The sequence below is a fragment of the Oncorhynchus tshawytscha genome, linkage group LG33 (genome assembly GCF_018296145.1).
Source record: "Oncorhynchus tshawytscha isolate Ot180627B linkage group LG33, Otsh_v2.0, whole genome shotgun sequence".
NCBI classification, from domain to species: Eukaryota; Metazoa; Chordata; class Actinopteri; order Salmoniformes; family Salmonidae; genus Oncorhynchus; species Oncorhynchus tshawytscha.
In genome coordinates this window covers 8962593-9033788 of record NC_056461.1, presented here as the reverse complement: position 1 = coordinate 9033788, position 71196 = coordinate 8962593, and the positions used below count along the sequence as shown (strand labels likewise).

General features: G+C 42.8%; 2 protein-coding genes across 4 annotated transcripts; both read left to right on the top strand.

Annotated features, from left to right (window-relative positions):
• Positions 1-25911: 25911 nt before the first annotated feature.
• On the top strand, positions 25912-34500 carry LOC112230849 (arrestin domain-containing protein 3). Of its 3 annotated transcripts, none has more exons than XM_042311316.1 (8): positions 25912-25950; positions 31379-31460; positions 31606-31753; positions 32105-32207; positions 32440-32696; positions 32886-33030; positions 33120-33274; positions 33383-34500. In XM_042311316.1, coding segments are annotated over exons 2-8 (924 nt in total). In that variant the 5' UTR covers positions 25912-25950; positions 31379-31458; the 3' UTR covers positions 33497-34500. The 3 variants fall into 3 exon arrangements, with proteins under 3 accessions (XP_042167250.1, XP_024252955.1, XP_042167249.1); XM_024397187.2 differs by lacking the exon at positions 25912-25950 and adding an exon at positions 27010-27922; XM_042311315.1 differs by lacking the exon at positions 25912-25950 and adding an exon at positions 28907-31106.
• Positions 34501-56810: 22310 nt separating this feature from the next.
• Positions 56811-59976, top strand: cetn3 (centrin 3). The gene is made up of 5 exons (XM_024397186.2): positions 56811-56958; positions 58556-58691; positions 58801-58915; positions 59024-59215; positions 59347-59976. The coding sequence occupies exons 1-5, from the start codon at positions 56939-56941 to the stop codon at positions 59388-59390; spliced, it is 507 nt and encodes a 168-aa protein (XP_024252954.1). The 5' UTR covers positions 56811-56938; the 3' UTR covers positions 59391-59976.
• Positions 59977-71196: the final 11220 nt, after the last annotated feature.

Here is a 71196-nt window from a genome sequence, read left to right as displayed (position 1 = left end):
GTTGGCACTCCTTGATGTCCCATAATCAATACTGGGTCTTTTTTTCGATTAAATCGGTCCATATATAGCCTAGATATCGATCTATGAAGACTGTGATAAACAGAAAAAAATAGCGTTTCATAACGTAACGTCATTTTTTAAAAGTTAAAAAGTCGACGATAAACTTTCACAAAACACTTCGAAATACTTTTCTAATGCAACTTTAGGTATTAGTACACGTTAATAAGCGATAAAAATCATCAGGAGGCGATGTAAATTCGATAGGTGGTCGTCTGGAAAAAATGTCCGGAAAAAAACCAATACATCAAGTTGGAGGTCGGAGGGAATCGGTTCCCTTGGGTCGGTTCTACCAAGAATCAAATCCGAAGCAAATGAGAAGACTCTAGACATCCTGTGGAAGCTGTAGGTACTGCAACCTCGGCCTCATTTAATACGGTTCACCTTTAACAATGGGTTGAAGTGGCGCATGGATATTTTTTTCCACTTTCAGTGATCAGATTTTCCTGCGCTTTTCGATGAAACAGACGCTCTGTTATAGTCACAGCCGTGATTTAACCAGTTTTAGAAACGTGAGAGTGTTTTCTATCCACACATACTAATCATATGCATATACTATATTCCTGGCATGAGTAGCAGGACGCCAAAATGTTGCGCGATTTTTAACAGAATGTTCGAAAAAGTAGGGGGCAGGCTTAAGAGGTTTAAACACAATGTAACTCCAAGTCAATCACACTTCTGTGAAATCAAACTGTCCACTTAGGCAACAACACTGATTGACAATAAATTTCACATGCTGTTGTGCAAATGGAATAGACAACAGGTGGAAATTATAGGCATTTAGCAAGACACCCCCAATAAAGGAGTGGTTCTGCAGGTGGGGACCACAGACCACTTCTCAGTTCCTATGCTTCCTGGCTGATGTATTGGTCACTTTTGAATGCTGGCGGTGCTTTCACTCTAGTGGTAGCATGAGACGGAGTCTACAACCCACACAAGTGGCTCAGGTAGGCAGCTCATCCAGGATGGCACATCAATGCGAGCTGTGGCAAGGTTTGCTGTGTCTGTCAGCGTAGTGTCCAGAGCATGGAGGCGCTACCAGGAGACAGGCCAGTACATCAGGAGATGTGGAGGATGAGGGAGGGCAACAACCCAGCAGCAGGACCGCTACCTCCGCCTTTGTGCAAAGAGGAGCACTGCCAGAGCCCTGCAAAATGACCTCCAGCAGGCCACAAATGTGCATGTGTCTGCTCAAACAGTCAGAAACAGACTCCATGAGGGCCCAATGTCCACAGGTGGGGGTTGTGCTTACAGCCCAACACCGTGCAGGACGTTTGGCATTTGCCAGAGAACACCAAGATTGGCAAATTCGCCACTGGCGCCCTGTGCTCTTCACAGATGAAAGCAGGTTCACACTGAGCACATGTGACAGACGTGACAGTCTGGAGACGCTGTGGAGAACGTTCTGCTGCCTGCAACATCCTCCAGCATGACCGGTTTGGCGGTGGGTCAGTCATGGTGTGGGGTGGCATTTCTTTGGGGGGCCACACAGCCCTCCATGTGCTCACCAGAGGTAGCCTGACTGCCATTAGGTATCGAGATGAGATCCTCAGACCCCTTGTGAGACCATACGCTGGTGTGGTTGGCCCTGGGTTCCTCCTAACGCAAGACAATGCTAGACCTCATGTGGCTGGAGTGTGTCAGCAGTTCCTGCAAGAGGAAGGCATTGATGCTATGGACTTGCTCGCCCGTTCCCCAGACCTTAATCCAATTGAGCACATCATGTCTCGCTCCATCCACCAACGCCACGTTGCACCACAGACTGTTCAGGAGTTGGCGGATGCTTTAGTCCAGATCTGGGAGGAGATCCCTCAGAAGACCATCCGCCACATCAGGAGCATGCCCAGGCGTTGTAGGGAGGTCATACAGGCACGTGGAGGTCACACACACACACTACTGAGCCTCATTTTGACTTGTTTTAAGGACATTACATCAAAGTTGGATCAGCCTGTAGTGTGGTTTTCCACTTTAATTTTGAGTGTGACTCCAAATCCAGACCTCCATGGGTTGATAAATTTGATTTCCATTGATAATTTGTGTGATTTTGTTGTCAGCACATTCAACTAAGTAAAGAAAAAAGCATTTAATAAGAATATTTCATTAATTCAGATCTAGGATGTGTTATTTTAGTGTTCCCTTAATTTTTTTTAGCAGTGTATATAAATAAATAAATGTTAGAAACATAGCTAGCTAGACTAAATTGGCTACAACAAATTCAAGATAAATAGAAAAAAAAAAAAAAAAAGAGTTTAACTAGGCAAGTCAGTTAAGAACAAATTCTTACTTTCAATGACGGCCTAGGAAAAAAGTGGGTTAACTGCCTTGTTCAGGGGCAGAACGACAGATTTGTACTTTGTCAGCTCGGGGATTCGAACTTGCAACCGTTACTAGTACAACGCTCTAACCACTAGGCTAACAGGAATTGCACCGATCCTCCTCAACTTCATAAGTCTGATTAAAGCTGCCACTGTCAGAAAACCAATACAGTAACAGTAGCTAACTCAATTAATCACCATGCAAGGATGAGATAAGCCTGCCTAATAGCTTGGTTAAATTAACCCAGATGGAGATTAAGTAAAATCTAGCTATGCTAATTTAGCTAGCCAGCTAACTGTGCTAACGAGTGAAACAGTGTCCAAGACAGTCCTGAAGAAATGTCAGACTTAGCTAGCTACCGTTACAGACACTGACATAGTTAGTTAGCTAGCTAGCCAAACACCGTCAAAAAAACATAGATTTTGTTATATTCCACAACACTTCAGTAAGCTAGATTTAAGAGCATGGTCGCAAGGCTAACGATCAAGCTAACGTTAGTTAGGTACCTTATTATGATAAGACAACCTATTTTACCTGAATGACCATAAAATGAATTTGCAAGGGTTTTCAGTCAACCAAAAAAAAACCTTAGTCTGTCGAAATAACATTATCCGTTTTCCACTCGTCAATCACTCAGTCACATTAGAACTAGAACACTTGCAAGTATTCTGGTGGATTTCACTCGCTTGTAGCGTGAGAATTAACCCACTGGCTCAGTCAAATATCGATAACACAGCATCAACCACCAAACCTTGCTGTATTTACAGAAAAAAATCCAACTATTGACCCATTGCCTGCATCCCAGCAATTGGGTCATCCAAACAACCCAACATTTTTTTAACTTACCTCTCAAAGCCATGCATGAAAGAAGCCTTGACCTGTCTGGTGCACACATATTTCTCTGCCCTCAGTTTTACTGAAAGCCTCAATATGTATTTTTGCCTGGTAACTGATTGCATCTAGAAATAGAGAAGGAACGACACATGTTCAAGATTAAAGTGATGGGCGTTTCCGGCTCTTTTCAGTGAGCCGGCTCGTTCGACTCAGCTCACCAAAAAGAGCTGTCTCTTTTGGGTCCCAAACAGCTCTTTAAAAAAAAAAAAATTGTATTTTTTCAAGTCAAACAGTTTGCGATAGTGTAACGGTTTTCTTCTGGTGAAAGAAGAGAGGCAGACCAAAATGCAGCGTGGTTAGTTCTGTACATCTTTAATAAAGATGAAAATACAACAATCTACAAAACAAGAAACGTGAAAAAACCAAAACAGTCCTATTTTGTGCCACAAACACAAAGACAGGAACAATCACCCACCAAAACCCAACACAAAACAGGCTACCTAAATATGGTTCCCAATCAGAGACAATGACTAACACCTGCCTCTGATTGAGAACCATATCAGGCCAAACATAGAAATAGACAAACCAGACACACAACATAGAATGCCCACCCAGCTCACGTCCTGACCAACACTAAAACAAGGAAAACACACAAGAACGATGGTCAGATAGATAGTTTGACTATGATTGGTGTTAAAACAATTATAATTAAATTAGTAAATGAAATCATAGTCTAACTTAACCATAATGTATTTAAAAATGCATTGGTTTGTTATGAAAAAGAATGCTATTAAAAATGTGCATTTAAAGTAGAACTTTTAATGTATACAAACAAAGTGCATATAAATCTAACCATTCAAAATTAATACAATCTGAACAGCAAAATATAATACTGCACCATATCAAAGACAAATAAATAAACATTTGCAAAACTGCAGCATCCCACAAATTGAAATAAATGTAAAAAAGGATGCTATTACACATGTGCATTTAAAGTAGAACTTTTTAATGTATATAAACAAAGTGGATATAAATGTAACAATTCTAAATTAATACAATCTGAACAACATAATAATAGTATATTGCTCCATATCAAAGAAAACAAATAACAATGTGCAAACTGCAGCATCCCAGTTAAAACATTAAACTGGTCCCTCTTTTCTCTCTCTTCTTTATTGCCATGTTATAACCAGCAACACACAGCAATGATGACCATATTTTGCTTTTCTGAGAGATATGCATTCAGAAATGCAAGCTGCCTCACTTTTGAGGGGCTGGTGCGGGTTCTTCTCTCAGTAATTATGGGTGTCCATCAACTCTGTCACATGTCCTGTGGTTACATTTGCTTCTCTCAGGCGGCTGGCTGTGATTCGCTGCAGACCCTTACACAGGAGTATCATTTTTGAGGCTGTCACATTGCTGAAAAGAGAGAACAGTAACTTATTAGTTCAGGTTCATGTTTTGTCTACTGATACTACATTCCACTTCTGCTCATATACATATATAATACTGGATTAAATAATGATGTAGTAATAACTGCTTGCTGTACCTCTCTCCATTGCTCTCCACAGTGACCCGCTTAAAGGGTTCCAGGATTCTGCACACCTCCTCCACCACCTCCCATTCCTCTTGGGTCAGAGCATCAACAGGTACATGGACAATGGCCAGGGTAGAGATGATACTCCATGATACTACATGGCGTCCTTTGACTGAAGAAACCGCTTCAACATATAAAATGTTGAATTCCACCTTGTAGTTCAGTCTTGTTTAGGCCTCAGCTCAGACATCCCCATCTGGCGTTGTGTAGACTTTAGTTTTTCAGCACCTACTGTGCTCATGTGGAAGGATTCCACAGCTGCTTTCACTTTGTCCACAGTGGGCTTCATCACCTTCAGAGCATCTCTTACAATCAGGTTGATTGTGTGGGCAAGACCTGGATCATTTTAACATTTTCATGACTTTGGTTATGTTGGCTGCATTGTCGCTAACACAATAGATCACTTTTCCATCTACTTGCCATTCTCTGGCCACTCTCAAAAGTTCCTCTGCCAAGTTCTCTGAGGTGTGTCTGTCGCTGAACTCAAAGCAGTCCAGTCGACAGCTAGACATCGAGAAATCTTCAATGAAGTGACATGTAACTGACATGTCAGAAGTGGTTACCCCTGATGTCCAGCAGTCAGTGGTAAGGCAAACTGCAGTAGCTTTCTGGAATCTTTCCCGCACTGAAGCCTGTGTGCTCTCGTACAGTTGTGGAATAAGTGATTTTTAAAGGGTTTTCCTGCTTGTAATTGTGTACATTGGATTTAGACTATTACATTAATTTCTAAAACCTCTGTCCTGGCTGGAAATCGGTGGCAATCATTTTAGCCATTTTGGCCTTGTTTTGCTACAGACAGACTTTGGCATAAACTGGTCCATAGAAGACTGCGTTGTTGTTGGTCACGGAGTAGGCTTACTTGACTGAGTGGATACATCTCCCTGTGTTGGGGTGCTGGCTCCACCACTATTGTCACGTTCTGACCTTAGTTCCTTTATTATGTCTTTGTGTTAGTTTGGTCAGGGCGTGAGTTGGGGTGGGTAGTCTGTTCTTTTTTCTATGGTGTGTTTATGTGTTTGGCCTAGTATGGTTCTCAATCAGAGGCAGGTGTCGTTCGTTGTCTCTGATTGAGAATCAAACTTAGGAAGCCTGTTTTCCCCATTTTAGTTGTGGGTGATTATTTCCCGTATCTGTGTTTTCCATCCGCCCGTTCCATACGTTTTGTGTAGTGTTCCGTTTTTATTAAAGATATGACGAACACTTACCCTGCTGCATATTGGTCCGATCTGTCATACTCCTCGCCAGAGGAAGACGAATTTCTTAACAGAATCACCCACCACAACCGGACCAAGCAGCGTGGTAACCAGCAGCAGAGGGTTCTGGACTCCTGGACATGGGAGGAGATTTTGGAAGGTAGGGGACCCTGGGCACAGGCTGGAGAATATCGCCACCCCCGGGAAGAGCTGGAGGCAGCCAAAGCCGAGCGGCGGCATTATGAGAAGCTAGCACGGCAGCGCAACAGGGATGAGAGGCAGCCCCAAAAATGTATTGGGGGGAGCACACGGGGAGTGTGACTAAGTCTAGTAGGAGACCTGAGCCAACTCCCCATGTTTACAGTGGAGAGAGGTGGACCGGGCAGGCATCGTGTTATGCCATGAGGCGCACGGTGTCCCCAGTGCGCTACATAGCAGCTCCTCGTATCGACCGGGCTAGAGTGGGCATGGAGCCAGGTGCTATGAAGCCGGCTCAGCGCATCTGGTCTCCAGTGCGTCTCCTCGGCCCGGGGTATATGGCACCAGCCCTACGCACGGTGTCCCCGGTTCGCCAGCACAGCCCAGTGCGGTCTGTTCCACCCCGCCGCACTGGCCGGGCTACAGGGAGTATCCAGCCAGGACAGGTTGTGCAGGCTCGTGCTCGAGACCTCCAGTGCGCCTCCACGGTCCGGTTCATCTGGTGCTTCCTCCACGCACCAGGCCTCCGGTGGCAGCCCCACGCACCAGGCTGTCTCTCCGTCTCCTCCTGCAAGATGCTCCCTCCTGTCCAGCGCTTCCAGGTGCTCCCGCCTGTCCAGCGCTTCCAGAGTCTTCCTCCTGTCCAGCGCTGCCAGAGTCTTCGGTCAGTCTTCCGGAGCCGCCCGTCTGTCCCGAGCTGCCGGAGCCGCCCGTCTGTCCGGAGCTGCCGGAGCCGCCCGTCTGTCCCGAGCTGCCGGAGCCGCCCGTCAGTCACGAGCTGCCGGAGCCGCCCGTCAGTCACGACCTGCCGGAGCCGCCCGTCAGTCACGAGCTGCCGGAGCCGCCCGTCAGTCAGGAGCTGCCGGAGCCGCCCGTCAGTCAGGAGCTGCCGGAGCCGCCCGTCAGTCAGGAGCTGCCGGAGCCGCCCGTCAGTCAGGAGCTGCCGGAGCCGCCCGTCAGTCAGGAGCTGCAGTCAGGAGCCGCCCGTCAGTCAGGAGCTGCCGGAGCCGCCCGTCAGTCAGGAGCTGCCGGAGCCGCCCGTCAGTCAGGAGCTGCCAGAGCCGCCCGTCAGTCAGGAGCTGCCAGAGCCGCCCGTCAGTCAGGAGCTGCCAGAGCCGCCCGTCAGTCAGGAGCTGCCAGAGCCGCCCGTCACTCCGGCGCTGCCAAAGTCGCCCTTCACTCCGGCGCTGCCAAATTCGCCCTTCACTCCGGTGCTGCCAAAGTCACCCTTCACTCCGATACTACCGGAGTCTCCCATATATTTGAGACCCGCGGCAAGGGTCCCCAGTCCGAGGTCGGGGGGAGGGTCGTCGCTCCCAAGGCGCCACTTAAGTGGGCCGAGACTATGGTGGAGTGGGGTCCAAGTCCCGCGCCAGAGCCGCCACCACGGACAGACGCCCACCCAGACCCTCCTCTATAGGTCCAGGTTTTGCGGCCAGAGTCCGCACCTTTGAGGGGGGGTACTGTCACGTTCTCACCTTAGTTCCTTTATTATGTCTTTGTGTTAGTTTGGTCAGGACGTGAGTTGGGGTGGGTAGTCTATGTTCTTTTTTGTATGTTGTGTTTATGTGTTTGGCCTAGTATGGTTCTCAATCAGAGGCAGGTGTCGTTCGTTGTCTCTGATTGAGAATCATACTTAGGTAGCCTGTTTTCCCCATTTTAGTTGTGGGTGATTATTTTCCGTATCTGTGTTTTCCACACAGAACTGTTTCGTTTTCGTTTTGTGTCGTGATCCGTTTTTATTGAAGATATTACAAACACTTACCACGCTGCATATTGGTCCGATCCTTCTTACTCCTCCTCAGATGAAGAGGAGGACGAAAACCGTTACAACTATCACTAGCAGGCCCGCTAGTTTCTCGAAGCTCCGCTACAGCTAGCTTCACAGTTGGGTGCACAGTTCACATATACCGGTGTAGGTTGTGCGTAGAACCTGCTTTATATGAGATTTTATTTTGGCAAATTCTACACTGTGTTCTAACATTGTCTACATTATTAACATGCATCCAAGCTACTCATTTTCCAGCTGTTGTTTTCACAGCTGTCCTTTCTCTCTCTCCTCGGCTGCTCAATGTGTGACTGTGTGAGTTGGCTCGGCTCTCCCTCACGCATCTTTGGGTCATTGGTTGACACTGCGTGTCTGATTGACAGGAACAACAGGTGAGGCTGTTAGTATGAGCAGACAGTCAGAACAAATGTGTGCGCTTGCGCATTTAGGCCTACATTATATTATTTCTTTTTTCGTTCTTTGAATGAGTTAAATCTATTCATTTAAATCTTTAGATTTTTCATATCTTAATTTTTAAATATTTTTAGAAATAGATTCAGCTCTTCTGACATACGAGCCGACTCCCAATGTTCACCTACAAGAGCCCGGCTCTTAGAGCCAACTCGTTCGCAAACTACAAGATGAGCAGGGAAGGCTCCAAGATGGCAGCTTGAGCACACGCTTCCTACCGAGCTCTGCATAGCAACTTTTGAAAAATAGTGAAAAGTATAATATTTTGAACAACCAAATGAATACTTTGCTTGCTAAAAACACCAGGTGATTGATGATTTAAGATGATATTTTCCAAAATGTCACAGCGCGCTGACAGAAAGAGAAATCTTATGGCTACCACCTCAGCTAGCAATGCTCAGGCATCATCCAACGTTGTTATACAGGAGGCAAATGCTTTGATTGACAACTGCCACAACTATACTGGCCTGACAGATTCTATGACACTTACGGTGTCAGATGAGGATTTTTCTTTTAAGTCTATAACCCCAAGCAAACCTCCAGCTTCCAAGAAACGCATGTTTGAACTGGGCCCAGATGCTGCTGCCAATAATGTTATCGCCACTCTTTCCATGCTCATCATTACAAGGTCTGATGCCATACAGAAAATGGTTGGCGACAACGCAATGAAAAGCGAGGGCTTAAAAAAAACAGTTGAGTTTGCATGCATTGAAATCAAGGATGTTAAGAAGAAAGTTGCCCACATCGAAAAGCGTGTCGAAAAGGAGGAGGGAAAGATGGACTTGTGCCAAATAAGAATTGTGGAACTCGAAAGCTACTCAAGATGGTGGAATCTGAGACTGTATGGAGTTCCGGAGGCAGATGTGGAGAATGTGCGGCAAGAGACCATCAAAGTCAGCCTTCTCCTCGGGTAAGGTAGCTTGGCAAAGCTAGCAGATGTTGTCGACACGGTTACATCTGCTCCTGCAACGCCCTCTACTGCTCATACTGTGTCTCCTTGACCTGCCGCCACTCCCCCAGTACTCTCTCCCCCTCCCCGTGTGTGTGTGTGTGTGTGTAATTGTGTGGGCAGAGACAGGTGTGCTGGAGTCAGAGCAGATCCCCACAAGCTGCAACCTGTTTCATAATCAAGACCTCTACAAATACTCAGTCCTGCCACTTCCACACTGCCAGATTGTAACTTCTGCTCAGTCAGTCTATGCTTCTAGCCGTTTGTTATTATTAGATCCTGTTAACCTGTTGTGCCTTTTTTCCTTGTCTGACGCTGTTTTCCTCTCCGCTTCAGTTCCGCCCGCTCTGACTCTGGTCCCTGTCTCCAGTTCCATGTCTCATCATCCTGCTACTCTGTTCTGGATCCCCCACTCTACTACTCCCTTTTATTCCCTTCTGGACCTGCTTACCCTGTCCCAACACCTCTCGCTCTTGCCTCAGCCTCCGCACCTGGTTTCCTGCAACCCACCCGAGCTTCCCTTGGCCTGCACTCCATCTTCCCCCTGTGTTTCAATAAATACCTTGGTTACTTCCCCTCGTCTGAGTCTGCTCCTGGGTTCCCCTTTTCCACTCCTCGTAACAAACACTATACATCGCCTCGGCTCGAGAAGGCAGGATTCAAGCCCAGAGGTGTCATTCTCCAGTTCACATCACAGATCTACAGGGATGCCACTTGGAAAGCAGCCAAGAAATCTACCTTCCTACAGGACAACAATCTGCAGTTTGCTGAAGACCTCTCGAAAGCAGACAGAGAAAGGAGAGAGAAACTGTGGCCAGCTGTGGAAAAAGCATGCAAAGAGGGGAAAGAGGCTTACTTCATCAGAGGGCGCACTTTCATCAACAGATCCGAAATCAACCTTCCTCCTTGAGGACTGTATGACTGTGCTCGGTGGTCAACATAGGCCACCTAGATAGTTACCTCTGATGTGAGCAGATCCCACTCCCGGCTCTAAGGCGATTTAACTTTCATTGTAACAGCACAGGACTACCGGAGTAATGGATATTAACTATTTTATGCATGACACAAGTAATTTTTCCAACAATTGTTTACAGACAGATTATTTCACTTATAATTCACTGTATCACAATTCCAGTGGTTCAGAAGTTTACATACACTAAGTTGACTGTGCCTTTAAGCAGATTGGACAATTCCAGAAAATGATGTCATGCTTTAGAAGCTTCTGATAGGCTAACTGACATCATTTGAGTCAAGGTGTACCTGTGGATGTACCTTCCAACTCAGTGCCTCTTTGCTTGACATCTTGGGAAAATCAAAATAAATCAGCCAAGACCAAAAAATATTGTAGACCTCCACAAGTCTGGTTCATCCTAAGGAGCAATTTCCAAATGCCTGAAGGTACCACGTTCATCTGTACAAACAACAGTACGCAAGTATAAACACCATGGGACCACGCAGCCGTCATACCGCTCAGGAAGGAGACATGTTCTGTCTCCTAGAGATTAACGTACTTTGGTGCGAAAAGTGCAAATCAATCCCAGAACAACAGCAAAAGACCTTGTGAAGACGCTGGGGGAAACAGGTACAAAAGTATCTATATCCACAGTAAAACGAGTCCTATATCGACATAATCTGAAAGGCCGCTCAGCAAGGAAGAAGCCACTGCTCCAAAACCGCCATAAAAAAGCCAGACTGCGGTTTGCAACTGCACATGGGGACAAAGATCATACTTTGTCCTCATCTGATGAAACAAAAATAGAACTGTTTGGCTATAATGACCATCATCATGTTTGGAGGAAAAAGCGGGAGGCTTGCAAGCAGAACACCATCCCAACCGTGAAGCACAGGGGTGACAGCATCATGTTGTGGAGGTGCTTTGCTGCAGGAGGGATTAGTGCACTTCACAAAATAGATGGCATCATGAGGCAGGGAAAATTATGTGAATATATTGAAGCAACATCAAAGACACCAGCCAGTTAAAGCTTGGTCGCAAATTGGTCTTCCAAATGGACAATGACCCCAAGCATACTTGGCAAAATGGCTTAAGGACAACAAAGTCAAGGTATTGGAGTGGCCATCACAAAGCCCTGACGTCAATCCTATAGAACATTTGTGGGCAGAACCGAAAAAGCGTGTGTGAGCAAGAAGGCCTTACAAACCTGACTCAGTTACACCAGCTCTGTCAGGAGGAATGGGCCAAAATTCACCCAACTTATTGTGGGATTCTTGTGGAAGGCTACCTGAAACGTTTGACACAAGTTAAACAATTTAAAGGCAATGCTACCAAATACTAATTGCGTCTATGTAAACTTCTGACCCACTGGGAATGTGATGAAAGAAAGAAATCACTCTCTACTATTATTCTGACATTTCACATTCTTAAAATGAAGTGGTGATCCTACCTGACCTAACACAGGGAATTCTTACTAGGATTAAATGTCAGGAATTGTGAAAAACTGAGTTTAAATGTATTTGGCTGAGATGTATGTAAAACTTCCGACTTCAACTGTATACGGTGTGCATCTGTGGTTTCTTTTCTTTCTTACTGGATTTGCGATTGTTGTTTAGCTTGTAGTACTTTCTGCTCTATATTCCACTTTGTCGTTGTCTATAGTTTCATTCAATGCTAGGGGGTTAAGAAATAATGTCAAGCGCAAAGCCTTATTTTTATTTGCCAAACAGCTTAAAACAGATTTATGTTTTTTTCTACAGGAGTCTCATTCAATTTCATCCGACATCAACTTCTGGAGATCTCAGTGGGGAAATGATGTATGGCTCTCTCAGGGTTCTGAACGTTCTGCTGGAGTTACCACTCTAAAGAATCATTTAAATGGAAGTACGGTGACCCTTTTTGTCACTTTCTTTGTCTTATTATCAACTGTAACAATATCATTATTATTATTAGCAACATTTCTGGGTACAATTCCAAACTTGAAACTTCAAGTTTGATCAGTTACTTGAATCATTGGAAAAGCGTATTCTCCGCTGGCTAACCAAGTTCCTTAATATTTTACTTACAGTAGGTGGGGATTTTAATATTTTTTTGAATAATTTAATTGATAGATGGCCTCTGGGACAGTCCCCTTCTATGAATACAAGTTTGAGGCAGTTTATGGAAAGGTTTGATATTATAGATATTTGGAGAGCAAAGATTCCTAATGACAAGTCTTTCACTTGGAGTAATAAGGCATGCTCCAGACAATCACGCATAGATTTTTGGCTGGTGTCTAAATGTTTTGATAAACATAATAGTCCTGATAACATCCTTGCCACTCCCCTTACTGATCATAGAGCTATTTATATTGACATTAAACGGTTTATCTCTGATAATGACCTTGGCAGAGCATCATACTGGAAGCTTAATAGCTCTATATTAAAACATGAGTTGGTCAAGATGGAGATAAACAATTGAATGACACACTTCTGGAACAACGCTATGAATGACGATTGATACAGCAATAACTGGGAGCTTTTTAAATATGAGGTTGGAAAGTACTTAAGAAAATATGGGAGTATTCTTGCCAAGAGGAGAGCTGAAGAATGAAGTGTACTGTAATTACAAAGATGCTCTCTTGTTCAAAAGCCTGTTGAAAGTCTCTCAGAGGAGGACAAATCTGTTCTGTTTGAGCTGCAAAACAAATTGGATGATGTGTATAAACTGAAAGCAGAGGGAGCCTTTGTCAGATCTAGGAAGGAAGTGGCTAGAGGAGGTTCAACAAAATGTCTTATTTTTTCAGGTTAGAAAAATACCACTCTAAAAATAATACAATACAATTCAACAATTAAATATTAATGGTCTCATCACAGATGATCCCAAATTAATATCTAACTTAAGATGCAACTTCTACAGTAATTTATATAGTTCTAAGTATTGTGAGGTTTCCTCAACTCTTTTCTTTGACTCTCTGGGGGATGTGAAATCAATTGGAGAGGCTGAGAGGGAACAGTGTGATGACCCTATTGTAGTTGAAGAGATGATTTATTCTAGTGAACCCCTTAAATAATATGTCTCCTGGGACTGATGGTTTTACAAAACTTTTCCTCAACATTTATCCCCCTTTTCTGTTGGTCTTTTATGAAAGAAAATACTTATAAATACTTATAAGATAAATTGTGCTCAACATTTCTTAAAGAATCCAACTTCAATTTGGAATTTCATCCCTCATATCTTCTCCCGTTTTGGTGGCTTCAATTTTATGTTACTTGGCAACTAAACTCAGCAAAAAAAGAAACGTCCCTTTTTCAGGACCCTGTCTTTCAGAGATAATTCGTAAAAATCCAAATAACTTCACAGATCTTCATTGTAAAGGGTTTAAACACTGTTTCCCATGCTTGTTCAATGAACCATACACAATTAATGAACATGCACCTGTGGAACGGTCGTTAAGACACTAACAGCTTTCAGACGGTAGGCAATTAAGGTCACAGTTATGAAAACTTAGGACACTAAAGAGGCCATTCCACTGACTCTTAAAAACACCAAAATAATGATACCCAGGGTCCCTGCTCATCTGTGTGAACGTGCCTTAGGCATGCTGAAAGGAGGCATGAGGACTGCAGATGTGGCCAGGGCAATAAATTGCAATGTCCGTACTGTGAGACGCCTAAGACAGCGCTACAGGGAGACAGGACGGACAGCCGATCGTCCTCGCAGTGGCAGACCACGTGTAAAAACACCGGCACAGGATCGGTACATCTGAACATCACACCTGCGATACAGGTACAGGATGGCAACAACAACTGCCCGAGTTAAACCAGGCACAATCCCTCCATCAGTGCTCAGACTGTCCACAATAGGCTGAGAGAGGCTGGATTGAGGGCTTGTAGGCCTGTTGTAAGGCATGTCCTCACCAGACAACCGACAACAACATCACCGACAACAACGTCTCCTATGGGCACAAACCCACCTTCGCTGGACCAATGCGGTTTTGTCTCACCAGGGGTGATGGTCGGATTCACATTTATCGTCGAAGGAATGAGCATTACACCGAGGCCTGTACTCTGGAGCGGGATTGATTTGCAGGTGGAGGGTCCATCATGGTCTAGGACAGTGTGTGACAGCATCATCGGACTGAGCTTGTTGTCAAAACTGTGCGTTACAGGGAAGACATCCTTCTCCCTCATGTGGTACCCTTCCTGCAGGCTCATCCTGACATGACCCTCCAGCATGACAATGCAACCAACCAAACTGTTCATTCTGTGCGTGATTTCCCGCAAGACAAGAATGTCAGCGTTCTGCTGTGGTCAGCGAAGAGCCCGGATCTCAATCCCATTTGAGCACGTCTGGGACCTGTTGGATCGGAGGACTCGTGAGGACTTGGGTCATTCCCCCCAGAAATGTCCGGGAGCTTGCAGGTGCCTTGGTGGAAGATTTGTCAATATCTCATCTCACAGCAAGAACTAGCAAATCTGGTGCAGTCCATGAGGAGGAGATGCACTGCAGTACTTAATGCAACTGGTGGCCACACCAGATACTGACTGTTACTTTTGATTGTGACCGCTCATCCCTTGTTCAGGGACACATTATTCCATTTCTGTTAGTCACGTCTGTGGAACTTGTTCAGTTTATGTCTCAGTTGTTGAATCTTTTTATGTTCATACAAATATTTACACATGTTCAGTTTGCTGAAAATAAACGTAGTTGACAGTGAGAGGACGTTTCTTTTATAACATTGATCAAATTCAAAATGATCTGCTTTTCATAGACAAGTAGTCTTAGCGTGGTCGTTCATATATTGAGAGAAAAAAATCCCTGCATAGGTATTTCATTTGGAACAATAAGGATCTTTTGTATAGAAACAAGCCTTTATTTTTCAAGAACTGGTTCAGTAATCATATCCTGCTGGTGAGTCAACTTTTTAATGCAGAAGGATTGTTGCTTAATTATGAGGAATTTTTATCTCGTTACAATATCTCTGTTACACCTAGAGAGTTCGCCCTAGTCTTTGATGCCATTCCATCTGGAACTCTCATGTTGTTTAGAGGTGTAGCCAGACCTCACCTTCTTGACCTACCCTAACTTAATCCAGTTGACTCACCAATAGGAAAAATGTGTTTCTCCTTGCTCCCTCAGAACAACAGATCTAGACCGTGCTTTATTTCAAAGGGATATTTTATCCATTCCTTATGTAACAACTTACTGGAATACATTTGTCAATAATATCTGTTGGAAAAAAGTCTGGTTATTACCACACAAATACCTGCTTGTTAACAAGGTCAAAGAGGTCTCTTTCAGAATGATCCAAAAGTATTACCCTGTGAATCATTACCTAAAGAAACTTTAAAAAAAAGACATTAACATTAACTATACTTTTTGTGTTGAGCATCCAGAAACAGTTTCACATTTATTTTGGCATTGTCTTACATGAAAAAAAAAATGGAAAGATATTCACAGTTTTATAATCGTTAATATTCTTGGTGGACTTTTGTTTGCAATGGGAGAATGTGCTGCTCGGTTTCCTTAACTATAATAAGTAATTAGTGTAAATTCACTAATAAAAAACCACTCTCCGTGTTTTCTATAAGGAAGTCGAGCAGTACATCAATACCATTCAACATTCTACTAATAAGAAAGCTGTTAAAACAATGTGTTTTTTTAAGGTCTTTGTATAATCTGTCATTTGTTGTACCCCCTAGCATATTTTATCTTTGTCTGTTTGTATGTATACTGATTTTTCTGCAATATATACAGATTTTTTGATCAAGATGAGCTAGCTACTAGTTTTTAAAACTTCTTATGGATGGGGGCAGTATTGAGTAGCTTGGATGAATAAGGTGCCCAGAGTAAACTGCCTGCTACTCAGTCCCAGAAGCTAAAATATGCATATTATTAGCATATTCGGATAGAAAACCCTCTGAAGTTTCTAAAACTGTTTGAAAAATGTCTGTGAGTATAACAGAACTCATATGGCAGGCAAAGACCTGGAAAAATCCAACCAGGAAGTGGGAAATCTGAGGTTTGTAGTTTTTCAACTCATTCCCTATTGAAGATACAGTGGGATATTGGTCATATTGCACTTCCTAAGGCTTCCACTAGATGTCAACAGTCTTTAGAACCTTGTTGGAGGCTTCTACTGTGAATGAGGGGGGAATGAGAAGGGAATGAGTCAGGGGTCTGGCAGAGTGCCATGAGCTGACCATGCACGGTCACGTGAAAGTTAGCTTGCGTTCCGTTGCATTTCTATAGACAAAGGAATTCTCCGGTTGGAACATTATTGAAGATTTATGTTAAAAACATCCTAAAGATTGATTCAATAATTCATTTGACATGTTTCTACGGACTGTAATGGAATTTCTTTACTTTTCGTCTGCTCGTGCATCATGAATTTGGATTACTGGGCTCAACGTGCTTTTCAAAGGAGGTATTTGGACATAAATTATGAACGTTATGGAACAAATCAAACATTTATTGTGGAACTGGGATTCCTGGGAGTGCATTCTGATGAAGATCTTCAAAGGTAAGTGAATATTAATAATGCTATTTCTGACTTCTTTTGACTACACAACATGGTGGATATCTGTTTGGCTTGTTTTGGTCTCTAAGCGCTGAACTCAGATTATTGCATGGTGTGCTTTTTCGGTAAAGCTTTTTTGGAAATCTGACACAGCGGTTACATGAAAGAGAAGTTTATCTAAAGTTCCATGCATAACACTTGTATTTTCATCAGAATTTATGATGAGGATTTCTGTAAATTGATGTGGCTCTGCAAAATCACTGGATGTTTAGGGAACTACTGAACATAATGCGCCAATGTATACTGAGATTTTTTAAAATATAAATATGAACTTTATAGAACAAAACATACATGTATTGTGTAAAATGAAGTCCTATGAGTGTCATCTGATGAAGATCATCAAAGGTTAGTGATTAATTTATCTCTATTTCTGTTTTTTGTGACTCCTCTCTTTGGCTGGAAAAATGGCTGTGTTTTTCTGTGAATAGGCACTCACCTAACATAATCCTTTGTGGTGCTTTCGCCGTAAAGCCTATTTGAAATCGGACACTGTGGTGGGATTAACAAGAAGTGTATGTTTAAAATAGTGTAAAATACTTGTATGTTTGAGGAATTTTATTGTGAGATTTCTGTTGTTTGAATTTGGTGCCCTGCACTTTTACTGGCTGTTGTCATATCAATCCCGTTAGTGGGATCTCAGCCATAAGAACTTATTAAAGCAATGGAAGATTAATTGTTACAAAGAATGACTGTATGGGCTTCATTTATGAGAATAATACATGTATTTACTTACCTTATCAATCTTGAAGACAATACAGTAATTTATCCCCCCAAAAAGTGCTATGAGTGAGTGCACCACAAACATATTGCATGTGTGTCTTCACTGACATTTCCAACCTCTTCCCTGACCGGGTCTGTAATACCAACATGTTTAAGCAGACCATCATAGTCCCTGTGCCCAAGAACACTAAGGTAACCTGCCTAAATGACTACCGACCCGTAGCACTCACGTCTGTAGCCATGAGGTTCTTTGAAATGCTGGTCATGGCTCATATCAACACCATTATCCCAGAAACCCTAGACCCACTCCAATTTGCATACCGCCCCAACAGATCATGCAATCTCCATTGCACTCCACACTGCCTTTTCCCACCTGGACAAAAGGAACACCTATGTGAGAATTCTATTCATTGACAACAGCTCAGCGTTCAACACCATAGTGCCCTCAAAGCTCATCAATAAGCTAAGGACCCTGGGACGAAACACCTCCCTCTGCAACTGGATCCTTGAACTTCCTGACGGGCCATTCCTAGGTGGTAAGGGTAGGTAACAACACATCCACCACGCTGATCCTCAACACAGGGGCCCCTCAGGGTTGCGTGCTCAGTCCCCTCCTGAACTCCCTGTTCACTCATGACTGCATGGCCAGGCACGACTCCAACACCATCATTAAGTTTGCCGATGACACAACATTGGTAGGCCTGATCACCGACAATAACAAGACAGCCTATATGGAGGAGGTCAGAGACCTGGTCCTGTGGTGCCAGGACAACAACCTCAGCGTAATCAAGACAAAGGAGATGATAGTGGAGTACAGGAAAAGGAGGACCGAGCACCCCCCATTCTCATCGACGGGGCTGTAGTGGAGTAGGTTGAGAGCGTCAAGTTCCTTGGTGTTCACATCACCAACAAACTGACATGTTCCAAGCACACCAAGACAGTTGTGAAAAGGGCTTGAAAAAACCTATTCCCCCTCAGGAGACTGAGAAGAGTTGTGATCCTCAAAAGGTTCTACAGTCGCAACATTGAGAGCATCCTGACTGGTTGCATCACTGCCTGGTATGGCAACTGCTCAGCCTCCGACTGTAAGGCACTACAGAGGGTAGTGCGTTCGGCCCAGTACATCACTGGGGCCAAGCTTCCTGCCATAGATTGTTCTCTCTGATACCGCACGACAAGCAGTACCGGAGCGCCAAGTCTAGGTCCAAGAGGCTTCTAAACAGCTTCTACCCCCAAGCCATAAGACTTCTGAACATCTAATCAAATAGCTACCCAGACTATTTGCATTGCCCCCCTCTTTTACGCTGCTGCTAGTCTTTTATTATCTATGCATAGTCGCTTTAATAACTCTACCTTCATGTACATATTACCTCAATTACCTTGACTAACCGGTGCCTCCGAACATTGACTCTGTACCAGTACCCCCTGTATATAGTCTTGCTATTGATATTTTACTGCTGCTCTTTATCTACCTGTTAGTTTTATTTCTTATTCTTATTCATATTTTTTAAACTGCATTGTTGGTTAGGGTCTTGTAAGTAAGCATTTCACTATAAGGTGTTGTATTAGGCACATGTGACTAATAAAACTTCATTTGATTTGATATCTGAAGTGAAATAGAATGGTTAACACAGCTATAAGCCTGTTTCCACCAGGCTAGGTTATGAAGGTCAAACTGTTTTGACCTTTAACCCGGTCAAATGTCACCAACCTGATTCAATTTTTACCCCCTGTTCCATTTACAGGAATGCTCACAGCGAGGGCATGTCTGCGTGAAGCTGAGCCTCCCCTTGCTGGTCTTCTCTATGTTGCATGTTCGGCATGCTAGCTGGACATCTCTCGAACCACTGCAGCAGGCAATCCTCATAAAGAAAGCACTTCCTCATCTTATGAGGTATTATTAACTGGGAAGGCATGTGACAAGGTGATACAATAGACAGCGGTAAATTGCATTTTGTTATAAAGAAAGGACAAAGCTTTTTGTTAATGCACTTCACAACCAAAATTACTCTCCTATTTGCTATTTGTACCTGCTTGGCTGGGTAATTAATCTACTAGTTGATCAAAATGGGTATTTTTTAATACAAGTTCACATAACACACATTACCATTGTTGATGAAGCCATCTGTGTCATCGGGGCAGTAACTCGGGTCAAGCTAATGCTAGCTAGTCACTAGTTACGACAGCAACAATGTCAGAAAGGCTGCCTATTTCTACAATTGATCTTCTTAAAATGTGATTTTAAACCCTAACCCTAACCACACTGCAAACCTTATGCCCAACCCCAACCTTAAATTAAGACCAAAAAGCAAATGTATGTTTTCATTCATTTTTACGATATAGACAATTTGGACTTTTTGGCTGTGGTAACTAGTGGAAACTAATTCTATGCTTTACAGATGTAGACTGACTGTACTGCCAGATTGGGTAAGGGGGAGCAGGCGCTCCGTGTTAAACAAAGGGGGACAAGAGATTTGAATTGTTTTGCTCTCAAGAAAAGGGCTCCATTGAAAGGAGTGATTACTGGGGTAGTGGTAAATGTGAAAGTTGACCAACTGAAGGGGAAAGGTAAACGGGGATACCTAGTCAGTTGTACAACTGAATGCATTCAACTGAAATGTGTCTTCTGCACTTAACGCAAACCCTCTGAATCAGAGAGGTGCGGAGTGCTGCCTTCATCGACATCATCGCCGCCCGGGGAACAGTGGGTCCAGGTGTTTGTGATGCTCGTCGTTTGGTGTGACGCAGACAGGGTGGCATGAGTGGTGGAACAGAAGAGTTGTCTGTTCTTTTGAGTTTGATATTGAGTCTTTGCCTGACAAAGTGATGTTAGGATATATGTTATCTTGTACTAACTTCTGTGCTGAATACATTAAGTTGTTACAGGTGTCAAGCTTAGGGCATGTGGCAGCAGTGTGTAGGAGGGAGGTTCCTAGATTTGAAAAGTGTGCAGAAGGGCATGAGACAAAATAATGTTTGGCACTGGGGAAAGTAGTGGTATGTGTGAATTGTAGGAGTGCCTATGGGGCTGACATGCTGACCACACCGGTCACATGTTATTCAATCATTGCACCCAGACTGCTTTGCACGCGCAAACAAGCGTCTGCGTTGCCAGGCGCTAAAATAGACGTTGATTCTATTTGTGACGCAGAACACGCTGCAAGTCCTGCCTCTTCCATCTCCTCATTGGTTTTTAGAAGCATATACCCACATGCCATCTTCTCATTGGTTTTTAGGAACATATACCCACGTGGGTGATTGAAAGATGAACTGAGGTTGGCTGTGGTAATGCACCTTATTATGAAAGTTAGTTTCCAAATCACCATATAAAGTCCAAAGAAGAAGAAGAAAGCCTGGAAGGAGGAGAGATGACTAGAAACAATTCGGTTGACCGCTTTGTGCGGATTAATTGACGTAGTAGAGGACCTTGTGCAAAATAACAACTCAATGTTTATATCCCAGGACAAATTTGCTAGCAACTGCAAGCTAACTAAATTGCATACATGTTTAATGCTTTTCGACCTGCCCCAAATTAATATAATTGGTTCAGAGTTTGTTTTGATATTTCATCCTGCATGTCGTGATCTCGTTTGGTGTGGGGGGGGGGGGCAAAATCTATTTGCGCATGATGGCGCACGCATCTGGTTTGGGCATGGTGTGAGGATTAGAAATGTCCGGTGCGAGAGAGGCAGATTGAGGTTTCCAGGAATTGAATAGTGTAAAAATGGTCATATGCTGAGGTAGTGAAGAAAGTAGAGGAATATAGGTCAAGGGGGAGGGATCCTGAGAGGAGTGGTGTGAGAAGTGGATCTGTACCAGTACAGAGGGATAGGCCATCAAGTGATATATGCTTCAGAAAGACTGTATTTTTAGCATGTATAGCAATGGTTATCAACTGCACTGCAATAAATTGCAGAAAGTTGAGGTTGTGGTGGCAGCTGCAGAGAGGTATTTGGGTGTACGAGACTTGACGTCAGAAGAGTTAGAGTGTGTGGTGTGGCAGTGTCCCATCCTTTCAGGTTGTTGGCCTGAGGTAGGACTAGATAGATTTAAACAGCAGAGTAGGGTGGTGGGTTTTTAGTGAGTGTAGGGTTAGATGGTAGGGTATTTGTTTATTTGTATTTATTTGCAAGCAAAGTATATGGGTGTCTAGTAGGTGGCGGTAATGCAACATTTATTGGATGCCAACCGCCATTAAACCTCATCCAAGAAGAAGCTCCAGATTGAATTAGATTCAGGCAGGTTGACGCAGTTATGGTTTGTTGCATTAGCTACTACCATAGCTGCATCCATTATTTAGTTTTCCCCTAGACAATAAAGAATACACTTGTATGAGCAACGAACTAACCTTCAAATCTGACTTGTAAGCTAACAAATAATAATGTTACATAACCAGCAGTATAGACAATACACTTGGATGAGCTATACGACCAAAATTGTAATGAGGTAGTTAGCATAGCTAGCTAGCTAGCTAGCTAGATAACTAACATTAGCTAAAAACGTTATCTAGCCTGCCATATTAGCTAATGTTAGCTAGCCTGCCTTGTCTTATCAAAAGTTAGGCACCTAGCTACATAAGCAGCAATAACGATATCTGACGTCGTTAGATAAGTTAAACCTTCCCAAGTTCTCTAATGTCACCCCACTACTCCGCACATTCCACTGGCTTCCAGTTGAAGCTCACGTCAACTAGGACAGCAGAAGTCCCTGCCCAGCTTCAGAAAACACTTGAAACCATACCTCTTCAACAAGTATTTTAAATAATCCCCCTCCTCAAATTGATTTGCGCATGGAGCTTGCAAAGGGGGGCATGATTTGTTGACATAATTGTAATTCAAACCCAACCTTAATTTACTCGTTGTGACTCACTGAGGTTCCAAACACATGAGACTGACTGTGTCAAATTATCCTATTTACACTTTGTAGTCAATTTTGGCACTATAATAAATGTTTCTGACTCATTTTGATGCCACATAGGCTGTTTTCAAAGGGATTAGTTACTTTTTAGGGGCAGTCGCTAGGCTGTTTTCATAGGGATTAGTTACATTTTAGGGGCAGTTACTAGGCTGTTTTCATAGGGATTAGTTACTTTTTAGGGGCAGTCGCTCTTTAAGAGCTTTGAGACCAGAAGCAGTTCATACTAGTGATGCAGCCTGGTCTCATAGAGTAGACAAAACATAGTAAACGCAAATCTATGACCCTCAAATGAGTACAATATGTTATGTTTGGTATGGTTGCATACGACAGAAGGTTAGTTAAGGCAAAAATGAAAGTACGGTGGTTGGTCAGGGTGGATGGGTAAGCGTATAACGCGAACATCTAGTAACCCAAAGGTTGCATGTTTGAAGCTCATCATAGACAACTTTAGCATTTTGCCTAATTAGCAACTTTGCAACTTCTTACTACTTTTTACCGACTTTGCAGCTACTTAGCATTAGCTAACCCTTCCCCTAACCTAACTCCTAACCCTAACCATAAACCTTAGCCTAGCTACGGTTAGCCACCTAGTTAATGTTAGCCAAAACAAATTGGAATTCGTAATATATGTTTTTCGATTTCGTAACATATTGTACAAATTGTAATTTGTAACATATCATACGAAATGGATGATGGAGATTGACAAATTAATACATACCATACGAAACATTAGATATTTTACAAATTGGCATGTCCCGGATTTACATTTACTATGTTACATCTACACCTGAGTCCAGGTTGCAGCATGGGAATTCCAAGGCAGTGGTCCAAACACTTAAAAGACACACCCACATCTACTTACCCTCGCCTTATGCCCTTGGGGAAATCCAGTGGCCATCTTGGTGGGCGGTCCAAATGATTAGCCAAGCAAGGGAAGTTTGCAACGTAAGCCCCTCAGCCCTCGTTTTTAGTCGGCTCTGCGATTGTACAATTATGTTCACTCCGGGGCCTGAAACTCCCCATAATTCAATTTGCGACGATTGTACATCTGCTAAGAAAAGTCAGTGAAAACTTAAAAACAACACCAAGGGAGAAGTGTAAATAAAAATTAATGCAAATCAATTCGAAAGTGTGCTACTAATGCAATTGATGGCACAAACACCTATCATGAAATGTAAATATGTTTTTGTTCTCCCTCGCCCCTTGCCCTGCAAGTACATACTCGTCAGACGTCATGATATGTCATCAGAAGTGTCTACTTAATTTGAGGGCTGAGGGGATAGGGTGTGTCTTTTAAGTGTTTCTACTGTATCCCATGTCTTTTTTCGATGAACCGGAAATGTTGGCTCCATGCACCTAAAAGAGCCGTTCAGATGGCTCCCAAACAGCTCTTCGTTCAGTAGTGCTGAAACATGTATGAAAAACCATGAAAAATAGCAGATGTCTAAACTGTGAGTTCAAATACATTTTTAACTGACGAAATTAGCTCGCTGGTGTTGTTTTTCTACACAATGCAAAAATAAAGTGTGGACCATAATGAGGCTCTCTCGTCACTTGGACCTTTTATTCCAGCAATGAGGATTTACCATCTTACGACAAAGTTTTTATAACGTATCTACAGATAATCGTTCAAAAAGCAGTAGCCTATAGCCTAGCTGTAGGCCTATGCAAATCAGGGAGCCAAATGAACGGCTCTTTCACACATGCGATTTGGTTCCCGACGTTCACCAAAAAGATCATGTCAAAACGAGTCGTTAATTCGCGAACGACCAATCACTAGATCACACTAGAAAGCAGAGGACACATTAGAAAGGCTCGCGCTGGGAGGATGCGAGGAGCTTCCGCTGACACACAGACGAACCGCCAGCGAGAGGACCACTGACCCAACCCGCAGCATTATCAATAATAACGTTACATAACCAGCAGTATAGACAATACACTTGTTTGAGCTATACGACCTAAGTTGTAATGAGGTAGTTAGCTATGCTAACATTACCTAAAACGTTATCTAGCTTGCCTTGCCTAATCAGTTAGGTACCTAGCTACATAAGCAGCAATAACGATATCTGACGTCGTTAGATAAGTTAAACCTTCCCAAGTTCTCTAATGTCACCCCACTACTCCGCACATTCCACTGGCTTCCAGTTGAAGCTCACGTCAACTAGGACAGCAGAAGTCCTTGCCCATCTTCAAAAGACACTTGAAACCATACCTCCTCAAAGAGCATTTCAAATAATCCCCCTCCTCAATTTGATTTGCGCATGGCTCTTGCCAAAAGGGGGCATGATTTGTTGACATATTTGTAATTAAAACGCAACCTTAATTTACTCGTTGTGACTCACTGAGGTTCCAAACTCCTTTTCAGATGAGACTGACTTCATGTCAAATTATCCTATTTAAACTTTGTAGTCAATTTGGGCACTAGAATAAATGTTTCTGACTCATTTTGATGCCACATAGGCTGTTTTCAAAGCGATTAGTTACTTTTTAGGGGCAGTTTCTCTTTAAGAGTTTTGAGACCTGGAGCGGCTCATACTAGTGATGCAGCCTGGTCTCATAGAGTAGACGAAACATAGTAAAAGCAAATCCAAGACCCTCAAATTAGTACAGTATGTTATGGTTACATGAGACAGAAGGTTAGTTAGGGCAAAAATGAAAGTACGGTGGTTGGTCAGGGTGGATGGTTAAGCGTATAACGTGAACATCTAGTAACCCAAAGTTTGCATGTTTGAAGCTCATCATGGACAACTTTAGCATTTTGCCGAATTAGCAACTTTGCAACTTCTTACTACTTTTGACCTACTTTGCAACTACAGTACTTAGCATTAGCTAACCCTTCCCCTAACCTAACTCCTAACCTTAACCCTAGCCTAGCTACAGTTAGCTACCTAGCGAACGTTAGCGTTCGCTACCTAGTTAATGTTAGACACAACAAATTGGAATTCGTAACATATATACCTTTTTACGATTTCTTAACATATTGTACAAATTACAATTCTTCACAGATCATACAAATTGTAATTTGTAACATATCATGTGAAATGGATGATGGAGATTGACCAATTAATACATACCATACAAAACATGAGATATTTTACTAATTGGCAAGTCCTGGATTTACATTTACTATGTTACATCTACACCTGAGTCCAGGTTGCAGCATGGGAATTCCAAGGCAGTGGTCCAAACACTTAAAAGACACACCCACATCTACTTACCCTCGCCTTATGCCCTTGGGGAAATCCAGTGGCCATCTTGGTGGGCGGTCCAAATGATTAGCCAAGCAAGGGAAGTTTGCAACGTAAGCCCCTCAGCCCTCGTTTTTAGTCGGCTCTGCGATTGTACAATTATGTTCACTCCGGGGCCTGAAACTCCCCATAATTCAATTCGCGAAGATTGTACATCCGCTAAGAAAGGTCAGTGAAAACTTAAAAACAACATCAAGGGAGAAGTCAACATACAAGTGTAAATAAAAATGACTGCAAATAAATTACGAAGTGTGCTACTAATACACATGATGGCACAAAGACTTCTCATAAAATGTAAATATGTTTTTGTTTGTTTATCTTTTGGAAATTGTAAATAAAAAATGTTCCTTCTTCAGAAGTTCCAGCTAGGCAGGCTAACGTTAGTTAGCTCATTAATTTGCTAGCGATCATACCGTAGGCGTAAATGAATAATTATATATTTAATGTAAGTAGATATAACAGTATAACTTTAAACCGTCCCCTCGCCCCATACCAGTCACCCACGAAGCATCGTTACCCATCGCTCCACAAAAGCCGCGGCTCTTGCAGAGCAAAGGGAACCACTACGTCAAGGTCTCAGAGCAAGTGACGTCACCGATCGAAACGCTGTTTAGCGTGCACCACCGCTAACTAGCTAGCCGTTTCACATCCGTTACATAGACATGCACTCATAATTGACTGTAGCGCATATAAAGCACCCACAAGCTACTGGTGTCTGAAAACACAATCAAATCAAATCAAAGTTTATTTGTGAAATGCTTACTTACAGGTTCTAACCAATAGTGCAAAAAAGGTATTAGGTGAATAGGTAAGTAAAGAAATAAAACAACAGTAAAAAGACAGGCTATATACAGTTAGGAGGCTATAAAAGTAGCGCGGCTACATACAGACACCGGTTAGTCAGGCTGATTGAGGTAGTATGTACATGAATGTATAGTTAAAGTGACTATGCATATATGATAAACAGAGTAGCAGCTGGGTAAAAAGAGGGGTTGGTTGGGGGGGGGGCAATCATCGCAGTGACGAATTTCCGGCCAACAGTGGTCCATTTAAAATTCATTCCTTCCTCCCTCGCCCCTTAAGTGTATACTCGTCAGACGTCATGAAACGTCATCAGAAGTGTCCACTTAATTTGAGGGCAGAGGGGATAGAGTGTGTCTTTTGGACTGCATCCCATGTCTTTTTTTCGATGAACCGGAAATGTTGGCTCCATGCACCTAAAAGAGCCGTTCAGATGGCTCCCAAACAGCTCTTCGTTCAGTAGTGCTGAAACATGTATGAAAAACCATGAAAAATAGCAGATGTCTAAACTGTGAGTTCAAATACATTTTTAACTGACGAAATTAGCTCGCTGGTGTTGTTTTTCTACACAATGCAAAAATAAAGTGTGGACCATAATGAGGCTCTCTCGTCACTTGGACCTTTTGTTCCTGCAATGAGGATTTACCATCTTCCGACAATGTTTTTTATAACGTATCTACAGATAATCGTTCAAAAAGCAGTAGCCTATAGCCTAGCTGTAGGCCTATGCAAATCAGGGAGCCAAATGAACGGCTCTTTCACACATGCGATTTGGTTCCCGACGTTCACCAAAAAGATCCGTTCAAAACGAGTCGTTAATTCGCGAACGACCAATCACTAGATCACACTAGAAAGCAGAGGACACATTAGAAAGGCTCGCGCTGGGAGGATGCGAGGAGCTACCAGCCGCTGTTACCGCTGACACACATACGAACCGCCAGCGAGAGGACCACTGACCCAGCCCGCAGGGCGCAGCCTCTATGCTGGGCAATAGAGTGGCCGTGGGTGGTGTGTGTGGGGATTTCTAAATGATTTCTTATACGCTCTTTCTCTAACACCATGGTGCTGGGCAAGGTGAAGACTTTAGCCGTCTGCTTCGACTATCTCAACGACAACAATGTTCCCGTTTACTCCGGTGGTGATTCGGTATCCGGGAGGGTGATCATCGAAGTCGCAGGCGAGGTTCGCGTCAAAACGCTGAACATAACCGCCAGAGGAGTAGCCAAGGTGCGGTGGACAGAGTCCCGCAACGCTGGGGCCAACACTGCCTACACTCAGAATTACACCGAGGAGGTGGAATACTTAAACCATAGCGACACGTTAATAGGAGAGGAGAGAGGTAAGGGACAACCACATCATAATTACCACTCATTCTCACAGAGATGTGTTGGCAACATTTTGAGAGTAGGCTATATGGATAGTGTTGGCCTAGTTCAGGTTGTTCTGAAATAAATGGATAACCTATAAATATAACACGGTTATACATCACCGGATTCCTGCCATGTTAGGGAGCTCTGCAGTGCCATTGATGTGGTTATAGGCTACGCCATGTGTAAATTACGAGTGATGGTGGTTTAATTTCACATAAACTGCACAACACACACATCACACATTGATTGGAACAAATGACAAACGTCATGATGTGTTCCCCGTTGATGAGTTCTTTCAGTCAGGTGGGATAGTGGTCCTGATGCGACCAGATAGTCCATAGGTTTTCCTCGTCCAATTTAGTCGGTTTAATAACGCATGATGGGACATAAATATTAAATATATTTATGTTTTATAGTGACACATTACAATTTATGTAGATTCTACAGTAGTTGTGTTTTTTATTCAGATTTAACAGTCATAACAAGTTGTTAACGCCTTCTTTGCGTTTTTATGTGGCGAGGGAAGAAACCGTAGAATTTAGTCCGAATGTGACCTTGATTGGGCCAATCTAACCGAAAGCGGTGAAGTTAGAATATTTTCGACGTTTTATGACTGTTTAAGTTGTACAGTTTTATCAGGAACATTCTTTCGCTGATAACATCCTGAAGTTTACTCCCTTTGTTAGAAGCGGTTCAAACCTGTTCACAAACTGGCTGAGGGACTCACGGGGGGAGACAGACCTCTGTCGCCTCTGATTGGTCTAAACTCCCACGTGTATATTGGATGACGTCGTTGCGTCTGAGGAAATGACAATTCGAAAGCATGCAAATTTGTCATCAATTTGCTGTTGTGACATTTCCATAGTGTACTGTAAAACGAATATATATATATATATATATATATATATATATATATATATATATATATATATATATATATATTGCCTAAAAATACACAGGCCTTTCCTCATAAAGTAATTGATATGTTACAACGATTACAGTAGTACTGAGGTTGAGGCTGAGGTTCAGTTTCAGTCTATAACAACAGTCCCAGTGATATTTGCATAATAGCTGTTCTAGTGGGACATGTAAACTGATACAGCTAGGATTAATTCAGCATCTTTACAGGGCATAACAACACCAAGAGATTTGAAGGAAAAACTATCCCATGGTTAGTATACACCCGTAATAAAAATACACTCTTGACATAAGACAGCAATACAAACATATATGGCAGAGTAAGTTCCCATCTCATAATTAGGACAGTAAATCCACCTCTGTGGGCGAATCAGGCTGTCGTTGCCAGGGTGATGTCTGAGAGCTGAAGCAATATTTTCTCCAGAGCAATTGTATCCACTACAATATACCATCGCCAAGACCTCCAGCAGAAGATTGGCTGCCTTCTCGGCAGCTCACCGAACCTACCGGTACCCTAAATTCAGAATAGCCTTTACGAAAACAACGTTAATCGGTAGGGTTCCTTACAGATGTAGGATCTTCGTTTGATCACCGTCTTGAAGGAGGACCTTCCTGCAATGCAGGACAGTTTTTACTTTTGGTGTATTTGAGGTTTCAAAGGGCATCTGAAGTTTGTAATTTCCACTTTGAAATTTCAGACTTGATTTTCCCTTGTGAACCAAATGTATCAACCCCTACCAAAACAATGTCTATTCATTATAATCCACATAATAATTTGCATTTCCTGTTGCTGCCGGGTTGTTTTCAGATGTAGCAACCTGGCTCAAAATAAGATCCTAAATCTGTATGTAGCTGGCTGGTAAATTATGTCATGTATGTGCTGATTATCTGTTTACCTCAGAGGTGTGCAACAGATTTGAACTGGAAAGCTACATGGTGTGTAGGCTTGTGTTCCAGGCCCACACTAACTCACCCTATTGGACTAATTGTGGTCTAAATAGTACATCTGTGCAATGCAGGACATTTTACATTTGTAGCGTATTTGAAGTGAAAAGGCTTCTGAAGTTTGTGATTTCCACGTTGACATTTCAGACTTTATTTTCCCTTGTACTGATCCCGGGAAAGAAATGTCAATAAATAACGATCCATATAATAATTCACATTTCCTGTTGCTGCAGGATTACTTTCCTGCTGTAGCAATCTGGCTCAAATTAAGAGCCTACATCTGTAGACCCAGGTGTGTTAGTGCTGGGCTGTAGCTCTCCTGGACCAAAGCTGCCTGCCGGCTACACTGCTCACTCGGTGTTGAAGTACAGTGCATTCGGAAAGTATTCAGACCCCTTCACTTTTTTCCACATTTTGTTACGTTACAGCCATATTCTAAAATTGATTGAATAAATGTTTTTCCTCGTCAATCTAGCCCATAATGACAAAGCAAAAACGTGTTTATTCGTTTAAAAAAAATGTTTTCCTAGTTTTTGTTGCACTGTAATAACCCTCATTGATGCTGTGTGTTGATTGATTGCCTCTGATGAATTTGTCAAATAAAACATGCTGTTGGTTTTTTAATAAAGATGTGTAAATGTACCTGCTCTCGAGTCCCTCTTTATTTACCTCAGATACTACAGTCCATCTCTCTTGGCTCTCTGTTTTGTCTGTGAGAATAACATGGCTGCTTCTACTGCTGCATGGCATGAGGGTTTTTTGGTCTCCCTTTCTCTTTCCCTCCTCCCTGTATATCGCTCCCTGTCTCTGTTCCCTTTTTCTTTCTGTCTCTCCATCCTCCCGTATTACAGAACACATGGTCATTCATAAAGGGCCTTAGTCGAGGGGCGGGACCAGGTTAGCTTTGTTCCAATGGGAGGCCGAGTAGTAATGTGTCTGCTGGAGTAGCCGGCTGAAAATCCACTGCTCATTCTGGTTCATACCGGTATGCGCCTGCTCTCCTCACTCTGCCGGTGTGACTTGACAACCACACACACGATGTTCTCTACACACACACACACACAAAATGTTCTCTGCTGACAAGATAACATGCGGGAGTGTCGAGGTGGCAGGAAACAGATCTATACACACATCAACATAAACATTTATCGATGACATGTAGATTGAGGAAGTGAAAGGGGATTCGTGCTTCCTCTGCCTGGGTGTGTCTTCTCCGCTCTGTACTGTCTGAAATGTTCACGGATTAAATTAAATGACATTTTGTATTTCACGCATCGATGACATGACTGGGTAATATTGAAATGTAATACAATGACTGGGTTGTATGTGCTATAAAGTACTTTTCTACGTGTCAAAGTATATATTTTTTTATGTGTCGTACAACATTTATTACTGGATTTATTATCTTGGTGTTGCCTTGGACTGAGGCACTTGAAAGCACTAGGCAACTTGAAATCGCAACATGATACAATGAAATGATGGGTGCGTGTCTATGCGTGTGTACACTGGGTGTGTGTGTGCGTCAGGTATGGTATTTGGAATCTTGTTCTCCTGTGTTTCAGATGAAGACAGTCCAGAGGAGGCCCTGACTGTTCTCAACACAGGATTACACGAGTTCGCGTTCAGCTTCCTGCTACCACAGATGTACGTAACAGATGGACACACACAAACCTATAACAGCCATAACATAAATCCGAAGCCCAAATATGGAATCATATCTAAAGATAGACCTGTAAGAAGTCTAATCCTATGAACCAATTTCCTCTCTCCCCTCGTCCCCCTCTCTCAGGCCCCTGGCCACGTCATTTGAAGGGAAGCATGGCAGTGTGAGGTACTGGGTGAGAGCAGAGCTCTACAGACCATGGCTGCTGCCTGTCAGAGTCAAGAAAGAGTTCACTGTCTTTGAACACATTGATATCAACACACCACTGCTACTGGTGAGGAATACACACAATTCAAATGGGGACACACAATTCAGTCCCATTCAAAATCCTATTTTCCCTAACCCAAAAAACCTAACCCTAAACCTAGCTCCTAAACCTAACCCTAGCTCCTAAACGTAACCCTAGCTCCTAACCTTAAACCTAAACCTAGCTCCTGACCCTAAAACAAACCCTAAACCTAACCCTAGCTCCTAACCCTAAACCTAATTCTAACCTTAACCCTAAACCACCTAGAAATAGCATTTGACCTTGTGGGAACAAACAAAATGTTCCCACGTGTACACACACCCACACACACAAGCTGTCACACAGGGCAATTTGTGACTGCCATTTCTGTGTGTATAGGCCCCTCAAGCTGGCACTAAGGACAAGACCCTGTGTTGCTGGTTCTGTGCCTCAGGACCCATCTCACTCAGCGCCAAGATAGAGAGGAAAGGATACACACCAGGTGAGAAACACCTGATTGGCTAATGATGATTTCCGCTCAATCTAACCACACACTGCTCAGAATGTTTCACAACACAACATGCTCAAACCCCAGAGGGAACGTACAGCACTGCAGATATAAATACTGCGCTGAGAGGTATTCTCAGGACACCACACACACACACACACACACACACAGTCCCATACTCACACCCCCCACATCTCAGCCTTTTTCTCCTCTCCTCCTCTCCTAGGTGAGTCCCTCCAGATCTTTGCGGAGGTGGAGAACTGTTCGTCCAGGGTGGTGGTGCCCAAGGCAGCGCTGTGCCAGACCCAGACCTACTTCGCTAAGGGCAAGGCTCGACAGCTCCAGCAGCAGGTGGCGGCCCTGCGTGGGGACACCCTGTCCCAGGGGAAGAGCCAGAGCTGGGACGGAAAACTGCTCCACATACCCCCGGTCTCCCCATCCATCCTGGACTGTCCACTCATTAGAGTGGAGTACTCACTGATGGTGAGGAATGATAATAAACATAGTATAGTTGATATGGTAATACATGTGTTAATATGGGAGAATATGAAATAAATAAATACCTCCTAAAATCTAACCGGTTTAGCAGGTACTTTCCAGTCATGTATAGTATTGTAAAAGTTTGTGCATCAAAATGTGGGCTGTAAATAAGATAATATCCATCTCTCTCAGGTGTATGTGGACATCCCTGGGGGGTTGAACCTGTCTCTGTCATTGCCGTTGGTGATAGGGACCATCCCCCTCCACGCATTCACCAGTCGAACCAGCAGCATCAGCAGCTACTGTTGTACCGTCAGCTGGCCGGAGAGACCTGAGGGTACGACATATACCTGTGTGTGTGTGGAGTGTGTGTACTGTGTGTGTGTGTTCTCCCATGTTAATTGCATGTCGTGTGTGTTTTCACAGCTCCCCCCAGCTACAGTGACCTAGCGGTGACAGAGGAGCAGAGGCGAGGCTGTCTGGAGCGCTGTGAAGGGTCAGAGGTCAACCAAGAGGGCCAGGGAACGCTGCAAGCTTACATCACAGAGTTCAGATTCCAGCCCCCACCTCTCTACTCCGAGGTACACTCACCCACACGCAGATGCACACACACACACACCACGCATGCACGTACATACATACACAGTATTGTAGGTCAAACTGGCCTAATCTCTCTCTGTGTTCCTCAGGTTGACCCTAACCCAGAGCCGAGCTCTGGAGGTCAGGAGACCCGACCCCTGACCCTCTCGCTGAGGACAACACTGACCTGCTCAGAGCAAACAGGCAACTACACATACAGATGAATCCAACATGGCCACCATTATAGCCCCCTACTGGAGCCAGTCACCTACAGATGGATCCAACATGGCCACTGCTACAGACCCCTGAAGTGGGACCAACATGGCCGTCTCATCCTTAGTTTCCTCAGGATGGGGTCCATTGATGTTAACAGACACAGGGATGTCAGCTGCGAGAGACACTGTGGAGAGGCCAGGAGACGCCTCAGTCTGACCAACATGGCAGTTTTCTGCTGGTCAGGATGAACAGATAGTGCCTAGACCCAGCTTCTGATACATATGACCATTACATGGCACATCTAAGACTAGAAAGGAGAAGAGAGGAAGAAGAAAAGGGAGAGAATCCACTGTTGGACTGTTGGAAACAGTGGTCAGGAATCTCCTCCAGCCTCAGAGTGAATTTTGCACATGCCTTTCTCGTTGTTTGTCTACTTAACTTCCACAGCTTTTCTTCCTCAACGCTCATATATGCTGCAACGTGGCCGTCATTTTCTGACCACCGTTACCACGTAACCCGAAACCGAACACAGACTCTTTTAGAACAAACTAGGAAACAAATGAAAATAGATGTTTTTTTTTAGAGATGCGTTTATGTGTCTTGGGTTTCTTGACTGGGGTGAAATGACCGGTGTGTGACAGACACAGGTGAAGCGCTCACTCCCACTCTGTCTTTCTGGTGTCTTTCCTCACTACACAGATACAGTGCCCTACAAATCACCTGTTTGATTGTAGTATATGGACATATGACACGGAGAGAAGCCCTGTGTCACATAAGATGGAGAGCAACAGACGGATGTAAAAAAAAAAAGAATGATAATGGTTTAAAAGGTCAATTGTGGTTTTGAAAACAAAATGAGTCCAACCGAGATTGTAATTCAAAGATTAGCTCTACTTCCAAACTGATACACAGTGAAAAATATTTTTGTATTTGTTGTTTTTCTATGTTTGTGTACGGAAATGACTGCAATCACGATCTTCCTTTGTATGAAATAAAGAAGCCCTTTTGTAGAGACCGTTTCAGCTGTGTATGCCTTAGTTCCGTGGAGGGTTGTTGGGCCCCACTATCACTGTGTCTACACTACATGACGGTTTGGAGAGAGAGCTGTCTGTTCGATCTGCCTCTCATGGGCTCTTGTCTCCCGCCCTCTCTTCCCCTCTATCCGCTCTCTTTCTCCTCCCTCTCTGTCTCCCTCTTTCCATTCCAATGTCTGAGAGACAGACGGGACAAGGGAGCATTGTCTCCTCCAACACGCTCTTTCGCTCTCTTTCTCACGCACACATACATGTACACACACACACACACACAGCTCTACAGGCAGACAATCCAAAACAGACATGCGTCATGGGTCCCAGGAATGTTCACATTTGTAAGCACTCAAATCAGCCTAGTAAGTATCTTACCGCACACAAAGAGAACAGATGTTGGCTAGGGCTAATTTTAACGACTAACCTAGTTCCATTCTGGGGTCTAGACAGATTCTGTAGTTTAATCTCTGACACTACATCTAATCTGATCTCTATCCATCCATGTTTGCTCTTTACCTCTCTAGCCCCATTTTCTAACATGCATCCTTTAGCTTTGTCCTTTTTTTATCCACATTCTGTTTGTGCCCAGATGTTCAGACAGGTGTAAACGATTAAAAGACCGTGTCTGGAAATCTTAAGTGTAGACAGATCTGGACATTGAAACCGTTTAAATCATGATCCCACCTTTTAAAATCATTGACAAGTGGCACCATTGAGTTATGGCATCAATATGTATCTTAAAATAAATAAATACATATTATTTATTTTTTAAATAGCTGTCAAAAAGTTAGCATAAAGGGGAGGGACCAGGAAATCTGCTCACGAAACAGACACAATGGATGGATGCGAGACACATTTTATTACCATGTGTAGACATATTCTGGAAAATGTGGGCACAATCAGAATGTGGACAAGATTTCAAGAATTCACAACAAAAAATATATATATAGTTTTTAATAAGGGTATTAAGCTAACATATGGAAATGTTTTAAAATGGTAATACCACAGATTATTTAGCTGATTGATTTGGAATTTAAGGAGCCCTTTGGGTTTCCCACATTTTATATTATGATCAAATATCGAATTTGGCCTTTAGTACTGTAGCCCATAGAAATGCATTGAATAACACATTCATAAATGGCAAAAAAGACAGTCAAAAAATCTGTCACAGGGGACCTCCTGAGTGGCACAGCGGTTTAAGGCACTGCAGTGCTTAAGCCGTCACTACAGATCCGAGTTCGATCCCGGGCTATGACGCAGGCGGCCATGACCCTGGAGACCCATGAGGCAACGCACAGTTGGCCCAGCGTCGTCTGGGTAGGGGAGGGTTTGGCTGGCAGGGATGTCCTTGTCTCATCACGCTCTAGTGACTCCTGTGGCGGGCCGGGCGCATGTACGCTGACACAGTCGCCAGTTCAGTGTTTCCTCTGACACATTGGTGGGGCTGGCTTCCTGGTTAAGTGAGCAGTGTGTCAAGAAGCAGTGCCGCTTGGCAAGGTTGTATTTCGGAGGACGCATGACCTTCGCCTCTCCTGAGTCCGTACGGTTGCAGCGATGGGACTAACTACCAATTGGGCAGAAAGGGGGGTAAAACATTTAGTTTTTTATCATAAGGAATAAGGTTCTGAGGTGTCTGTCCTATATCCAGGAGAAATAGGAAAGCTCAGAAAATATTAAGAAACATTTGGGACACATATTTAACACCTTATTTTTGTTTGCACAAAACTACTTCCATTCGTTTCTATGGGTTTCCTTCAGATGAGTTTGTAGCTCAAACGGTTCGGACGCTACAGACAGAGGTGGGCACATCAGCGTTACCGTCTTCAGAGGAGTCCGACACACACCGTTGTAGCTCGGCCACCTTCCACCGCAGATGCGGAAGGCCAACATAGGCCTTAAATTAGAGACTGATATCTCTAGCTTAAATTGACAGATTTTGATGGGGATTTTTTATTATATAGTATATGTTTTATTTTATTTTTTATATATTTTTTTACCTTTATTTATACAGGTTTTTGTCATTGAGATAACATCTCTTTTCCAAGAGAGACTTGGTCCAATAGCAGCAGGGGGAACAACATTTTAGACAAAACAAATTACATACACTAACACAACATTAAACAAAACTACAAACACACATACAGTACAACAAAAACATTTGACGTTAAAACACGAACGTTTTGACTAAAAGCAGCTGGCCATATTAGATCAGGACAGTGTCATACTTAATTATACCAACAGAAAATAAAGTTAACGTCGGAATATGGAGAATGAACAGAGAGAATTTTCAAAATATAAAATAAAAAATGTAGACATAAAGAGCAGAGAAAAGCCGTCCCAATATAATCTGGGACGCTTTTAAGGCATCCATTAGGGGAATGATAATCTCCTACTATGCACATTTTTTATCTGAGTTAGAAATTAAAATTAAAGAAAAAGAAATCACTTTTTTAGAAAAAGCTCAGAAGGGATTGGCTGGCCGGGATGTCCTTTACAAGGTAAATAAGAAAAGAAAATGTCTGAATTTAAGCAGGAATATGATCTTTTACTTTGGAAGAGCGACAACAACTACAGGTTAAACTCAAATAAAGCATAATATTTAATGGCAAATAAACTAGGTAAACATCTTGCAGCCCTCACAAAACGAATACATGCCAAATCAGTTATAATTTTTAAAGATACAAATGCATCAATTAGAAACATATATGAGATTAATGACATTTTAAAAGCTTATATGAAAATCTATATACATCGCAAATAAACAACAGTTGTGACAATAAAATAACCACAAAGCTCATAAGCAATAGAATGGCAAATGTCATCCCAGACTTGATACATATCAATCAAACAGGGTTTATTAAAAATAGACATTTACAAACAAATAGAAGAACATGTTTCAGTTTAATACAATACACAATATATATTAATATAGATTTATCAATAATGGCTGTTGATGCCAAAAAGGCTTTTGACTGTATTGAATTTCTATTCAACACTTTGGAAGCCTTCAACTTTCCAGCTGAAATAATACATTTCATAATATAATATAAGTGTCCTAAAGCAAAAATATACACAAATAATACATTATCTGATGAAATTGCTTTAGAAAGGGGTACAAGACAGGGATGTCCTCTTTCCCCCTCCTGTTTGCACGGGCAAATTAACCGCTTGCAGAAAGAATTAGACAGGACCCAAAACTAACTAGTATCAGTATTAGTAAACATGAATATAAACTAAACTTATTTTCAGATGATCTTCTGATATACCTGACCAATAATTGAAAACTCAATGCCCTCCTTGCTAAAAAAAACATTTCAAAATACTTAATATCAGGGTATAAAATGAATGTGGAAAACAATGAAATAATGGCAATAGGAAAAAGAAAATATTAACACATGATCTACAGCAATTCCTTAAGTGTACCACAAAAAATATCAAATTCTTAGGATGCTTAATAAGTGACAAGAAACAACAAATATATAATGATAACTTTATCCCATTTCTTAACAGTATAAAAGCAGATATAATTAAATGGAACAATATTCCCATTACAGGTAGAATAAAACTCTTCAGAATGGCATGGCTCCCAAAGTTGTTATATTTATTCTCGGTAATACCAAACTTTTACAGAGGGTGGTTTTAACCTTCCAGACTTAGAATTGTATCATCAACTCACCAATCAGGGCTTTTACTTGCGAATTATACTTGTGACATGTACTTTTACTTGTGACGTTTAAAATAACAGATAAATAAAATAAAATATAGTTAAATGCACTAATGAGGAATAATACTTACATCTTGAAGATCTGCATCCCCAGAAACTTTTTATGTGTATATTCTTTAAGGATAAAGTTAAGAACATTAACAACTTCATAGTTAAGAACACTATAACAGTATGGAAGAAAATGAAATGTATTCTCCTTGAACAAATATCATTCCCTAAAAACACAACCTAATGGAACAATCCTTGGATAGCTTTTCAGAATTCATCTATAAATTGGTCCACATGGAAAACTAAAGGCATAGAAACCATAAATTACTTGGTAATAGGAAATACATGTATTTCCATGACAGAATAAAAAAGCAATTTTGGACTAACCAATGTAGATATTTTCAAATAGATCCAACTTAAATGTTTCATATCCATTTTTTTGTTTTGTTTTTGGGACATCAGAGCAATCTTGAGGGAACTCTATTTCAGTCAAAAAAAGGATGTTCATATAATAGGTAAGATATACAAAACCTTGTAGAGAGCCTATCCAACTGACAACCTCTTAGAAAAAAATACTAACTACTGCGACCAAGACTTAAAAATAACTGATATTGGCACAAGATGGAGGGAATGTTGGAACAAGTCCAAAAGTTATGGCCGTAGTTAGAAAGTTGGCTGTCAGAAGAATTACAATGTAAATGTACTTCTATTGCAAATTTCAATACATGGCATATGAGGGTGCAGTGATTATAAGGGTGCAGTGATTATAAGGGTGCAGTGATTATGAGGGTGCAGTGATTATAAGGGTGCAGTGATTATAAGGGCGCAGTGATTATGAGGGTGCAGTGATTATGAGGGTGCAGTGATTATGAGGGTGCAGTGATTATGAGGGTGCAGTGATTATGAGGGTGCAGTGATTATACGGGTGCAGTGATTATAAGGGTGCAGTGATTATGAGGGTGCAGTGATTATAAGGGTGCAGTGATTATGAGGGTGCAGTGATTATAAGGGTGCAGTGATTATGAGGGTGCAGTGATTATGAGGGTGCAGTGATTATAAGGGTGCAGTGATTATGAGGGTGCAGTGATTATAAGGGTGCAGTGATTATGAGGGTGCAGTGATTATGAGGTTGCAGTGATTATGAGGGTGCAGTGATTATGAGGGTGCAGTGATTATGAGGGTGCAGTGATTATGAGGTTGCAGTGATTATGAGCGTGCAGTGATTATGAGCGTGCAGTGATTATGAGCGTGCAGTGATTACTTTTCTCATCATTGATCTTGAAAAAACGCTAACTGAAAACTGGAAATCAACCAATCCTCCATCGTTAACACAAAGGAAAGGTAAAATGCTTTATTATGTAAATGTTGAAAGTGCGTAGGCAACAGAGAGAAATAAAATGGTGCATTTTGAGGCCATGTGACGAAGAGTGATGCGGGCGGGTAGTGCGAGCAGGTGGGTCTGGGCAAGGGAGATGTTGTGGATGTTTGTGTGCGTCTGTATGTTGTAGTTTGTATGTGGATGTTTTGTAATGTTAATCAAATATATTCATAAATAAAGCATTTTAAAGAATGTGGACAAGATCAGGACAACGGATGAGTGTTAGTGCCAAGTATAAACAAGGCTTCTGTCAAGTCATTTATTTCTTTCCATCTATTCATCCCTCTCCTTCCCTACCCATCTTTCTGATTCTCAGGGTTAGGTCATACTCTGTATACTATGGCAATACTGGAATGGGCACTGCAGGATAGAGTGACAAAGATCTTTAAAAAGTGTGCTGGTGAACCATTCCCAAACACACCCAACCACACACACACACATAGAGAAAGACCCTAGCCATAGAGTTCCTAAACCAAAAGGCGCAACATTGCGGGGACGCTTGCTAAGCAGACCAATCAAACCAGACTGATCTATTGCCCGTGCAAACAGGAGGGGGAAAGAGGACATCCCTGTCTTGTACCCCTTTCTAAAGCAATTTCATCAGATAATGTATTATTTGTGTATATTTTTGCTTTAGGACACTTATATTATATTATGGGGTGAGAGAAGTTAATGAGAAAAGTTAAACATCCTTAGTTGTTCATTTTCTCGAAATCTAAAGGCACAACCTAGATTCGAGTCAATGTCTTAAGTAGTTGAACTTGTTATTACTCCAAGCTCGTGAGATTGACAGTCTGACACACTTTCATTTTAGTCAAAAACAACTTTATATCGAAGGACTGCCTTTGATTTGATGGCCTGCACATTCGCAGTTCGGCTCGAGACGACCATCAGACCCATTGACGTTTTTCTACAGATGAGCTTAGCAGCTAGCCAATGTTGCCATGACATCGCCTACAAGTGTGATCGCCGATTTCTATTAGAGAAGCAGTTTTATCTTGACACTCTACTGTCTTTGCCCAAGAGTACATATCTGAGAAAGGCTTTAGTTATATAAAAAAAAACACTTCACATTTTCAGTTTCACATGTGAAATCACAGCTTATTTACATATGAAACCATATTTTCACATGTATTACATTTTAACACCAACTTTTCACGTGAGAGGAAAAACATGTTCTCACCTCACATGTGAGGATATGTAGTTTTACACGTGAAAAACTTTTTCATGTGAAAATCTCAAATTCACTTGTGGAATTGAAAATCTATTACGTGGAAATAACATTTTCAGTTTCACATGCAAGAAAACGCCACATGTCAAAATCTCACTTTCACACATACACATGTGAAAATATGTGAAAATATATCACGTGGAAATCAAATTTGCGTTTTCACGTAAGAAACATTCACATGAACATTTTACTTTCATATGTGGAATTGCAGGTTCAAATGTGGTGGTGAAATGGTGTTATTCTCTTCACATGTGATCGTTGGAACAGAGAAGTTAGCGCTCCGTTTGTTTTTATTGATCCTTTTCAACATGTTAAAATTAGCGCTGTCAGACGTAATTTAATTAACTCAAGTAGGGCTTTGGAGGTTACAATTCTTTTTCAGCCGGTGATTGTCAAGCAAATAACTGTCGGTCTCACGGTAATTGACCGTTAAGTAACATAAACACTTTCATCATCTCCCTGGCTTCCACACATCGCCTACAAGCTACTGATGCAGACCTTTGGAACATCTCTATTTTGAAAAGTCTAATAAGTCTATGTAATATAGCCTACACCATCACAATAAATCCATTATTTACTTTAGACAGGTCTAAAGAAACATGATATGAAGAAAATGTAGTCTATTTCAGAAGAACAGAATAGCATACTCTGAGTTGTGCTTATGTTAGGTCCCGATCTTGCTGTGCCAAGTGGCTGTGGGCTACACAGTTCATTTAGCAGAAAAGATTTGATTAGATTTCCATGGTGTTATTTTATAGTATGACGAATACAATTGAATACATTTTTACTCAATGTGGCTGCCACAACAGATCAGAACATTTAGCTTAAAATGTTTATAAACTATTAGGCTATTTCTTGACATTGTAAGCACAGCAATGTGTACACGGGCAGTAGGCTATAGGGCAAACACCATTATCAAAAGTCACCACAAATGCGATTATGCATGTAATGCTTTTATTATAAAGGTGCATTTTTTATGGTGAAAATGATCTTGCCATAACTTGAAACTCACGAGCTGCTTATGTATGTAGTTAGGCTCTACAGTCGTGGCCAAAAGTTTTGAGAATGACACAAATATTTATTTCCACAAAGTTTGCTGCTTCAGTGTCTTTAGATATTTTTGTCAGATGTTACTAATACTGAAGTATAATTACAAGCATTTCATAACTGTCAAAGGCTTTTATTGACAATTACATGAAGTTGATGCAAAGAGTCAATATTTGCAGTGTTGACCATTCTTTTTCAAGACCTCTGCAATCCGCCATGGCATGCTGTCAATTAGCTTCTGGGCCACATCCTGACTGATGGCAGCCCATTCTTGTATAATCAATGCTTGGAGTTTGTCAGAATTTGTGGGTTTTTGTTTGTCCACCCGCTTCTTGAGGATTGACCACAAGTTCTCATTGGGATTAAGGTCTGGGGATTTTCCTGGCCATGGGCCCAAAATATTGATGTTTTGTTCCCTGAGCAACTTAGCTATCACTTTTGCCTTATGGCAAGGTGCTCCATCATGCTGGCAAAGGCATTGTTCGTCACCAAACTGTTCCTGGATGGTTGGGAGAAGTTGCTCTCGGGGGATGTGTTGGTACCATTCTTTATTCATGGCTGAGTTCTTAGTCAAAAGTGTGAGTGAGCCCACCCCCTTGGCTGAGAAGCAACCACACACATGAATGGTCTCAAGATGCTTTACTGTTGACATGACACAGGACTGATGGTAGCGCTCACCTTGTCTTCTCCGGACAAGCTTTTTCCCGGATGCCCCAAACAACCGGAAAGGGGATTCATCAGGGAAAATGACTTTACCCCAGTCCTCAGCAGTCCAATCCCTGTACCTTCTGCAGAATATCAGTCTGTCCCTGATGTTTTTGCTGGAGAGAAGTGGCTTCTTTGCTGCCCTTCTTGACACCAGGTCATCCTCCAAAAGTCTTCACCTCACTGTGCGTGCAGATGCACTCACACCTGCCTGCTGCCATTCCTGATCAAGCTCTGTACTGGTGGCGCCCCGATCCCGCAGCTGAATCAACTTTAGGAGACGGTCCTGGCACTTGCTGGACTTTCTTGGGCGCTCTGAAGCCTTCTTCACAACAATTGAGCTGTTCTCCTTGAAGTTCTTGATGATCCGATAAATGATTGATTTAGGTGCAATCTTACTGGCAGCAATATATCCTTGCCTGTGAAGCCCTTTTTGTGCAAAGCAATGATGACGGCATGTGTATCCTTGCAGGTAACCATGGTTGACAGAGGAAGAACAATGATTCCAAGCACCACCCTCTCTTTGAAGCTCCAGTCTGTTATTTGAACTCAATCAGCATGACAGAGTGATCTCCAGCCATGTCCTTGTCAACACTCACACCTGTGTTAACTAGAGAATCGCTGACATGATGTCAGCTGGTCCTTTTGTGGCAGGGCTGAAATGCAATGGAAATGTTTTTGGGGGGATTCAGTTCATTTGCATGGCAAAGAGGGACTTAGAAATGAATTGCAATTCATCTGATCAATCTTCATAACATTCTGGAGAATATGCAAATTGCCATCATAACCAACAGAGGCAGCAGACTGTGAAAATGTATATTTGTTTCATTCTCAAAATGTTTGGCCATGACTGTACACCTCTTGTAAAGCCAATTAATGTGCTTCATTTTAAAAAGTTATTTAGCCACTTTATTTGTGATACAAACCTTATAGGTTTTCAAAACATATAGGCCTTTGGGCTAGGCTACAGTACATGAGATGTGCGACTATGATTTGAAAAAGCAAAAAAAAGAGGCATTGTTTCTTGCCTTACGTTGGGCATCATTCACAAGTCACAATAGAGTGCTGAGTACCAGGCAGTTAGCAAGTTTCGTAGGTTACTAATGACCATCAGCAGCATCAAAGCTTGGAGAAGCCTAGTTAGCGTGACTAAACAGGCACGTGGAATTTGACTGACTTCATGACTCGTGACCGCCGGTGTGGTGGTAAGATGATCACCGCAACAGCCCTAAACTCAACCTAACTTTTTGTAATTTTAGTGCAGATTTTTTCTTCTCGCTTTGTCTGAAAGCACTGAAAACATCAAAAATACATCATCTATACAGATAAAAACAACAATGTGATGTCAAAAACTTCACTTCACAACTTCCCAGGTTAAATAAAGTGTGTTTATAAATTGACCTTATTTTGCTAACCGTTTACTTTACTTATTTTACTTTAAATTCTGCAATAAACTCCATCGTTTGACAGCCCTAGTTGAAATTAAAATGTGAAAATGCAGTTTTCTAACTCACGTGTCTGTTTTTCCCACGTTAGTTTTTTCCGGTGATTTGTTCACTTGTGTTGGAAAACCATGTGTCTGACTCGTGAACATTTCTCATGTAATTTGTTCAATTGAGATAATGTATTTGAATCTTCACAAGTGTCAGAATACATACATTTTTGCCACTTGATATTTTCTCGTGTAATTCTTTTGTGTGTTTTTTTTTGTAAGGGATGTGAAGTCTAGTCCCATTCTTTGCTAGAACTTCATTATCTTAGTCACCACCCTGACCCAGATACCCAGAGAGAGAGAGAGAGAGAGATACCCAGAGAGAGATACCCAGAGAGAGAGAGAGATACCCAGAGAGAAAGAGAGAGATACCCAGAGAGAGACAGAGAGAAAGAGAGAGAGATACCCAGAGAGTGAGAGAGACCCATAGAGAGAGAGAGATACCCATAGAGAGAGAGAGAGATACCCAGAGAGAGACAGAGAGAGATACCCAGAGAGAGAGAGAGAGATACCCAGAGAGAGAGAGAGAGAGAGGAAGAGAGATAGCAAGAGAGAGAGTATCTTTCCTTCTCATCAGTGTAGTAGTTGTGGTCATATTGAGAAATAGTATGTCAGGAAGTCAGATAAAGGCAGTGTTTCCCCCTGAGGTCTGTTCTCATGTCACACACACACACACACACACACACACACACACACACACACACACACACACACACACACACACACACACACACACACACACACACACACACACACACACACACACACACACACACACACACACACACACACACACACACACACACAGTTGTGCCATCCCATCTTCAGTGGTGTGGTGAGGGGTAAACACAGTTTAATGACCAATGTTTTTGCATCACAGTTTACCCTCCTTTTGTAGAAAAATGCATTGAAAGTATAGGGAGCATAACTTTTTTCACTGTGACCGGCGAACTGAGTTTACTCACCTATTTTTTTTACCACTACATCACTGCCCATCATAGTGTAGATACTGTCATGTACACGCCCTTGGGGAGGAAACAAGGAGAAGAAAAGGTCCTAACCGGCACGAGGCTGTGTGTGTACCCAGAGAGAGACAGAGAGAAAGAGAGAGAGATACCCAGAGAGAGAGAGAGATACCCATAGAGAGAGAGAGAGATACCCAGAGAGAAACAGAGAGAGATACCCAGAGAGAGAGAGAGAGATACCCAGAGAGAGAGAGAGAGAGGAAGAGAGATACCCAGAGAGAGATATACCCAGAGAGAGAGAGAGAGGAAGAGAGATAGCAAGAGAGAGAGTATCTTTCCTTCTCATCAGTGTAGTAGTTGTGGTCATATTGAGAAATAGTATGTCAGGAAGTCAGATAAAGGCAGTGTTTCCCCCTGAGGTCTGTTCTCATGTCACACACACACACACACACACACACACACACACACACACACACACACACACACACACACACACACACACACACACAGTTGTGTCATCCCATCTTCAGTGGTGTAGTGAGGGGTAAACACAGTTTAATGACCAATGTTTTTGCATCACAGTTTACCCTCCTTTTGTAGAAAAATGCATTGAAAGTATAGGGAGCATAACTTTTTTCACTGTGACCGGCGAACTGAGTTTACTCACCTATTTTTTTTACCACTACATCACTGCCCATCATAGTGTAGATACTGTCATGTACACGCCCTTGGGGAGGAAACAAGGACAAGAAAAGGTCCTAACCGGCACGAGGCTGTGTGTGTACCAAGGTTATCATAGTTTTGTGTTTTATATTAGTTTTTATTTCTATTTGTTTTCACATTTTTGTTTGAAATTCAGTTTAAGTTCATTTTTAGATTCAACTTTATGAGTTTTATTGAGTTTAAGTTTTATATAAACATTTCTATTTCGTTTTTATATAATTTAGTTTCACTTTTGGTTTTAGTGACAGAAAGTAGCTTATGTTTGGTAGCCAGACAGAGTATTTTTTTGGGTCATCCGTGTAGTAGTTAGCCTAGTGGTTAGAGCAATGGCCGAAAGGTTGCAAGATCGAATCCCAGAGCTGGCGAGGTAAAAATCTGTTGTTCTGCCCCTGAAAAAGGCAGCTGACCCACTCTTCCTAGGCTGTCGTTGAAAATAAGAACTTGTTCTTAACTGACTTGTCTAGTTTAAAAAAAAGGTGTTGTGTGATTGTCACTTCTTGCCACTGTGCACGAACCCAAAAGGTGATCGGTTTAACCTAATGAATCAGGCGTAAAAGAAACGCATGAAACTAGATCCCCCAGCCTCGATACTGGTCTTGATGAGAATTTTAAAAACTGTCGAGAGAGGTTCTCTCTTCTGCACTGTTCAACCAATCCAGTAGAAATGGAGGAGTTAAGATGGAGTGTCAGTGTCACGACCTCGGTCGAAGTTGGTCCCTCTCCTTCTTCGGGTGGCGTTCGACGTCACCGGCTTTCTAGACACCACCGATCCATGTTTCATTTAGTTTTGTCTTGATCATACACACCTGGTTTCCATTCCATTAATTATGTTCCTTATTTAACCCTCTGACTTCCCTCTCTGTTTTGTGCGTTATTGTTTGTCATGTGGGTTCTCGTTGTTAGTGCTCTGGATTATTATGTTTGTTCCTTGTTGGAACCTTACTTATTTTTGAGTACATGTTGGACTATTACTCATATCTGTGTCCTGCGCCTGACTCTGCATTTTCACCAACGTCCTCACAGAATAACGCACCACAAATGGAGTCAGCAGGTACAGCCAGTCCTCCTCTCCCAATGGAGGAGCGTGTTCAGCAGCACACGACCATGTTACAGAGTCTCGGTACAGCCGTGCTGCAAACCATGGACCGATGGGAGAGAAGTGGTTTTCCGGTTCACCCATCAGCACCTTCCCAGCTCCCACAACAACCGACCCAGATGTCCACACCTCCTTCATCAGGATTCAGTGGGATTCGACTCTCGCTCCCGGGAGATTATGATGGAACGGCTGCCGGGTGCCAGGGGTTCCTACTGGAGGTCTACCTGGCAGCACCCTCATATCTTGTTTGACTGGAAAAGCACTGGTCTGGGCCTACGCCATCTGGGAAAGAGAAGGCCCGAAGTTGGACAACTACAAAGATTTCACCCGCCGCTTCCGGGCGGTTTTCGATCATCCACCTGAGGGGAGAGCGGCGGGCTAACGCTTGTTCCATTTAAGACAAGGGATGAGGAGCGCTCAAGAGTTCACTCTGAATTTTAGAACTCTGGCCGCCGGCGTGGGATGGAATGAGCGGGCCCTAAACGACCACTACAGGTGTAGTTTACGCGAGGACGTTCGTAGGGAGTTAGCCTGCAGGGACACCACCCTTAATCTGTACCAACTGGTGGACCTATCCATCCGGCTGGATAACCTGTTGGCCTCCCGCGGACGTCCGGATCGGGGTCCGTCAGTTCCATCCCCCAGCACCTCTGATCCTACCCCGATGGAGCTGGGAGGTGCTGCTATGAGGGGGACCGGAGGGGGGACCGTTCCCTGCACCAACTGTGGCCGCAGAGGACACACTGCTGGTCGGTGCTGGGGAGGTTTCCCAGGTAATTGAGGTGGCAGGCGGAGCACTGGTGGATCATCTCAGATGAGTAGGCAGACACCTCACCCAGAGCTCCCTGTTGCACACATGTGGTTGTATATAGCATTTCCTGAGTTTTCCCAGCATTCCCAGCATAAGGCGCTAGTAGATTCAGGCGCAGCTGGGAACTTTATTGACTGTACCTTTGCACTTCGTTTAGGGATTCCTATTGTTCCTGTTGATGTCCCCTTCCCTGTACATGCCTTAGATAGTCGTCCGTTGGGGTCACGGCTAATCAGGGAGGTCATAGCTCCACTCCGTATGATAAAGCAGGAGAACCATGAGGAGAGAATTAGTCCCTTTCTGATCGACTCTCCTGCGTTTCCTGTTGTGTTGGGCCTTCCCTGGTTGGCCTCTCATGATCCCACTATTTTGTGGCAACAGAGGGCTCTCAAGGGATGGTCCTGTCAGTGTTCAGGGAGGTGTGTAGGTGTTTCCTTAGGTGCAACTACGGTAGAGAGTCCAAACCAGGTTTCCACCATGCACATTCCCCCCGAATATGCCGATTTGGCACTCACCTTCTGTAAAAAGAATGTGACTCAATTACCACCCCATCGACAGGGGGATTGTGCGATAAATCTCCTGGAAGATGCTGCACTTCCCAGGAGTCACGTGTATCCTCTGTCACAGGAGGAGACGGCGGCTATGGGAACATATGTCACCGAATCTCTGGGACAGGGATACATTCGGCCTTCCATTTCACCTGCCTCCTCGAGTTTCTTTTTTTGTGAAGAAGAAGGATTGAGGTTTGCGCCCGTGTATTGACTATCGAGGTTTGAGTCAGATCATGATAAAATACAGTTACCCACCTCCTCTCATAGCCAGTATTACAGAGTCATTGTACAGGGCGCGCTTCTTCACAAAATTGGACCTCAGGCGCGCTTACAACCTGGTGCGTATCTCGACCTGCACGGGCAGGGTGTAGTGGTGTATATAGATGACATTCTAATCTGTTGTCCGAGCTCTGAAAGCGTGGAGACATTGGCTTGAGGGGGCTAAACACCTTTTCCTAATTTGGACTGACCACCACAATCTGGAGTACATTCGGGCACCTTGGAGACTGAACCCTCGCCAGGCGAGGTGGGCCATGTTTTTCACCCGCTTTGTTTTCACTCTATCCTACAGACCAGGTTCCCAGAACGTTAAGGCAGACGCACTGTCCAGGATGTATGACATGGAGGAGCGGTCCGCGGATCCCACTCCCATAATTCCAGCTTCTTGACCGGTGCCGCCTGTAGTGTGGGAAGTGAATGCGGACATCGAGCGGGCGTCACGTGCAGAGCCCACTCCCCCACAGTGTCTTGTTGAGCATCTGTATGTTCCGTTTGATGTCCACGATTGTTTGATCTGTTGGGCCCACACGTCACCCTCCTCGGGTCATCCTGGCATCGGTCGGACAGTGCGCTGTCTTGCTGGGAAGTACTGGTGGCCCACTTTAGCTAAGGACGTGAGGCACAGGGGGTACTGTCACGACTTCGGCCGAAGTTGGTCCCTCTCCTTCTTCGGGCGGCGTTCGGCATCACCGGCTTTCTAGACACCACCGATCCATGTTTCATTTTTGTTTTGTTTTGTCTTGATCATACACACCTGGTTTCCATTCCATTTACTTATTTTTGAGTAAAGGACACATGTATCGTTGTAGTGACTGGGTGTATTGATACACCATCCAAAGTGTAATTAATAACTTTGCTCAAAGGGATACTCAATGTCTGCTTTTTGTTTTACCCTTCTACCAAAAGGTGCCCTTCTTTGCGAAGCATTGGAAAACCTCCCTGGTCTTTGTGGTGGAATCTGTGTTTGAAATTTACTGCTCGACCGAGGGACCTTACAGATAATTGTGTGTGGGCTGAGGTAGTCATTCAAAAATCATGTTAAACACTATTATTGTCCATGCAACTTATTATCTGAATTTTTAAGCACGTTTTACTCCTGAACTTATTTAGGCTTGCTATAACAAAGGGGTTGAATACTTATTGACTCAAGATATTTCAGCTTTTAATTTGTAATTCATTTGTAAACATTTCGAAAACACAATTTCACTTTGACATTATGGAGTATTGTGTGCAGGCCAGTGACAAAACATCTTAATTTAATTGATTGTACAACATAAATAATCAAGCACACTTAGTTCATATGTTTATGTAAGAAATACATAAATATTGTCTTATGAAATTGAAAATAGTGCCAATGAGATGTGTTTAATGTAAAGGTAAACTAAACTTAACATGAAACCTAAACCTACTATACCCTAGTAAGATGCATTTCAACGGAGTTAGTTTGTATATAGTTTTGAGCATCTATAGACCATCAGCCAGGGGCTATAAATGGACAAAGAATTTAACATTACACAGAACCATTAATTAATCCAGATCTCCTGCCTTTGTTGTGCTTCAACTGTAGTGTGTTTACAACTGACACAACCAATCTCTCTCTCTCACACACACACACACACACACACACACACACACACACACACACACACACACACACGAGAGGTCACACGAGTATAGTTTTGGCAGATGCTCTACAGGAGCTGTTATCGTACCAGAGATAAACACAAACCGGTTTGGACTGGCTGAAGAAACACAGCCAGAAAGGCAACCCGTGTGTGTGTGTGTGTGTGAGTGAGTGTGAGAGAGAGAGAGAGAGAGAGAGAGAGAGAGAGAGAGAGAGAGAGAGAGAGAGAGAGAGCGAGAGAAGTGAATAGAGGAACAAGTAGAAGTGTGTTTGTATGTCCTGACACAGATATTTGGAAGTCCTGGAATATGTTCTCAGGGCAGATCATGCTCTGGGCAATTTGCCTCTCACTGTAGCACAACTCACAGCCCCTCATCATAACTAATGACCCAGGGTGTGTGTGCACGTGTGTGTGTGGTAACCCGGGGCAGTGAGAATACCCCGGGAACAGTGAGCACATAAGAGAAAGACATCAATTCATTTGACCGTTAAATCGATAACACCCTCCCACATTGCACAGGAGATTACATATGTAACAATCCCACACAAGGGCACACACACAAACACAGATGATGACTGCCACACACCTAAATGTAATTTGGCTTTTATGTTTACCTGGTATTCCAGACATCTGGGCAGTGTGCTGGTCTGTCTGTGTCCAGGGCCAAAGTCTAGCTATCGCATGTTTCCATTGGCCAATTAGTTTCTACACCATGCAATCATACCGTGTGCTTTACTCACCTGATAACTGAAAAGAAGGTCATCATGGAAATGTAGACGCTGTTCTAAGTGTAGTTTTTTGCACTACTCCCTAACGATAAAGGTTAGGTTTCCATCTAGGTTAGCTGATCCTAGGTCTGTGTCCTATGCCGAGTTTGAAGCTTTCGCAGATACACAGAAAATCAACAGGTTTGTTAACGTTAGTGATAAGGTCAATGAAAGGACATGGGTGAAAAATCTGCCGATGTGCCCTTGTGCAAGGCACTTAACCCTTATGCACTTGTAAGTTGCTCTGGTTAAGAGCGTCTGCTAAATGACCAAACATTTTTATACGCAGAACTTATCAGGGATTCAAAGAAAGAAAGTTATTGCATTCAGAGTCGTTTGAATGTAGCCGATTGCTACTCAGAGGTCATTGAGAGAATAAACACTCTGAGATAAAAGTGAAACGAAAGCTAAACATTCCTGATATGGTCTAGTAGTCTACTATGATTGTTACATAATTACTGCTACTGACCTTCTTCTGACACTACTACTAGCACTACTACTACTACTACCACTACTACTACTACTACTACTACCACTACTACTGGCCATTTCCATGCAAAAGGTGCACTAACATGTGAAGTCCATAGAAGCACATCAAATTTGGTGTCAAATGAAATATAAGAATCTAATGTTTTTGAGAAATTAAGGCATATATGCACTTTCAACCATTTCCCATCTGAAAAATTAGGCGTAAGTAAAGGCTTTGATTTCTGGTCAGTCAGATAGAAAGGGGGTCTTAGAAAACATCTAGCAGAACAAGTCTTAAAAGGTATAAGAAATACATTAAAACACAATAATGTTGAAGTAAAAACCCCTGCCAACTTATATCAAAGTTCACAGAAGTAACAAGTAAAGGTAGACTTACCACATCTAGTGGAAAACCTTCCCAGAAGAGTGGAGGCTGTTATAGCAGCAAAGGGGGAACCAACTCCATATTAATGCCCATGATTTTGGAAGATGTTCGATGAGCAGGTGTCAGTGCATTCAGAAAGTATTCAGACCCCTTCCCCACATTTTGTTACATTACAGCCTTATTCTAAAATGGATCAAATTATTTTTTCCCCCTCATCAATCTACACACAATATCCCACAATGACAAAGAGAAAACAGGTTTTTAGAGTAAAAAACAGAAATAACTTATTTACATAGGAATTCAGACCCTTTACTATGAGACTCGAAATTGAGCTCAGGTGCATCCTTTTTCCATTGATCATCCGTGAGATGTTTCTACAAGGTCAGGTGATTGGAGTCAGTTGACTGGACATGATTTGGAAAGGCACACACCTGTCTAAATAAGTTGACAGTGCATGCCAGAGCAAAATCCAAGCCATGAGGTTGAAGGAATTTTCTGTCGAGCTCCGAGACAGGACAGTGGCTTCCATCATTCTTAAATGAAAACAATAGAACCAACAAGACTCTTCCTAGAGCTGGCCGTCCGGCCAAACTGAGCAATCGGAGGAGAAGGGCCTTGGTCAGGTAGGTGACCAAGAACCCGATGGTCACTCTGAAAGAGCTCCAGAGTTCCTCTGTGGAGATGGGAGAACCTTCCAGAAGGACCTTCCATCCAACCTGACAGAGCTTGAGAGGATCTGCAGAGAAGAATGGGAGAAAATCCCCAAACACAGGTGTGCCAATCTGGTAGCTTCATACCCAAGAAGACTAAAGGCTGTAATTGCTGCCAAAGGTGGTTAAACAAAAATGAAAACATTTTTCTTTGGCATTATGGGGTATTGTGTGTAGATTGATGAGGGAAAAACTATTTAATCCATTTTAGAATGTGGAAAAAGTCAAGGGGTCTGAATACTTTCCAAATGCATTGTACTGTTGGTCATGTAGTGTAAAGAATTCCACCATAATTTGCAAATAAATTCATTAAAAATCCTACAATGTGATTTTCTGGATTTTTTTTCTCATTTTGTCTGTCATAGTTGAAGTGTACCTTTGATGAAAATGACAGGCCTCTCTCATATTTTTAAGTGGGAGAATTTGCACAATTGGTGGCTGACTAAATACTTTTTTGCCCCACTGTATATGTATATGTGATGGTATGCATAGGCATTATGGACAGTATGTGGATAGAATACGTAGTATATCTGAAGAATATGTAAGACAGAATAGTACATGTATAGCAATAGTTTAGGTACAGCAATAGTTTAATAGGATGGCCCTGACTAGAATACAGAATATACAGTTGAAGTCGGAAGTTTACATGCACTTAGGTTGGAGTCATTAAAACTCGTTTTTCAACCCCTCCTTTCTTGTTAACAAACTATAGTTTTGGCAAGTCGGTTAGGACATCTACTTTGTGCATGACACAAGTAATTTTTCAAAAAATTGTTTACAGACAGATTGTTTCACTTATCATACACTATGTCACAACTCCAGTGGGTCAGAAACTTACATACACTAAGTTGACTGTGCCTTTAAACAGCTTGGAAAATTCTAGAAAATTATGTTATGGCTTTAGAAGCTTCTGATAGGTGAATTGACATCATTTGAGTCAATTGGAGATGTACCTGTGGATGTATTTCAAGACCTACCTTCAAACTCAGTGCCTCTTTGCTTGACATCACGGGAAAATCTAAATAAATCAGCCAAGACCTCAGAAAAAATATTGTAGACCTCCACAGTTTCCAAACGCCTGAAGGTACCATGTTCATCTATACAAACAATAGTATGCACGTATAAACACCATGGGACCACGCAGCCGTCATACCGCTCAGGAAGGAGACTCGTTCTGTCTCCTAGAGATGAACGTATTTTGGTGCACAAAGTGCAAATCAATCCCAGAACAACAGCAAAGGACCATGTGAAGATGCTGGAGAAACAGGTGCAAAATTATCTATATCCACAGTAAAATGAGTCCTATATCGACATAATCTGAAAGGCCGCTCAGCAAGGAAGACGCCACTGCTCCAAAACCGCCATAAAAAAGCCCGACTATGGTTTGCAACTGCACATGGGGACAAAGATCGTACTTTTTGGAGAAATGTACTCTGGTCTGATGAAACAAAAATAGAACTGTTTGGTCTATTTGACCTTAATGACCATCATTATGTTTGAAGGAAAAAGGGAGATGCTTGCAAGCTGAAGAACATCATCCCAACCGTGAAACACGGGGGTGGCAGCATCATGTTGTGGGGGAGCTTTGCTGCAGGAGGGACTGGTGCACTTCACAAAATAGTTGGCATCATGAGGGAGACAGGGAATTTTTACTAGTATTAAATGTCAAGAATTGTGAAAAACTGAGTTTAAATGTATTTGGCGAAGGTGTATGTAAACTTCAGACTTCAACTGTACATGAAATGGGTAAAACAGTATGTAAACATTATTAAAGTGACCAGTGTTCCATGTCTATGTACATAGGGCAGCAACCTCTAAGGTGCAGGCTTGAGTAAATGGGTGGTAGCTGGCTAGTGATGGTGACTAAGTTCAGGGCAGGGTACTGGGTGGAGGCCGGCTAGTGATGGCTATTTAACAGTCTGATAGCCTTGAGATAGAAGCTGTTTTTCAGTCTCTCGGTCCCAGCTTTGATGCACCTGTACTGACCTCGCCTTCTGGATGATTGCGGGGTGAACAGGCTGTGGCTCGGGTGGCTGAGGTCCTTGATGAACTTCTTGGTCTTCTTGCGAAACCGGGTGTTGTAGATATCCTCAAGGGCAGGCTGTGTGCCACCGGTGATGCGTTGGGCTGACAGCACCACCCTCTGGAGAGCCCTGCGGTTGCGGACTGTGCAGTTGCAGTACCAGGCGGTGATACAGCAAGACAGGATGCGCTCAAAGGTGCATCTGTAGAAGTTTGTGAGGGTCTTAGGGACCATGCCGAGTTTCTTCAGCATCCGGAGGTGGAAGAGGCGCTGTCGCAGTCATGGGTGAAAAGGGAGTACAGGAGGGGGCTGAGCATGCACCCCTGTGGGGCCCCAGTGTTGAGGATCAGCGTAGCGGAGGGGTTGTTGCCTAACTTTACCACGTTGGGGTGGCTCGTCAGGAAGTCCAGGACCCAGTTGCACAGGGCGGGGTTCAGACCGAGGGCCCCAAGCTTAATGATGAGCTTGGAGGGCACTATGGTGTTGAAGGCTGTGCTGTAGTCAGAACAGCATTCTTACATAGGTATTCCTCTTGTCCAGGTGGGATAGGGCAGTGTGCAGTGCGATGGCGATTGCATAATCCGTGGATCTGTTGGGGCGGAATACAAATTGTAGTGAGTCTAGGGTGTCGGGTAAGGTAGAAGTGATATGATATGATCCTCAACTACCCTCTCAAAGCACTTCATGATGGCAGAAGTGATTGCTACGGGGCGATAGTCATTTAGTTCAGTTACCTTCGCTTACTTGGGTACAGGAACAATGGTGGAGATCTTGCAGCAAGTGGGGACGGAAGACTGGGATAGGGAGAACCTTCCCATGCTCTGAGGACGTGGCTAGGGAATTGGCTAAAATAGGAAAGGAAACCACACAAACCACAGCTGGGTCACCTGCTACTGTCTTCCATTCCACTGGCATACTTTTTAATTAGCTGGATTAACAGTCTGGACAACCCCTCTCTCTCTCTCCCACTCTCTCTGTCTCTCTCTATTCAGTTTATGTAACGTCTTCCGGTTCTTACTGACACCTACCCATGAGCCCCCTCTCTTTCCATTTATTGTAACCAGTGTCCTTAATCACTGAGCACCGACCGACACTGGATGTCCATGGAAGTTGAAAAGTAGCTGAAATTTGGTCAGTTATCTGAAGCAATCATAGACATCTAAATTTGGACAGCACATTATACGACAGTGCAGTAAAGAAAAGTAGAGTATACTGTAGGTCAGCACAGTACTGTACAGAAGAGTAGAGTTTATTACAATACGATACAGTACAGTATGGTAGAGCACACTAGAGTTGAGTAGAGTAAAATGTACTGTATTGTACTTTACTGTACTGAACTTTGCTGTGTCCAAACATGGGAAACATAAACAAATAATTACACAACATGCAAAAAAGGTTATTGCATTCTTCTACCTTTGTGTACCTATTCAGGATACATCACAGTGAATACATCACATATCCATAATTATGCATTTCGGTGTAGTACAGATCAGGGACCATTGATGTCATTTGGTTACTGTCATTCTGTAACTGGGTGTTAATCCATTTAATTTAATGTACATGTAGTTCAATAACCAAAATAGATGTTTTCAAACTCAAGGTGTCATAGCATAGCTGACAGCCCATTCTTTCTTGCAGACATCTTTGACTTTTATTTCAGGGCATATATTTAACAGAGTTTTTGGAAAACTGAGAGAAACATAACCTGTTGCCAAACTTTACATCCTCATCCTCACTTTAAGTGAATGTGTTTTTGTAAAATGTTCAGTAGACATTGTTAAAAGTAGTCATTGTGCATATGGACCTGTGTAGTAAGTTTAACTTTGCAATCAATGGTTTTTGTTTGGCATACATTTTATTAAGGTGAAAAACCAGTCTGAGCTTTATCATGTTCCAATGGAATTGCCCTGCTACTACTACATACTGCTCCCCACTTTCATATATTTATACATATTGTAATTACATGGCTCTGCTATAATATCAATATTTAATGATATTTCTAACTAAAAAGTACAAATTCTCAGGTAAATGGGCATGTGGTGGTACACATTATTTTGCTAATGAAAAGGAAGTCTGATCCTGATTTCACAGGAGTCATCTGTTGTCTCGTTAATGTAGGCAGGCTGACCAGTCCTCCTGCTTCACTTGGGTCTGAGAGTGAGGATTTTCCATCACTGGTCTCTGCATTTCTCTTGTCAACAGACATACAGCGCCTTATACTGGGCAGAGAGCGCAGCAGGCACAACAGGACATTTCTTCATGTAGGAAAATGCGTAGCAACTCTAGATTTCATCTGACAAATCAGAAGCGATTTTGTAGCCGAGCACTGATCCAGCAACCAATGGGAAACAGCGAAACAGGCGCGGATTAACGGATTTGTTACAAGGTGCTTTGTTGTTATTTTAGTAGCTGCCTTCAAACGTCCAGCTGTACACGTTTAGGGCTACAACTTGAATGATGAGTCTGTCTTTAAGGTATTTAGTTTACAATTGTAGCAAAGTGTTTAAATGACTAACGTTACCTAGCCAGAACTGTGAAACAAACTGGCACTAGCCAGCTTCCTTGTTGCAAGTTGGTTAGCTCAGCTACTGTAGCGAGGTAGATATGTTTGATAGTAGGCAATTGTTGTATTAGCTAGTTAGGCCATAGATAATTAGCTAGCTATTTACTGTCCAATTAACCATCTGTGTCAGTAAGTTAAACCTTAGCAACTGTCTATGAAGTGTGTCTGTAGTCAACATCGGTGTTCGAATACCCGTACTAACATACTGTATACTACACACTATTAGTTAATTTCAGTACACTGTAAACTCACGGTATCCTTTCAGTTGGGCGTACTAGCTCTTCGCCCGTCTACCGGAAGCTGGTGCTGTTGCTATGCAACCTCTTGCTAGCTAGTTAGCGTAACAAATGACTAGTTAGACATTTTACGACTTCTGGTGTGTTCTTAAATTCAATCTGGAGTGCCAGAGTGCTTGTCCGCTTGTAAATTCAGAGCGTTTCGCTCTCGGAGCTCGGGCTTTGAGCATTCAGACCTTACAACGGCAGGAAAGCTAACGCTGGCTAGCTACTTCCAGAGAAATGAGACTACTCTGACCATTTTACAAGCCCTATTAGAGCTGGATAGGCTGTTGTCATGTTATCCAGAGTGTTGGTGACTGTAACTGCTGCTGGCAACAATTGAAGTAAACTTTTTTTTTGCCGACACCTGCCATGCGCTCTGGTACACTCAGAAGAGGGTGCTCTTAAATCGGAGTAGGTAGCCAGAGCGAATTTACGAAATCACCAGTATTCCTTTGAGAACGCACTATTATACCACTTAGCTGAGAATGACGGGAATAATCCATTCAATAAACGTTGGGTGGTTAGTTAGCCTATAGTTATTATACTGGACGTTTGATGTATAAGTAGCCAACTAACGTTAGGACCGGTACATACTGCTGTAATGATATGCTATGTGGTTCGTAAGGACATTGTAGCTAACAAATTGTCATCCAACCTAAATTGTAAGTTAACTTATTTGAAAAGTCATTACTTTATTACATTTAACATTTGTCATAGTTAAAGCAATGATTTTGTATCCGCTCTCGTTGTACTTCAGCGGCATATTTTCCAACATTTTTATTTTCCTCAAATCTTGAAATGTGAAGCCACGCCCATTTCCTGAAATTGCATTATGGTCCCTAAACTACAGAAATAGTGTCCTCTGCGTGTATACTTCATATTTTGACGAATTTAGTACGCTTCCGGGAACTTCTGGCATACTAACTATATCCATACCAATAAGCATACTATATACTCAATTCACGTCACAAATAGTACGGTTAGTGCTGTTAGTATGAGTATTCGAACACAGCCTACTTCAGAGACATAAGCTATGTGAGAATAGCAATTGCATGCTCCTCGTGTCCTCTCGCCTCTTTCTCAAAACCCATTGGATGAGAAAGTCCGAGGTCCCGCCCCTCTGACTTTCTCTTCAAATGGGTTTTGAGAAGGAGATGAGGACATGAGGAGTATGCAATTGAGAAAAGGTCTGTGTTTAATTTGACACCAACTGACAATGGTGTTCAGGACTGAGCTGGCAGTGGATAAAACCAAGCGGAAGAAGCGAAGAGAGCTGACTGAGGAACAGAAGCATGAAATCAAAGAGGCTTTTGAGCTGTTTGACACAGACAAAGACAAAGAGATAGACTACCACGAACTCAAGGTAAACCTCTACCTACAATTACCTTATCATTACTAGGATTCTGTTGTCCCCTTTTGCTGTCTAATCTTCACTCATACTTTGCCATATCTCTCTTTCAATTCTCTCACAGGTGGCAATGAGAGCTATGGGTTTTGAGGTGAAGAAAGTAGATATACTGAAGATACTAAAAGATTACGACAGAGAGGGGAATGGCAAAATAACATTTGATGACTTTAATGAAGTTGGTATGTTTCCTGCTTTGTTTGCGTATGTGGAACCCTGTACAGTATGTGTTATGGCTGCTCTTCAAGCGTGTAACCCTGTGTCTGTTTACCCATGTGCGTGTGTCTCAGTGACAGACCGTATCCTGGAGAGGGACCCAAAGGAGGAGATCCTGAAGGCCTTTAAGCTGTTTGATGATGACGACTCCGGGAAGATCAGCCTGAGGAACCTGAGACGTGTGGCCAGAGAGCTAGGAGAGAACATCACGGATGAGGAACTACGCAGCATGATCGACGAGTTCGATACAGACGGAGACGGAGAGAGTGAGCACACACACAAATGCGTAGAGCAGACACGCACACATTCAAAGTGGGAATAACCACCAACTAAAAATGTCATACTGACTTTCAACGTTCAAAACAAAGTTCTCTCTCTCTCTCTCTCTCTCTCCCAGTCAACCAGGAGGATTTTGTATCCATAATGACTGGAGACTCCTGATTGAAGGGCTGCTGCTCTGGGGGCTTGGCTAGGAGGCCGAGGCTATAGATTCACTGTGGGATGGATAGGTCCCCCAGGTCACTGAGGGACTGCTAAATAGCTTACCTTGTCTCCTTTCCTTTTATCTACACTGACCGACCAGAACTGACCAGGGGAAGTAGAGGAGAGTAGGTAAGAATGCCACTGTAGAGTACTGCGACTCAAAATCTCTCCCAAATAGCACTGCTGTCGCTCCTGTTCTTTTCTTTGTTGGAACATCTTGTGTGTTTTTACAATATGTCTGGTGCAAATACAACCAAATATTGTATGTTCTTTTCTTTTAGTAGAGTTTCTTTTCAAAATTTGAATTGATGCACTTGCTGCGCTGTGTATCCATACCGTACAGAAAACTGTACACATTACATAACAGGTCATGTCTCTGAGACATTCCTTGTAAGATCCAACGTTTTCAATAGTATATCTAGATGGCGGTTTTAAATACAAACTGGCTTCACCGACCACATTTTGTAGTTTAGTAGACTATTTGTATTTAATTCTTTTTCTTTTTAATGTTATTTATTTTACATAATAAACACAATTGACTGACTTTTGCTCTTGGATCGGTATGTACGGTGTGGAGCCTCGACAAAATGGGTGCAGACCAAGGTTATTATAGTTTTATTAGTTTGGGTTTTATTTCTATTTGGTTTTGTTGTTTTTTAAATTCAGTTTATTTTCAGACTTGATTTACTAGTTGTTGTTATTCAGTTTTAGTTTTAAAGACATTTAGTTTTAGTGTTCTAACAATGTAATGGGTCAATAATTGAACACATTTAGGGTGTGTTGTATGGTTTTCAGCTTTTAACACATTAATTGCAAGAACTGACCCACGTGTCTGAGTAATCATTACATAAATTGTGTTGTTCAACCACATATGTTCTAAGAGTGTAGAGACAGAAAGTAGCCTATGTATGGGAGGCTAGGAGCCATGGAGGGAGGCTAGGAGCCACGCATTTTCTGTACCATGCACGCAATTCGAGGTCAAAGTATGCTGGTAGAAAAAAAACAACCCTAAAATATGCAAAAGGCTTCTAGTTCAAGGCACATTTAGGTGGTGGGACGAAGCCTTACAAAAGGTGAAGTTGATCCTCGTTGATGGAGGAGCTGATTACGTTTTTGTATATGACGGTAAAACATTCTTATGATGACTATATAACATTTGTTGGCACCTTCAATTCCTGCACATTTTCTCATAAGTACAGTAATACTCACGTTTGGATACACCTACTCATTCAAGGGTTTTTATTTTTACTATTTTCTACATTGTAGAATAATCGTGAAGACATCAGTACTATAAAATAACACACGTGGAAACTTGTAGTAACCAAAAAAGTGTTAAACTAATAAAAAATATATTTGAGATTCTTCAAAATACGTGTGTGTAACCCTTTGCCTTGATGACTGCTTTACACACTCTTGGCCTTCTATCAACCAGCTTCAAGGTAGTCCCCTAGAATGCATTTCAATTAAAAGGTGTGCCTTCTTAATCAGTTGTGATAAGTTAGGGGTGGTATACAAAAGATAGCCCTATTTGGTAGAAGACCAGGTCCATATTATGGTAAGAACAGCTCAAATAAGCAAAGGGAATTGACAGTCCATCATTACTTTTAAGGCATCGAGGTCAGTCAATCTGGAAAATGTCAAGAATTTAAGTTTCTTCAAGTGCAGTCGCAAAAACCATAGAGGTATGATGACAACTGGCTCTGAGAGCTCCAGAGTTCCTCTGTGGAGATGTGAGAACCTTACAGAAGGAAACGTATCTCTGCAGCACTCCACCAATCAGGCTTTTATGATAAAGTGGCAAGACGGAAGTCACTCCTCAGTAAAAGGCATGACAGCCTGCTTGGAGTTTGCCAAAAGGCAGCTAAAGGACTCTCAGACCATGAGAAACAAGATGCTCTGGAGAAAACCTGTCACCATCCCTACAGTGAGGCATGGTGGTGGCAGCATCATGCCGTGGAGATTTGTTTCAGCAGCAGGGATTGAGGGACTAGTCAGGATCAAGGAAAATATGAACGGAGCAAAGTACAGAGATCCTTGATGAAAACCTGCTCCAGAGAGCTTAGGACCTCAGACTGGGGTGACGGTACACCTTCCAAATGGACAACGACTCTGTCTTGTTTCGCACACTTTGTACAAAATAATAAAATGCAGTACTACAGGATATTTCTTAACTTAGCTCTTTATTAGCTAGCTATAACTGGCATGTTCACGTATCGCCAACCAGGATCAAACTGCCCATGACCTAACCATTTGGGTGGTCTTAACCAATCATCGCACAGTATGATATGGTGGTAAAATGCATCCAATTACAATTCAGTATGTTTACACATGAATATTACATCCCCCTTCTTTTAAAACAAAAGAAAAATGTTTACATATTCTAAGCGTTTCTTTGAATACATGCTCTGTAGTTTGAACTCAATGTAGGTACCCTTTTATATTGCATACTACACCAACTGAATCAACATAGACTCTGAAACAATAATCCAACATACTGTTACTTTTCCAACAAGGGATTCTCATCAACTCAGCTTCCACTGTAGAAATAACATCTTAACATTTCAAACAAATACAATACCAAAGCATTTCAAGTGAACTTTCAATGACAAGTTTAGTCTGGAATTCTTTTAGGGCAGCGATCTGCCTACACCCTTTGACATTTCACAGGTCTAGGACAGCTCTGGGCTTGACCTCTCTTCCTGACCTTGTGCGATATGATGCTGAGCATGCTTCTGTGTCAGTCAACAGTTCTTGTGGTGTTGCAGGTAAGTATGGTGTATGTTGTGCTGTGTGTGTTTAGTCCATCAAGTTCTCTTTCAGGGGAACAGTTCATCGTCAGAGGAACAGTTCTCGTCAGTGTGTTGTTCTTTTGTGTTCAGTAGGTGACGACTGCGGCGGTACACCGCTCCTTCTGCGGTGCGGACGTGATATGAACGTTCAGTGTCAGCTGGCTAGATGACGACTGCTGGCTTCCAGAGGCCATGCTCCTGGATTCTAACTGACTCTGTCGATCAGTGGTGGCAGTGGTCTACCTGACCTGTCGTAGTATCGCTTTTGTTGTTGTTGTCGTCTCTGTGCACGTTTTCCATGCATTTCCTTGTAGCTGACGACCTCAGGTTGCAGCTGCTGGTTGGTGCTGGGAAGGGTGAGCGAGGTCTGCGGCTCATCAACAGCTGGGCTGGTAATTTGAAGTTGTCAACTGGAGTGTTGCGGTATGCAAGGAGACTGAGGTAGGGGTCTCTCTTGTCTGCTTTTGCTTTGTCCATGAGTGATTTAGCAATCTGCACAGATTTTTCAGCAAGGCCATTACTTTGAGGATAATGTGGGCTTGTGGTGACGTGTGTGTAAACTCCCATGCTTTTGTGAAGGATTCAAACTCATTTGATTTGTAACAGGGCCCATTGTCAGATATTAAAGTCTCTACAATGCCATGCCTGGCAAAGGCTGCTTTCAGCTTGTGTATCACAGCTGCAGATGTGGTGCTGTGAAGCTTGTCGAGTTTGAAGTATCCACTGTTACAATGTAGTCCTCGTTGTTCCAGGTGAACAGATCGGTTGCCACGACCTGCCAGGTTCGGTCTGGGATACAGTGAGGTAACATTGGCTCTTTGGTGTTTGAGGGGCGTCGTTCAAGACATATGGCGCATTTACCAACGATGTCCTCTATTTGTTTGCACATTCCGGGCCAAAACAAAATGTCCCGTGCTCTCTGTTTGCACTTTTCCATGCCCATGTGTCCAGCATGGATCTTTGTCAAAATCTCTTCTCTGAGACTGGTAGGAATAAATTATTTTCTCTCCTTTGAAAAGTATTCCGTTGATCTGTGATAGTTCATCACGATGGTTACAGAATTCTGAGATGCTCTGAGGGCATTTTCTCCTCTCCTCAGGCCAGCCATCCTGTATGACTTTCCTCAGCTGTGTGAGTTGAGTCCTTTTCTGTTTCTGCTTGGATCTCCTTCAGTTTTGTGTCACTAACTGGTAAGTTGCTGTACACTGTGTGCACTTGCATGTCCATGCCTTCACTGAGGCTGCTGTCCTTATAGGTAAGAAACTTCCTGGAGAGTGTGTCTGTGACAGGGATGTCTTTGCCTGGACGGTGAGTGATTGTGAAGTCACATTTTTGTAGTTGAAGGATCATTCTCTGTAGCCTTGGTGGGGCTGCGGCTAGTCGTTTCCTCATAATTGACTCAAGGGGCTTGTGGTCTGATTCCACAAAGACTTGTCATCCATATATGTACTGATGGAAACGTTTACATCCGAACAGAATGGCGTAGAGCTCCTTTTCGATTTGCGTAGTTGATTTCACAGTCTGTGAGAGATTTGGAAGCGTAGCCGATGGGCTTTCCTTCTTGCAGTAGCACTACACCTAGTCCATACTTCGACGCGTCCACTTGGAGTCTGAGCTCTTTGTCTGGGTCGTAGTAGGCAAGGATTGGTCCTGGTTCTCTCGTGATCAAGTCTTTCACATTCTGGAAAGCAATGACGTGTTGCTTGTCCCAGAGAAACTCACTGGACTGCTTTAGCAGTTGACGCAGGGGTGCATTAGCATTGGAGAGGCTGGGTGCAAACTTGGCTAAGTAGTTGACCATGCCAAGCACTGTTTCCAGCTCTGCATGGTTCTTTGGTGGCCCCATTTCTTTTATGGCTGAGATCTTTTGTGGATCTGGCTTGATTCCATTCGCTGTGAGAAGATGTCCGAAGTAGCTGACCTCTGTAGCGCCGACTGTGCTCTTCTCTGGGTTGAGCCGGACTCCTCTCTCGCGGGACCTTTGCTGCATCGTGCGGAGGTTTCGGTCGTGCTCCTCTTTGGTTCGACCATAGACAAGGATGTCGTCCACAATGGCCACAACTCCGTCGAGGCCTTCGTACATTTCGTCTATCTTTCGCTGAAACTCGTCTTGGGCTGAGATATTCCCAAAAGGCTGGCGGTGGAACCTGTAGCGTCCAAACGGTGTGTTGAATGTTGTGATCTTAGATTACTCTTCTGTGAGCTTGATAGCCCAGTAGCCTGATCTAACGTCCATGGCACGGAAGTAGTGTGCTCCCGCTAGCTTGTGTGTGATGCTATCTAGAGTCAGTAAAGGGTAATGGGGGCGTTTGATAGCCTTGTTCAAGTCTCTTGGGTCGAGACATACTCGGAGCTTGCCTGTGCGTGGTTTCTCCACCACCACTAACGCGTCTACCCAGTCAGTCGGTTCTGTAACCTTGGTGACTATGTCAGATTGCTCCATGCTCTCCAACTCTTTCTTCAAACGGGCAAGGAGAGCAAGGGGAATCTTTCTCGGTGGGTAGAGGTGAATGGTACATTCTCCTGGGAATAATCCTATTCCTGTAAAAACATCAGCAAACTCCTCCAGTACATTTTGTCTCTACTGGTGCTGTCACTGATAAAACTAGCTTGATGAGGTCCATGTCTAAACATGCTTTAAGACCTAGCACTGCAGGTGCTCTAGTGTCAACAACATAAAAGTCCAACATGTCACTTTCCTTGTATTTGAAAGTGCATGTGCCTTTTACTGGGAGCTGTTCACCACCATAACCAGTCAGTCTGCACGTGGTGGGCTGTAGGTCGTACTCAGATGTCAAGCTGTGGTACTGGAATAATGTTTACTTGTGCACCAGTGTCTAGTTTGAACTTTAGCTTTGTGTCTTGTGTTCCCATTTCAATGTCAGCAAAGGCTTGCTCTGTCTCTGATATTTGACTTTTCTGTGTCACTGAATCAATAAACAGTTCATCAGCGTTTGACTCTTTCAAATCAAATCAAATCAAATTTATTTATATAGCCCTTCGTACATCAGCTGATATCTCAAAGTGCTGTACAGAAACCCAGCCTAAAACCCCAAACAGCAAGCAATGCAGGTGTAGAAGCACGGTGGCTAGGAAAAACTCCCTAGAAAGGCCAAAACCTAGGAAGAAACCTAGAGAGGAACCAGGCTATGTGGGGTGGCCAGTCCTCTTCTGGCTGTGCCGGGTGGAGATTATAACAGAACATGGCCAAGATGTTCAAATGTTCATAAATGACCAGCATGGTCGAATAATAATAAGGCAGAACAGTTGAACTGGAGCAGCAGCACAGTCAGGTGGAAGTTGAAACTGGAGCAGCAGCATGGCCAGGTGGACTGGGGACAGCAAGGAGTCATCATGTCAGGTAGTCCTGGGGCATGGTCCTAGGGCTCAGGTCAGTTGAAACTGGAACAGCAGCATGGCCAGGTGGACTGGGGACAGCAAGGAGTCATCATGTCAGGTAGTCCTGGAGCTCAGGTCCTAGGGCTCAGGTCCTCCGAGAGAGAGAAAGAAAGAGAGAAGGAGAGAATTAGAGAACGCACACTTAGATTCACACAGGACACCGAATAGGACAGGAGAAGTACTCCAGATATAACAAACTGACCCCAGCCCCCCGACACATAAACTACTGCAGCATAAATACTGGAGGCTGAGACAGGAGGAGAGAAACTTTTGATTGACATTTCATCTTCACTCACTGTGTGTACTGTTTTTCCACGGTAAGCTCTGCACACTTTTGTAAGGTGATTCCATTTTCCACATTTAGTACACTGTTTGCCTTTAGCTGGGCAATTTCCTTGTTCGCCATGCACTTTGTATCCACATGTATTGAGTCTCTGTCGCTGTTTTGGAGTTATGTCTCTCTCCGTTCTAACACGTGCTCTCGGTGTGCTTTGATGTCTGCCTGACTGCGTGCACTGCTTGCTCACGTGATGCGCTCGTGCTGCCATTCGAAATGGTTTTCATCTGAGCCTGTGCTAGCTCGTGAGATCTGGCTATGTCAATAGCTTTGTCCAGCGTTACCTCAGACCCAACATTCAAAAGTTTCTCTCACTCGCGGTGTGTGTATTCCAAATACAATACGGTCCCTGACCATCTCATCCTTGTTTGCATAATCACAGTCTTTCACAAGCAGAGAAATCATTGATGCCTACCCAGAATGCACTGTTTCTGGTGAAGTTGTTCTTCCATTACATGTTTTCCAAAGATGATTTATTCAAGTATGTGTTGATGACCAAAAATGTAATTTTTTTTTCCATTCTTTGAATGTTTTTACTTGGTTTACTGGCAATAGACAGAAACTGTTCAAAAGACTCGCTAGCTCCCTGTACTTTCGCATGGAATTTGTACCTAGTGAAAATCGTATTTTGTTTTCGGCACAACATATGCTTCAAAACGATCGTAGTATGTTTTCAGTACCTTTTGATTCAGCCACGGTAAGTGTCCATGTGTTGTAAATATCTCTCCCCTTTTCACCGATCCAGAGGAGCAAGTAGCTGCATTTTTTCTCTTCTCCTCTGTCCTTCAGAGGACCCGTGAACATTAGCCCCACATGCTGTTTGTACTTACGCCAAGTTTGTAGACTCCCAGACCATTCGAGGTGAAGGAACTCCAGAAAAATCCATCTTGTAAGACCTTTTACTCTGACACCATGTCTTGTTTTGCACACTTTGTACAAAATAATAAAATGCAGTACTAGAGGATATTTCTTAACGTAGCTCTTTATTAGCTAGCTATAACTGGCATGTTCACAGATCGCCAACCAGGATCAAACTGCCCATGACCTAACCATTTGGGTGGTCTTAACCAATCATAGCACAGTATGATATGGTGGTAAAATGCATCCAATTACAATTCAGTATGTTTACATATATGAATATTACAGACCCTAAGAAAACAGCGAAGACAATGCAGGAGTGGCTTTAGGACAAGTCTCAATGACCTTGAGTGGCCCAGCCAAAGCCCGGACTTGAACCCAATCGAACATCTCTGGAGAGATCTGAAAGTAGCTGTGCAGCAACCCTCCCCATCCAACCTGACAGAGCTTGAGAGGATCTGCAGAGAAGATTGGGAGAAACTCTCCAAATACAGGTGTGCCAAGCTTGTGGAGTCATACACAAGAAGACTCAAGGCTGTAAATGCTGCCAGAGGTGCTTCAACAAAGTACTGAGTAAAGGATCTGAATACTTATGTAAATGTGATATATCAGTGTTTGGCATTTTTGCACATTTGTAAAAAATCTAAATCTGTTTTGGCTTTGTAATTATATGGTTGTGTGTGTGTGTGTGTGTGTGTGTAGATTTGAGGAAAAAACAGAATTTAATTAGAATAAGGCTGTAACGTAACTGTGGAAAAGCTCAAGGGGTCTGTTTTCTTTCCGAATGCACTGTATATAAGTGAACTCTTAACTTAAGCTTTACGAAACTTCTAGTCGATCAAATTAACCTCGCGTAACCAATAAGACATTACATTTTTTGTTGATCAAATTCAACACAATCTATATATTTTGTACACCAAAAAATAAATTACGGGTCTACATCTAAATATTGCTCCCAGCATTGATCAAAGCTCAGAACACTATTATTGATCTGACTGAAACATGTTTGCGCCAACCTCTGCGAACGAGCGGAATCATGAACAGTGGCTTGTTATCCCCCGGTTTTGTCTTTTGCAGCACATTCGCTGCTAGCCATAGGCCGAAGGCCTGAGACAAACTACCCAGCACCTACTCGGCTCTGCTGACCAGTGTGTTTGCGAGATGCCAGACAAAAGGCCATTTTAAAACCTTCCTGTGACTCCTGCATGTCTATAGACATCCTCCAAACAAAACTGACTCGGATAATGGGTGCACTACTGGTAAATAGTCGCTTATAGATACTGTATGTCAATCAGTCAGTCAGGTGGCTAGCTGTCAGCAGAGTTCTATTGCAGTAAAGTTGACATTAAACTGAGCCTACCTCAGCAGGAGCTAAAAATACACTGAGTAGGCTACTGAGAAAGACAATGTTCCTAGGTTTTGGCCTTTCTAGGGAGTTTTTCCTAGCCACCGTGCTTCTACACCTGCATTGCTTGCTGTTTGGGGTTTTAGGCTGGGTTTCTGTACAGCACTTTGAGATATCAGCTGATGTACGAAGGGCTATATAAATACATTTGATTTGATTTGATTTGAATGTTGCGCTCAGTAGTGAGGGCAGGCTGCAATGCATGCAGGAGGAAGCGGAGGAGTTGGAGAGAAAGAGGAAGCAGAGAGCGGGGATGCTAGGAAATACATCTCTTTAGAGAATTTCATGCCGTAGCAACATCTTAAGGTCCCAAACTTGGGGTCAGGGACACATGTGGGGTCCCCTGAGAAAAGTGGTACTAATCTTATCGAACGAGTTAGGAACTTAAAGATATGTTTCAATATGAACATCTTCCATATAGGCCTTATGTTAAATCCTGAAATAAAAATGCTAAACAATAGAGTTGAACAGATATCACGTTTTCGTGTCAGTGTGAATCATCTCATATTTTCCCACTTTCGGGGTATATTGTTACAATTGTATAGCTAATAGGCTATCTGTTTGTAGATCAGCTGAGGTGAATGAACTTACAGCAGCTAAGGTGATAATGGCAGGGGGTATTTTTTTCCTTGTTTTTTACTGTTCTCCAAACGGCATTTAAAGTTTTTTTTTTTATTGTATAGAAATGCAGTAAAGTTACTTCAATTACCCCCCCACCTCCTTCCGGACCTCACTAAAACTCTAACCTTGGTTATGGCGTCATTACGACAAAGGTAGTTAACTACAGCGTTTAGTCAACTAAGCGAGAGCACTTTCCTGCCTGCACATGATTTGATTTCCGCAGTGGTAGAAAGCGCGAGCGCATTGACAAGCAAAGAAACATGTGCAGTGTTGCAGTAGTTCAGTAATCGTCGCTGCCTGGATGGAAGCCGACATGGCACAGACAGCTGCTCTGCTAATACCGTCCTTCACAGAAAGTTATTGTAGAGGGTTTTTAAGATTAGTCGGCCAATGTTAATCAGTTCTTGATCTGTCCCCTTGATATATCTTTGTGTCGACAGTAGGCTGCTGCTAATGTGATAATAGTCAGTTCAGGGACGGAGAAACAAGCTCATATAGGCCTAGTTCAGTTGGTGTCCCCCACGATGAAATCGGGGAGGGGACTGTTGATCTCTTCGTACGATAATCACCTGCAATATCTGACAGCACTCGCCTGATTTTTGACTGAACTTGGGCGAATGATGCATCTTGCCATAGATATCCAGCATTTATTGAATTACTCTGGAAAAAGTGATGCTACTCTTCTGTCACCGAATGACCGATCTGCGTGAGACTTGATATGTGGCGTCTATGGATAAAGGTCTCGCAATATTTTACAAAATTTGAGTGAATGATGTGTCTTGCATCATTCGTGGGGGACTACATATTTGCTGTTCCCTTGTTTCATATTCCAAATATCCTACAGCAAGCTAGGCTACTACTACATAGTATGCAGTAATTCAATTATTTAGATTTTTCTCCCTTAACAACATTTTCACTAGACTATCCACATAATTAGAATAATCATTACACTTAAATGATGTGAAAGTGTCATTGAGATGACCTCAATTTAATTTAGGAGACTTCTGTGTTGGTTACATTGTTTGATATAATTTAAGACTCTAGGTTTTGTGAAATAGCGGTCGAAATTAGAGCAATTGTTACCCGGATGTAAGTTCAGTTAGGGAAGGGTTTACTGTGCAGCCGTCTTCATCGACCTTGCCAAGGCTTTCGACTCTGTCAATCACCATATTCTTATCGGCAGACTCCGTAGCCTCGGTTTTTCGGATGACTGCCTTGCCTGGTTCACCAATTACTTTGCAGACAGAGTTCAGTGTGTCAAATCGGAGGGCATGCTGTCCGGTCCTCTGGCAGTCTCTATGGGGGTGCCACAGGGTTCAATTCTCGGGCCGACTCTTTTCTCTGTATATATCAATGATGTTGCTCTTGCTGCGGGCGATTCCCTGATCCACCTCTACGTAGACGACACCATTCTGTATACTTCCGGCCCGTCCTTGGACACTGTTCTATCTAACCTCCAAATGAGCTTCAATGCCATACAACACTCCTTCCGTGACCTCCAACTGCTCTTAAACGCTACTAAAACCAAATGCATGCTTTTCAACCGTTCGCTGCCTACGCCCAACTAGCATCACCACCCTGGATGGTTCCGACCTAGAATATGTGGACATGTATAAGTACCTAGGTGTCTGGCTAGACTGTAAACTCTCCTTCCAGACTCATATCAAACATCTCCAATCTAAAATCATATCTAGAATCGGCTTTCTATTCCGCAACAAAGCCTCCTTCACTCACGCCGCCAAACTTACCCTAGTAAAACTGACTATCCTACCGATCCTCGACTTCTGCGATGTCATCTACAAAATAGCTTCCAATACTCTACTCAGCAAATTGGATGCAGTTATCACAGTGCCATCCGCTTTGTTACTAAAGCACCTTATACCACCCACCACTGCGACCTGTATGCTCTAGTCGGCTGGCCCTCGCTACATATTCGTCGCTAGACCCACTGGCTCCAGGTCATCTACAAGTCCATGCTAGGTAAAGCTCCGCCTTATCTCAGTTCACTGGTCACGATGGCAACACCCACCCGTAGCACGCGCTCCAGCAGGTGTATCTCACTGATCATCCCTAAAGCCAACACCTCATTTGGCCGCCTTTCTTTCCAGTTCTCTGCTGCCTGTGACTGGAACGAATTGCAAAAATCGCTGAAGTTGGAGACTTATCTCCCTCACCAACTTCAAACATGTGCTATCTGAGCAGCTAACCGATCGCTGCAGCTGTACATAGTCTATCGGTAAATAGCCCACCCAACTTTACCTACCTCATCCCCATACTGTTTATATTTATTTACTTTTCTGCTCTTTTGAACACCAATATCTCTACCTGTACATGACCATCTGATCATTTATCACT

Bases quoted from the DNA above. Each gene is read 5' to 3' on its own strand.
- cetn3 (XM_024397186.2), top strand. From the start codon at position 56,939: ATGATGAGTCTGTCTTTAAG. The intron at 58,692-58,800 runs GTAAACCTCTAC...ATTCTCTCACAG, and splicing joins TAGACTACCACGAACTCAAG to GTGGCAATGAGAGCTATGGG. The intron at 58,916-59,023 runs GTATGTTTCCTG...CGTGTGTCTCAG, and splicing joins TGATGACTTTAATGAAGTTG to TGACAGACCGTATCCTGGAG.
- LOC112230849 (XM_024397187.2), top strand. From the start codon at position 27,643: ATGGTGCTGGGCAAGGTGAAGACTTTAGCCGTCTGCTTCGACTATCTC. The intron at 31,754-32,104 runs GTGAGGAATACA...CTGTGTGTATAG, and splicing joins TCAACACACCACTGCTACTG to GCCCCTCAAGCTGGCACTAA. The intron at 33,275-33,382 runs GTACACTCACCC...TGTGTTCCTCAG, and splicing joins CCCCACCTCTCTACTCCGAG to GTTGACCCTAACCCAGAGCC.